The sequence below is a fragment of the Coregonus lavaretus genome (genome assembly GCF_964263955.1).
Source record: "Coregonus lavaretus genome assembly, contig: HAP1_SCAFFOLD_291, whole genome shotgun sequence".
NCBI classification, from domain to species: domain Eukaryota; kingdom Metazoa; phylum Chordata; class Actinopteri; order Salmoniformes; family Salmonidae; genus Coregonus; species Coregonus lavaretus.
The window spans coordinates 175568-247656 of NW_028156649.1; positions in this window are offsets into that span (position 1 = coordinate 175568).

Below are 72089 nucleotides of genomic sequence, written 5' to 3' on the forward strand. Positions count from 1 at the left end.
AACGACATTATAGACTAAATACCCTCAGCACTGTTTGAAACAACATTATAGACTAAAAACCCTCAGCACTGTTTGAAACACCATTATAGACTAAATAAACTCAGCACTGTTTGAAACACAGTTATAGACTAAATCTTATCAGCACTGTTTGAAACACCATTATAGACTAAATACCCTCAGCTCTGTTTGAAACATCGTTATAGACTAAATACCTTCAGCTCTGTTTGAAACACCATTATAGACTAAATACTCTCAGCACTGTTTGAAACACCATTATAGACTAAATCTAATCAGCACTGTTTGAAACACCATTATAGACTAAATACCCTCATCTCTGTTTGAATCACCATTATAGACTAAATACCCTCAGCTTTGTTCAAAACACCATTATAGATTAAATCTAAATAGCACTGTTTGAACAATCATTATAGACTAATTACACTCAGCACTGTTTGAAACACCATAATAGACTAAATCTAATCAGCTCTGTTTGAAACACCATTATAGACTAAATACTCTCAGCACTGTTTGAAACACCATTATAGACTAAATCTAATCAGCACTATTGAAAACACCATTATGGACTAAATATAATCAGCTCTGTTTGAAACACCATTATAGACGAAACATATAATCAGCACTGTTTGAAACACCATTATAGAGTAAATACCCTCAGCACTGTTTGAAACACCATTATAGACTAAATACCCTCAGCTCTGTTTGAAACACCATTATAGACTAAATACCCTCAGCTCTGTTTGAAACACCATTATAGACTAAATATTATCAGCACTGTTTGAAACACCATTATATACTAAATATAATCAGCTCTGTTTGAAAGACCATTATAGACTAAATATAATCAGCACTGTTTGAAACACCATAATAGACTAAATATAATCAGCACTGTTTGAAACACAATTATAGACTAAATATAATCAGCTCTGTTTGAAACACCATTATAGACTAAATACCCTCAGCACTGTTTGAAACACCATTATAGAATAAATACTCTCAGCACTGTTTGAAACACCATTATGGACTAAATCTAATCAGCTCTGTTTGAAAGACCATTACAGACTAAATATAATCAGCTCTGTTTGAAACACCATTATAGACTAAATATAATCAGCACTGGTTGAAACACCATTATAGAGTAAATACCCTCAGCACTGTTTGAAACACCATTATAGACTAAATATAATCAGCACTGTTTGAAACACCATTATAGAGTAAATACCCTCAGCACTGTTTGAAACACCATTCTAGAATAAATACACTCAACACTGTTTGAAACACCATTAAGGACTAAATCTAATCAGCTCTGTTTTAAACACCATTATAGAATAAATACACTAAACACTGTTTGAAACACCATTATGGACTAAATCTAATCAGCTCTGTTTTAAACACCCTTATAGACTAAATACCCTCAGCTTTGTTTGAAACACCATTATATACTAAATACACTCAGCACTGTTTGAAACACCATTATATACTAAATATAATCAGCTCTATTTGAAAGACCATTATAGACTAAATATAATCAGCACTGTTTGAAACACCATTATAGAGTAAATACCCTCAGCTCTGTTTGAAACACCATTATAGAATAAATACACTCAACACTGTTTGAAACACCGTTATAGACTAAATCTAATCAGCACTGTTTGAAACACCATTATAGACTAATTACACTCAGCTTTGTTTGAAACACCATTATAAACTAATTACACTCAGCACTGTTTGAAAGACCATTATAGACTAAATACACTCAGCACAGTTTTAAACACCATTATAGACTAAATACCCTCAGCACAGTTTGAAACGACATTATAGACTAAATACCCTCAGCACTGTTTGAAAAACCATTATAGACTAAAAACCCTCAGCACTGTTTGAAACACCATTATAGACTAAATAAACTCAGCACTGTTTGAAACACAGTTATAGACTAAATTTAATCAGCACAGTTTGAAACACCATTATAGACTAAATACCCTAAGATCTGTTTGAATCACCATTATAGACTAAATACCGTCAGCTTTGTTCAAAACACCATTATAGACTAAATCTAAATAGCACTGTTTGAACAATCATTATAGACTAATTACACTCAGCAGTGTTTGAAACACCATAATAGACTAAATCTAATCAGCTCTGTTTGAAACACCATTATAGACTAAATACTCTCAGCACTGTTTGAAACACCATTATAGACTAAATCTAATCAGCACTGTTTGAAACACCATAATGGACTAAATATAATCAGCACTGTTTGAAACACCATTATAGAGTAAATACCCTCAGCACTGTTTGAAACACCATTATAGACTTAATATAATCAGCACTGTTTGAAACACCATTATAGAGTAAATACAGTCAGCACTTTTTGAAACACCATTATAGACTAAATATCCTCAGCTCTGTTTGAAACACCATTATAGACTAAATATAATCAGCACTGTTTGAAACACCATTATAGACTAAATACCCTCAGCACTGTTTGAAACTCCATTATAGACTAAATATCCTCAGCACATGTTTGAAACACCTCATAGACTAAATACCCTCAGCACAGTTTGAAACAACATTATAGACTAAATACCCTCAGTACAGTTTTAAACACCATTATAGACTAATTACACTCACCTTTGTTTGAAACACCATTATAAACTAATTACACTCAGCACTGTTTGAAAGACCATTATAGACTAAATACACTCAGCACAGTTTTAAACACCATTATAGACTAAATACCCTCAGCACAGTTTGAAACGACATTATAGACTAAATACCCTCAGCACTGTTTGAAACACCATTATAGACTAAAAACCCTCAGCACTGTTTGAAACACCATTATAGACTAAATAAACTCAGCACTGTTTGAAACACAGTTATAGACTAAATCTAATCAGCACTGTTTGAAACACCATTATAGACTAAATACCCTCAGCTCTGTTTGAAACATCGTTATAGACTAAATACCTTCAGCTCTGTTTGAAACACCATTATAGACTAAATACTCTCAGCACTGTTTGAAACACCATTATAGACTAAATCTAATCAGCACTGTTTGAAACACCATTATAGACTAAATACCCTCAGCTCTGTTTGAATCACCATTATAGACTAAATACCCTCAGCTTTGTTCAAAACACCATTATAGACTAAATCTAAATAGCACTGTTTGAACAATCATTATAGACTAATTACACTCAGCACTGTTTGAAACACCATAATAGACTAAATCTAATCAGCTCTGTTTGAAACACCATTATAGACGAAAAATATAATCAGCACTGTTTGAAACACCATTATAGAGTAAATACCCTCAGCACTGTTTGAAACACCATTATAGACTAAATACCCTCAGCTCTGTTTGAAACACCATTATAGACTAAATACCCTCAGCTCTGTTTGAAACACCATTATAGACTAAATATTATCAGCACTGTTTGAAACACCATTATATACTAAATATAATCAGCTCTGTTTGAAAGACCATTATAGACTAAATATAATCAGCACTGTTTGAAACACCATAATAGACTAAATATAATCAGCACTGTTTGAAACACAATTATAGACTAAATATAATCAGCTCTGTTTGAAACACCATTATAGACTAAATACCCTCAGCACTGTTTGAAACACCATTATAGAATAAATACTCTCAGCACTGTTTGAAACACCATTATGGACTAAATCTAATCAGCTCTGTTTGAAAGACCATTACAGACTAAATATAATCAGCACTGTTTGAAACACCATTATAGACTAAATATAATCAACTCTGTTTGAAACACCATTATAGACTAAATATAATCAGCACTGTTTGAAACACCATTATAGAGTAAATACCCTCAGCACTGTTTGAAACACCATTATAGACTAAATATAATCAGCTCTGTTTGAAACACCATTATAGACTAAATATAATCAGCACTGTTTGAAACACCATTATAGACTAAATACCCTCAGCACCGTTTGAAACACCATTATGGACTAAATCTAATCAGCTCTGTTTTAAACACCATTATAGAATAAATACACTCAACACTGTTTGAAACACCATTATGGACTAAATATAATCAGCTCTATTTGAAAGACCATTATAGACTAAATATATTCAGCACTGTTTGAAACACCATTATAGAGTAAATACCCTCAGCACTGTTTGAAACACCATTCTAGAATAAATACAATCAACACTGTTTGAAACACCATTAAGGACTAAATCTAATCAGCTCTGTTTTAAACACCATTATAGAATAAATACACTCAACACTGTTTGAAACACCATTATGGACTAAATCTAATCAGCTCTGTTTTAAACACCCTTATAGACTAAATACCCTCAGCTTTGTTTGAAACACCATTATATACTAAATACACTCAGCACTGTTTGAAACACCATTATATACTAAATATAATCAGCTCTATTTGAAACACCATTATAGACTAAATACCCTCAGCTCTGTTTGAAACATCGTTATAGACTAAATACCTTCAGCTCTGTTTGAAACACCATTATAGACTAAATACTCTCAGCACTGTTTGAAACACCATTATAGACTAAATCTAATCAGCACTGTTTGAAACACCATTATAGACTAAATACCCTCAGCTCTGTTTGAATCACCATTATAGACTAAATACCCTCAGCTTTGTTCAAAACACCATTATAGACTAAATCTAAATAGCACTGTTTGAACAATCATTATAGACTAATTACACTCAGCACTGTTTGAAACACCATAATAGACTAAATCTAATCAGCTCTGTTTGAAACACCATTATAGACGAAAAATATAATCAGCACTGTTTGAAACACCATTATAGAGTAAATACCCTCAGCACTGTTTGAAACACCATTATAGACTAAATACCCTCAGCTCTGTTTGAAACACCATTATAGACTAAATACCCTCAGCTCTGTTTGAAACACCATTATAGACTACATATTATCAGCACTGTTTGAAACACCATTATATACTAAATATAATCAGCTCTGTTTGAAAGACCATTATAGACTAAATATAATCAGCACTGTTTGAAACACCATAATAGACTAAATATAATCAGCACTGTTTGAAACACAATTATAGACTAAATATAATCAGCTCTGTTTGAAACACCATTATAGACTAAATACCCTCAGCACTGTTTGAAACACCATTATAGAATAAATACTCTCAGCACTGTTTGAAACACCATTATGGACTAAATCTAATCAGCTCTGTTTGAAAGACCATTACAGACTAAATATAATCAGCACTGTTTGAAACACCATTATAGACTAAATATAATCAACTCTGTTTGAAACACCATTATAGACTAAATATAATCAGCACTGTTTGAAACACCATTATAGAGTAAATACCCTCAGCACTGTTTGAAACACCATTATAGACTAAATATAATCAGCTCTGTTTGAAACACCATTATAGACTAAATATAATCAGCACTGTTTGAAACACCATTATAGACTAAATACCCTCAGCACCGTTTGAAACACCATTATGGACTAAATCTAATCAGCTCTGTTTTAAACACCATTATAGAATAAATACACTCAACACTGTTTGAAACACCATTATGGACTAAATATAATCAGCTCTATTTGAAAGACCATTATAGTCTAAATATATTCAGCACTGTTTGAAACACCATTATAGACTAAATATACTCAACTCTGTTTGAAACACCATTATAGACTAAATATAATCAGCACTGTTTGAAACACCATTATAGAGTAAATACCCTCAGCACTGTTTGAAACACCATTATAGACTAAATATAATCAGCTCTGTTTGAAACACCATTATAGACTAAATATAATCAGCACTGTTTGAAACACCATTATAGACTAAATACCCTCAGCACCGTTTGAAACACCATTATGGACTAAATCTAATCAGCTCTGTTTTAAACACCATTATAGAATAAATACACTCAACACTGTTTGAAACACCATTATGGACTAAATCTAATCAGCTCTGTTTTAAACACCCTTATAGACTAAATACCCTCAGCTTTGTTTGAAACACCATTATATACTAAATACACTCAGCACTGTTTGAAACACCATTATATACTAAATATAATCAGCTCTATTTGAAACACCATTATATACTAAATACCCTCAGCTCTGTTTGAAACATCGTTATAGACTAAATACCTTCAGCTCTGTTTGAAACACCATTATAGACTAAATACTCTCAGCACTGTTTGAAACACCATTATAGACTAAATCTAATCAGCACTGTTTGAAACACCATTATATACTAAATACCCTCAGCTTTGTTCAAAACACCATTATAGACTAAATCTAAATAGCACTGTTTGAACAATCATTATAGACTAATTACACTCAGCACTGTTTGAAACACCATAATAGACTAAATCTAATCAGCTCTGTTTGAAACACCATTATAGACGAAAAATATAATCAGCACTGTTTGAAACACCATTATAGAGTAAATACCCTCAGCACTGTTTGAAACACCATTATAGACTAAATACCCTCAGCTCTGTTTGAAACACCATTATAGACTAAATACCCTCAGCTCTGTTTGAAACACCATTATAGACTAAATATTATCAGCACTGTTTGAAACACCATTATATACTAAATATAATCAGCTCTGTTTGAAAGACCATTATATACTAAATATAATCAGCACTGTTTGAAACACCATAATAGACTAAATATAATCAGCACTGTTTGAAACACAATTATAGACTAAATATAATCAGCTCTGTTTGAAACACCATTATAGACTAAATACCCTCAGCACTGTTTGAAACACCATTATAGAATAAATACTCTCAGCACTGTTTGAAACACCATTATGGACTAAATCTAATCAGCTCTGTTTGAAAGACCATTACAGACTAAATATAATCAGCACTGTTTGAAACACCATTATAGACTAAATATAATCAACTCTGTTTGAAACACCATTATAGACTAAATATAATCAGCACTGTTTGAAACACCATTATAGAGTAAATACCCTCAGCACTGTTTGAAACACCATTATAGACTAAATATAATCAGCTCTGTTTGAAACACCATTATAGACTAAATATAATCAGCACTGTTTGAAACACCATTATAGACTAAATACCCTCAGCACCGTTTGAAACACCATTATGGACTAAATCTAATCAGCTCTGTTTTAAACACCATTATAGAATAAATACACTCAACACTGTTTGAAACACCATTATGGACTAAATATAATCAGCTCTATTTGAAAGACCATTATAGACTAAATATATTCAGCACTGTTTGAAACACCATTATAGAGTAAATACCCTCAGCACTGTTTGAAACACCATTCTAGAATAAATACAATCAACACTGTTTGAAACACCATTAAGGACTAAATCTAATCAGCTCTGTTTTAAACACCATTATAGAATAAATACACTCAACACTGTTTGAAACACCATTATGGACTAAATCTAATCAGCTCTGTTTTAAACACCCTTATAGACTAAATACCCTCAGCTTTGTTTGAAACACCATTATATACTAAATACACTCAGCACTGTTTGAAACACCATTATATACTAAATATAATCAGCTCTATTTGAAAGACCATTATAGACTAAATATAATCAGCACTGTTTGAAACACCATTATAGAGTAAATACCCTCAGCTCTGTTTGAAACACCATTATAGAATAAATACACTCAACACTGTTTGAAACACCGGTATAGACTAAATCTAATCAGCACTGTTTGAAACACCATTATAGACTAATTACACTCAGCTTTGTTTGAAACACCATTATAAACTAATTACACTCAGCACTGTTTGAAAGACCATTATATACTAAATACACTCAGCACAGTTTTAAACACCATTATAGACTAAATACCCTCAGCACAGATTGAAACGACATTATAGACTAAATACCCTCAGCACTGTTTGAAAAACCATTATAGACTAAAAACCCTCAGCACTGTTTGAAACACCATTATAGACTAAATAAACTCAGCACTGTTTGAAACACAGTTATAGACTAAATTTAATCAGCACAGTTTGAAACACAATTATAGACTAAATACCCTAAGATCTGTTTGAATCACCATTATAGACTAAATACCGTCAGCTTTGTTCAAAACACCATTATAGACTAAATCTAAATAGCACTGTTTGAACAATCATTATAGACTAATTACACTCAGCAGTGTTTGAAACACCATAATAGACTAAATCTAATCAGCTCTGTTTGAAACACCATTATAGACTAAATACTCTCAGCACTGTTTGAAACACCATTATAGACTAAATATCCTCAGCTCTGTTTGAAACACCATTATAGACTAAATATAATCAGCACTGTTTGAAACACCATTATAGACTAAATACCCTCAGCACTGTTTGAAACTCCATTATAGACTAAATATCCTCAGCACATGTTTGAAACACCATCATAGACTAAATACCCTCAGCACAGTTTGAAACAACATTATAGACTAAATACCCTCAGCACAGTTTTAAACACCATTATAGACTAATTACACTCACCTTTGTTTGAAACACCATTATAAACTAATTACACTCAGCACTGTTTGAAAGACCATTATAGACTAAATACACTCAGCACAGTTTTAAACACCATTATAGACTAAATACCCTCAGCACAGTTTGAAACGACATTATAGACTAAATACCATCAGCACTGTTTGAAACACCATTATAGACTAAAAACCCTCAGCACTGTTTGAAACACCATTATAGACCAAATAAACTCAGCACTGTTTGAAACACAGTTATAGACTAAATCTAATCAGCACTGTTTGAAACACCATTATAGACTAAATACCCTCAGCTCTGTTTGAAACATCGTTATAGACTAAATACCTTCAGCTCTGTTTGAAACACCATTATAGACTAAATACTCTCAGCACTGTTTGAAACACCATTATAGACTAAATCTAATCAGCACTGTTTGAAACACCATTATAGACTAAATACCCTCAGCTCTGTTTGAATCACCATTACAGACTAAATACCCTCAGCTTTGTTCAAAACACCATTATAGACTAAATCTAAAAAGCAATGTTTGAACAATCATTATAGACTAATTACAGTCAGCACTTTTTGAAACACCATTATAGACTAAATATCCTCAGCTCTGTTTGAAACACCATTATAGACTAAATATAATCAGCACTGTTTGAAACACCATTATAGACTAAATACCCTCAGCACTGTTTGAAACTCCATTATAGACTAAATATCCTCAGCACATGTTTGAAACACCATCATAGACTAAATACCCTCAGCACAGTTTGAAACAACATTATAGACTAAATACCCTCAGTACAGTTTTAAACACCATTATAGACTAATTACACTCACCTTTGTTTGAAACACCATTATAAACTAATTACACTCAGCACTGTTTGAAAGACCATTATAGACTAAATACACTCAGCACAGTTTTAAACACAATTATAGACTAAATACCCTCAGCACAGTTTGAAACGACATTATAGACTAAATACCCTCAGCACTGTTTGAAACACCATTATAGACTAAAAACCCTCAGCACTGTTTGAAACACCATTATAGACTAAATAAACTCAGCACTGTTTGAAACACAGTTATAGACTAAATCTAATCAGCACTGTTTGAAACACCATTATAGACTAAATACCCTCAGCTCTGTTTGAAACATCGTTATAGACTAAATACCTTCAGCTCTGTTTGAAACACCATTATAGACTAAATACTCTCAGCACTGTTTGAAACACCATTATAGACTAAATCTAAACAGCACTGTTTGAAACACCATTATAGACTAAATACCCTCAGCTCTGTTTGAATCACCATTATAGACTAAATACCCTCAGCTTTGTTCAAAACACCATTATAGACTAAATCTAAATAGCACTGTTTGAACAATCATTATAGACTAATTACACTCAGCACTGTTTGAAACAACATAATTGACTAAATCTAATCAGCTCTGTTTGAAACACCATTATAGACTAAATCTAATCAGCACTATTGAAAACACTATTATGGACTAAATATAATCAGCTCTGTTTGAAACACCATTATAGACGAAAAATATAATCAGCACTGTTTGAAACACCATTATAGAGTAAATACCCTCAGCACTGTTTGAAACACCATTATAGACTAAATACCCTCAGCTCTGTTTGAAACACCATTATAGACTAAATACCCTCAGCTCTGTTTGAAACACCATTATAGACTAAATATTATCAGCACTGTTTGAAACACCATTATATACTAAATATAATCAGCTCTGTTTGAAAGACCATTATAGACTAAATATAATCAGCACTGTTTGAAACACCATAATAGACTAAATATAATCAGCACTGTTTGAAACACAATTATAGACTAAATATAATCAGCTCTGTTTGAAACACCATTATAGACTAAATACCCTCAGCACTGTTTGAAACACCATTATAGAATAAATACTCTCAGCACTGTTTGAAACACCATTATGGACTAAATCTAATCAGCTCTGTTTGAAACACCATTATAGACTAAATATAATCAGCTCTGTTTGAAACACCATTATAGACTAAATATAATCAGCACTGTTTGAAACACCATTATAGAGTAAATACCCTCAGCACTGTTTGAAACACCATTATAGACTAAATATAATCAGCTCTGTTTGAAACACCATTATAGACTAAATATAATCAGCACTGTTTGAAACACCATTGTAGACTAAATACCCTCAGCACCGTTTGAAACACCATTATGGACTAAATCTAATCAGCTCTGTTTTAAACACCATTATAGAATAAATACACTCAACCCTGTTTGAAACACCATTATGGACTAAATATTATCAGCTCTATTTGAAAGACCATTATAGACTAAATATATTCAGCACTGTTTGAAACACCATTATAGAGTAAATACCCTCAGCACTGTTTGAAACACCATTCTAGAATAAATACACTCAACACTGTTTGAAACACCATTAAGGACTAAATCTAATCAGCTCTGTTTTAAACACCCTTATAGACTAAATACCCTCAGCTTTGTTTGAAACACCATTATATACTATTAACACTCAGCACTGTTTGAAACACCATTATATACTAAATATAATCAGCTCTGTTTGAAACACCATTATAGACTAAATATAATCAGCACTGTTTGAAACACCATTATAGAGTAAATACCCTCAGCACTGTTTGAAACACCATTATAGACTAAATATAATCAGCTCTGTTTGAAACACCATTATAGACTAAATATAATCAGCACTGTTTGAAACACCATTGTAGACTAAATACCCTCAGCACCGTTTGAAACACCATTATGGACTAAATCTAATCAGCTCTGTTTTAAACACCATTATAGAATAAATACACTCAACCCTGTTTGAAACACCATTATGGACTAAATATAATCAGCTCTATTTGAAAGACCATTATAGACTAAATATATTCAGCACTGTTTGAAACACCATTATAGAGTAAATACCCTCAGCTCTGTTTTAAACACCATTATAGAATAAATACACTCAACACTGTTTGAAACACCATTATGGACTAAATCTAATCAGCTCTGTTTTAAACACCCTTATAGACTAAATACCCTCAGCTTTGTTTGAAACACCATTATATACTAATTACACTCAGCACTGTTTGAAACACCATTATATACTAAATATAATCAGCTCTATTTGAAAGACCATTATAGACTAAATATAATCAGCACTGTTTGAAACACCATTATAGAGTAAATACCCTCAGCTCTGTTTGAAACACCATTATAGAATAAATACACTCAACACTGTTTGAAACACCATTATGGACTAAATCTAATCAGCACTGTTTGAAACACCATGATAGAGTAAATACCCTCAGCACTGTTTGAAACATCATTCTCGACTAAATATAATCAGCTCTGTTTGAAACAGCATTATAGACTAAATACACTCAGCACCGTTTGAAACACCATATAGAGTAAATACCCTCAGCACTGTTTGAAAGACCATTATAGACTAAATATAATCAGCACTGTTTGAAACACCATTATAGAGTAAATACCCTCAGCACTGTTTGAAACACCATTATAGACTAAATATAATCAGCTCTGTTTGAAACACCATTATAGACTAAATATAATCAGCACTGTTTGAAACACCATTATAGACTAAATACCCTCAGCACCGTTTGAAACACCATATAGAGTAAATACCCTCAGCACTGTTTGAAACACCATTATAGACTAAATATAATCAGCACTGTTTGAAACACCATTATATACTAAATACCCTCAGCACTGTTTGAAACACCATTATAGACTAAATACCATCAGCTTTGTTTGAAACACCATTATAGACTAAATACAATCAGCACTGTTTGAAACACCATTATATATTAAATGTAATCAGCACTGTTTGAAACACCAATATAGACTAAATACCCTCAGCACCGTTTGAAACACCATATAGAGTAAATACCCTCAGCACTGTTTGAAACATCATTATAGACTAATGACACTCAGCTCTGTTCGAAACACCATTATAGACTAAAAACACTCAGCACTGTTTGAAAATCCATTATAGACTAAATACCCTCAGCTCTGTTTGAAACACCATTATAGACTAAATACCCTCAGCTCTGTTTGAAACACCATTATAGACTAAATATTATCAGCACTGTTTGAAACACCATTATATACTAAATATAATCAGCTCTGTTTGAAAGACCATTATAGACAAAATATAATCAGCACTGTTTGAAACACCATTATATACTAAATATAATCAGCTCTGTTTGAAACACCATTATAGACTAAATATAATCAGCACTGTTTGATACACCAAAATAGAGTAAATACAGTCAGCACTTTTGAAACACAATTATAGACTAAATATCCTCAGCTCTGTTTGAAACACCATTATAGACTAAATACCCTCAGCACTGTTTGAAACACCATTATAGACTAAATATCCTCAGCACATGTTTGAAACACCATCATAGACTAAATACCCTCAGCACAGTTTGAAACAACATTATAGACTAAATACCATCAGCACAGTTTTAAACACCATTATAGACTAAATACCCTCAGCACAGTTTTAAACACCATTATAGACTAAATACCCTCAGCACAGTTTGAAACGACATTATAGACTAAATACCCTCAGCACTGTTTGAAACACCATTATAGACTAAAAACCCTCAGCACTGTTTGAAACACCATTATACTAAATACACTTAGCACTGTTTTAAACACAGTTATAGACTAAATCTAATCAGCACTGTTTGAAACACCATTATAGACTAATTACACTCAGCTTTATTTGAAACACCATTATAAACTAATTACACTCAGCACTGTTTGAAAGACCATTATAGACTAAATACACTCAGCACAGTTTTAAACACCATTATAGACTAAATACCCTCAGCACAGTTTGAAACGACATTATAGACTAAATACCCTCAGCACTGTTTGAAAAACCATTATAGACTAAAAACCCTCAGCACTGTTTGAAACACCATTATAGACTAAATAAACTCAGCACTGTTTGAAACACAGTTATAGACTAAATCTAATCAGCACAGTTTGAAACACCATTATAGACTAAATTCCCTAAGCTCTGTTTGAATCACCATTATATACTAAATACCGTCAGCTTTGTTCAAAACACCATTATAGACTATATCTAAATAGCACTGTTTGAACAATCTTTATAGACTAATTACACTCAGCAGTGTTTGAAACACCATAATAGACTAAATCTAATCAGCTCTGTTTGAAACACCATTATAAACTAAATACTCTCAGCACTGTTTGAAACACCATTATAGACTAAATCTAATCAGCACTGTTTGAAACACCATTATGGACTAAATATAATCAGCACTGTTTGAAACACCATTATAGAGTAAATACCCTCAGCACTGTTTGAAACATCATTCTCGACTAAATATAATCAGCTCTGTTTGAAACAGCATTATAGACTAAATATAATCAGCACTGTTTGAAACACCATTATAGACTAAATACACTCAGCACCGTTTGAAACACCATATAGAGTAAATACCCTCAGCACTGTTTGAAAGACCATTATAGACTAAATATAATCAGCACTGTTTGAAACACCATAATAGAGTAAATACCCTCAGCACTGTTTGAAACACCATTATAGACTAAATATAATCAGCTCTGTTTGAAACACCATTATAGACTAAATATAATCAGCACTGTTTGAAACACCATTATAGACTAAATACCCTCAGCACCGTTTGAAACACCATATAGAGTAAATACCCTCAGCACTGTTTGAAACACCATTATAGACTAAATACAATCAGCACTGTTTGAAACACCATTATATACTAAATACCCTCAACACTGTTTGAAACACCATTATGGACTAAATCTAATCAGCACTGTTTGAAACACCATGATAGAGTAAATACCCTCAGCACTGTTTGAAACATCATTCTCGACTAAATATAATCAGCTCTGTTTGAAACAGCATTATAGACTAAATATAATCAGCACTGTTTGAAACACCATTATAGACTAAATACACTCAGCACCGTTTGAAACACCATATAGAGTAAATACCCTCAGCACTGTTTGAAAGACCATTATAGACTAAATATAATCAGCACTGTTTGAAACACCATTATAGAGTAAATACCCTCAGCACTGTTTGAAACACCATTATAGACTAAATATAATCAGCTCTGTTTGAAACACCATTATAGACTAAATATAATCAGCACTGTTTGAAACACCATTATAGACTAAATACCCTCAGCACCGTTTGAAACACCGTATAGAGTAAATACCCTCAGCACTGTTTGAAACACCATTATAGACTAAATATAATCAGCACTGTTTGAAACACCATTATATACTAAATACCCTCAGCACTGTTTGAAACACCATTATAGACTAAATACCATCAGCTTTGTTTGAAACACCATTATAGACTAAATACAATCAGCACTGTTTGAAACACCATTATATATTAAATGTAATCAGCACTGTTTGAAACACCAATATAGACTAAATACCCTCAGCACCGTTTGAAACACCATATAGAGTAAATACCCTCAGCACTGTTTGAAACATCATTATAGACTAATGACACTCAGCTCTGTTCGAAAAACCATTATAGACTAAAAACACTCAGCACTGTTTGAAAATCCATTATAGACTAAATACCCTCAGCTCTGTTTGAAACACCATTATAGACTACATACCCTCAGCTATGTTTGAAACACCATTATAGACTAAATATTATCAGCACTGTTTGAAACACCATTATATACTAAATATAATCAGCTCTGTTTGAAAGACCATTATAGACAAAATATAATCAGCACTGTTTGAAACACCATTATATACTAAATATAATCAGCTCTGTTTGAAACACCATTATAGACTAAATATAATCAGCACTGTTTGATACACCAAAATAGAGTAAATACAGTCAGCACTTTTGAAACACAATTATAGACTAAATATCCTCAGCTCTGTTTGAAACACCATTATAGACTAAATACCCTCAGCACTGTTTGAAACACCATTATAGACTAAATATCCTCAGCACATGTTTGAAACACCATCATAGACTAAATACCCTCAGCACAGTTTGAAACAACATTATAGACTAAATACCATCAGCACAGTTTTAAACACCATTATAGACTAAATACCCTCAGCACAGTTTTAAACACCATTATAGACTAAATACTCTCAGCACAGTTTGAAACGACATTATAGACTAAATACTCTCAGCACTGTTTGAAACACCATTATAGACTAAAAACCCTCAGCACTGTTTGAAACACCATTATAGACTAAATACACTTAGCACTGTTTTAAACACAGTTATAGACTAAATCTAATCAGCACTGTTTGAAACACCATTATAGACTAATTACACTCAGCTTTGTTTGAAACACCATTATAAACTAATTACACTCAGCAATGTTTGAAAGACCATTATAGACTAAATACACTCAGCACAGTTTTAAACACCATTATAGACTAAATACCCTCAGCACAGTTTGAAACGACATTATAGACTAAATACCCTCAGCACTGTTTGAAAAACCATTATAGACTAAAAACCCTCAGCACTGTTTGAAACACCATTATAGACTAAATAAACTCAGCACTGTTTGAAACACAGTTATAGACTAAATCTAATCAGCACAGTTTGAAACACCATTATAGACTAAATTCCCTAAGCTCTGTTTGAATCACCATTATAGACTAAATACCGTCAGCTTTGTTCAAAACACCATTATAGACTATATCTAAATAGCACTGTTTGAACAATCTTTATAGACTAATTACACTCAGCAGTGTTTGAAACACCATAATAGACTAAATCTAATCAGCTCTGTTTGAAACACCATTATAAACTAAATACTCTCAGCACTGTTTGAAACACCATTATAGACTAAATCTAATCAGCACTGTTTGAAACACCATTATGGACTAAATATAATCAGCACTGTTTGAAACACCATTATAGAGTAAATACCCTCAGCACTGTTTGAAACATCATTCTCGACTAAATATAATCAGCTCTGTTTGAAACAGCATTATAGACTAAATATAATCAGCACTGTTTGAAACACCATTATAGACTAAATACACTCAGCACCGTTTGAAACACCATATAGAGTAAATACCCTCAGCACTGTTTGAAAGACCATTATAGACTAAATATAATCAGCACTGTTTGAAACACCATTATAGAGTAAATACCCTCAGCACTGTTTGAAACACCATTATAGACTAAATATAATCAGCTCTGTTTGAAACACCATTATAGACTAAATATAATCAGCACTGTTTGAAACACCATTATAGACTAAATACCCTCAGCACCGTTTGAAACACCATATAGAGTAAATACCCTCAGCACTGTTTGAAACACCATTATAGACTAAATATAATCAGCACTGTTTGAAACACCATTATATACTAAATACCCTCAGCACTGTTTGAAACACCATTATAGACTAAATACCATCAGCTTTGTTTGAAACACCATTATAGACTAAATACAATCAGCACTGTTTGAAACACCATTATATATTAAATACCCTCAGCACTGTTTGAAACATCATTATAGACTAATGACACTCAGCTCTGTTCGAAACACCATTATAGACTAAAAACACTCAGCACTGTTTGAAAATCCATTATAGACTAAATACCCTCAGCTCTGTTTGAAACACCATTATAGACTAAATACCCTCAGCTCTGTTTGAAACACCATTATAGACTAAATATTATCAGCACTGTTTGAAACACCATTATATACTAAATATAATCAGCTCTGTTTGAAAGACCATTATAGACAAAATATAATCAGCACTGTTTGAAACACCATTATATACTAAATATAATCAGCTCTGTTTGAAACACCATTATAGACTAAATATAATCAGCACTGTTTGATACACCAAAATAGAGTAAATACAGTCAGCACTTTTGAAACACAATTATAGACTAAATATCCTCAGCTCTGTTTGAAACACCATTATAGACTAAATACCCTCAGCACTGTTTGAAACACCATTATATACTAAATATCCTCAGCACATGTTTGAAACACCATCATAGACTAAATACCCTCAGCACAGTTTGAAACAACATTATAGACTAAATACCATCAGCACAGTTTTAAACACCATTATAGACTAAATACCCTCAGCACAGTTTTAAACACCATTATAGACTAAATACCCTCAGCACAGTTTGAAACGACATTATAGACTAAATACCCTCAGCACTGTTTGAAACACCATTATAGACTAAAACCCTCAGCACTGTTTGAAACACCATTATAGACTAAATACACTTAGCACTGTTTTAAACACAGTTATAGACTAAATCTAATCAGCACTGTTTGAAACACCATTATAGACTAATTACACTCAGCTTTGTTTGAAACATCATTATAAACTAATTACACTCAGCACTGTTTGAAAGACCATTATAGACTAAATACACTCAGCACAGTTTTAAACACCATTATAGACTAAATACCCTCAGCACAGTTTGAAACGACATTATAGACTAAATACCCTCAGCACTGTTTGAAAAACCATTATAGACTAAAAACCCTCAGCACTGTTTGAAACACCATTATAGACTAAATAAACTCAGCACTGTTTGAAACACAGTTATAGACTAAATCTAATCAGCACAGTTTGAAACACCATTATAGACTAAATTCCCTAAGCTCTGTTTGAATCACCATTATAGACTAAATACCGTCAGCTTTGTTCAAAACACCATTATAGACTATATCTAAATAGCACTGTTTGAACAATCTTTATAGACTAATTACACTCAGCAGTGTTTGAAACACCATAATAGACTAAATCTAATCAGCTCTGTTTGAAACACCATTATAAACTAAATACTCTCAGCACTGTTTGAAACACCATTATAGACTAAATCTAATCAGCACTGTTTGAAACACCATTATGGACTAAATATAATCAGCACTGTTTGAATCACCATTATAGAGTAAATACCCTCAGCACTGTTTGAAACATAATTCTCGACTAAATATAATCAGCTCTGTTTGAAACAGCATTATAGACTAAATATAATCAGCACTGTTTGAAACACCATTATAGACTAAATACACTCAGCACCGTTTGAAACACCATATAGAGTAAATACCCTCAGCACTGTTTGAAAGACCATTATAGACTAAATATAATCAGCACTGTTTGAAACACCATTATAGAGTAAATACCCTCAGCACTGTTTGAAACACCATTATAGACTAAATATAATCAGCTCTGTTTGAAACACCATTATAGACTAAATATAATCAGCACTGTTTGAAACACCATTATAGACTAAATACCCTCAGCACCGTTTGAAACACCATATAGAGTAAATACCCTCAGCACTGTTTGAAACACCATTATAGACTAAATATAATCAGCACTGTTTGAAACACCATTATATACTAAATACCCTCAGCACTGTTTGAAACACCATTATAGACTAAATACCATCAGCTTTGTTTGAAACACCATTATAGACTAAATACAATCAGCACTGTTTGAAACACCATTATATATTAAATGTAATCAGCACTGTTTGAAACACCAATATAGACTAAATACCCTCAGCACCGTTTGAAACACCATATAGAGTAAATACCCTCAGCACTGTTTGAAACATCATTATAGACTAATGACACTCAGCTCTGTTCGAAACACCATTATAGACTAAAAACACTCAGCACTGTTTGAAAATCCATTATAGACTAAATACCCTCAGCTCTGTTTGAAACACCATTATAGACTAAATACCCTCAGCTCTGTTTGAAACACCATTATAGACTAAATATTATCAGCACTGTTTGAAACACCATTATATACTAAATATTATCAGCACTGTTTGAAAGACCACTATAGACAAAATATAATCAGCACTGTTTGAAACACCATTATAGACTAAATATAATCAGCTCTGTTTGAAACACCATTATAGACTAAATATAATCAGCACTGTTTGATACACCAAAATAGAGTAAATACAGTCAGCACTTTTGAAACACCATTATAGACTAAATATCCTCAGCTCTGTTTGAAACACCATTATAGACTAAATACCCTCAGCACTGTTTGAAACACCATTATAGACTAAATATCCTCAGCACATGTTTGAAACACCATCATAGACTAAATACCCTCAGCACAGTTTTAAACACCATTATAGACTAAATACCCTCAGCACAGTTTTAAACACCATTATAGACTAAATACCCTCAGCACAGTTTGAAACGACATTATAGACTAAATACCCTCAGCACTGTTTGAAACACCATTATAGACTAAAAACCCTCAGCACTGTTTGAAACACCATTATAGACTAAATACACTTAGCACTGTTTGAAACACCATTATAGACTAAATACCCTCAGCTCTGTTTGAAACATCGTTATAGACTAAATACCTTCAGCTCTGTTTTAAACACCATTATAGACTAAATACTCTCAGCACTGCTTGAAACACCATTATAGACTAAATCTAATCAGCACTGTTTGAAAACCCATTATAGACTAAATACCCTCAGCTCTGTTTGAATCACCATTATAGACTAAATACCCTCAGCTTTGTTCAAAACACCATTATAGGCTAAATCTAAATAGCAATGTTTGAACAATCATTATAGACTAATTACACTCAGCACTGATTGAAACACCATAATAGACTAAATACCCTCAGCTCTGTTTGAATCACCATTATAGACTAAATACCCTCAGCTTTGTTCAAAACACCATTATAGACTAAATCTAAATAGCAATGTTTGAACAATCATTATAGACTAAATACTCTCAGCACTGTTTGAAACACCATTATAGACTAAATCTAATCAGCACTATTGAAAACACCATTATGGACTAAATATAATAAGCTCTGTTTGAAACACCATTATAGACGAAAAATATAATCAGCACTGTTTGAAACACCATTATAGAGTAAATACCCTCAGCACTGTTTGAAACACCATTATAGACTAAATACCCTCAGCTCTGTTTGAAACACCATTATAGACTAAATACCCTCAGCTCTGTTTGAAACACCATAATAGACTAAATCTAATCAGCTCTGTTTGAAACACCATTATAGACTAAATACTCTCAGCACTGTTTGAAACACCATTATAGACTAAATCTAATCAGCACTGTTTGAAACACCATTATGGACTAAATATAATCAGCACTGTTTGAAAAACACCATTATAGAGTAAATACCCTCAGCACTGTTTGAAACACCATTATAGACTGAATATAATCAGCACTGTTTGAAACACCATTATAGAGTAAATACAGTCAGCACTTTTTGAAACACCATTATAGACTAAATATCCTCAGCTCTGTTTGAAACACCATTATAGACTAAATATAATCAGCACTGTTTGAAACACCATTATAGACTAAATACCCTCAGCACTGTTTGAAACACCATTATAGACTAAATATCCTCAGCACATGTTTGAAACACCATCATAGACTAAATACCCTCAGCACAGTTTGAAACAACATTATAGACTAAATACCCTCAGCACAGTTTTAAACACCATTATAGACTAATTACACTCACCTTTGTTTGAAACACCATTATAGACTAAATACTCTCAGCACTGCTTGAAACACCATTATAGACTAAATCTAATCAGCACTGTTTGAAACACCATTATAGACTAAATACCCTCAGCTCTGTTTGAATCACCATTATAGACTAAATACCCTCAGCTTTGTTCAAAACACCATTATAGACTAAATCTAAATAGCACTGTTTGAACAATCATTATAGACTAATTACACTCAGCACTGATTGAAACACCATAATAGACTAAATCTAATCAGCTCTGTTTGAAACACCATTATAGACTAAATACTCTCAGCACTGTTTGAAACACCATTATAGACTAAATCTAATCAGCACTATTGAAAACACCATTATGGACTAAATATAATCAGCTCTGTTTGAAACACCATTATAGACGAAAAATATAATCAGCACTGTTTGAAACACCATTATAGAGTAAATACCCTCAGCACTGTTTGAAACACCATTATAGACTAAATACCCTCAGCTCTGTTTGAAACACCATTATAGACTAAATACCCTCAGTTCTGTTTGAAACACCATTATAGACTAAATATTATCAGCACTGTTTGAAACACCATTATATACTAAATATAATCAGCTCTGTTTGAAAGACCATTATAGACTAAATATAATCAGCACTGTTTGAAACACCATAATAGACTAAATATAACCAGCACTGTTTGAAACACAATTATAGACTAAATATAATCAGCTCTGTTTGAAACACCATTATAGACTAAATACCCTCAGCACTGTTTGAAACACCATTATAGAATAACTACTCTCAGCACTGTTTGAAACACCATTATGGACTACATCTAATCAGCTCTGTTTGAAAGACCATTACAGACTAAATATAATCAGCACTGTTTGAAACACCATTATAGACTAAATATCATCAGCTCTGTTTGAAACACCATTATAGACTAAATATAATCAGCACTGTTTGAAACACCATTATAGACTAAATACCCTCAGCACCGTTTGAAACACCATTATGGACTAAATCTAATCAGCTCTGTTTTAAACACCAATATAGAATAAATACACTCAACACTGTTTGAAACACCATTATGGACTAAATATAATCAGCTCTATTTGAAAGACCATTATAGACTAAATATATTCAGCACTGTTTGAAACACCATTATAGAGTAAATACCATCAGCACTGTTTGAAACACCATTCTAGAATAAATACACTCAACACTGTTTGAAACACCATTAAGGACTAAATCTAATCAGCTCTGTTTTAAACACCATTATAGAATAAATACACTCAACACTGTTTGAAACACCATTATGGACTAAATACCCTCAGCTCTGTTTTAAACACCCTTATAGACTAAATACCCTCAGCTTTGTTTGAAACACCATTATATACTAAATACACTCAGCACTGTTTGAAACACCATTATATACTAAATATAATCAGCTCTATTTGAAAGACCATTATAGACTAAATATAATCAGCACTGTTTGAAACACCATTATAGAGTAAATACCCTCAGCACTGTTTGAAACACCATTATAGAATAAATACACTCAACACTGTTTGAAACACCATTATGGACTAAATCTAATCAGCACTGTTTGAAACACCATGATAGAGTAAATACCCTCAGCACTGTTTGAAACACCATTCTCGACTAAATATAATCAGCTCTGTTTGAAACAGCATTATAGACTAAATATAATCAGCACTGTTTGAAACACCATTATAGACTAAATACACTCAGCACCGTTTGAAACACCATATAGAGTAAATACCCTCAGCACTGTTTGAAAGAACATTATAGACTAAATATAATCAGCACTGTTTGAAACACCATTATAGAGTAAATACCCTCAGCACTGTTTGAAACACCATTATAGACTAAATATAATCAGCTCTGTTTGAAACACCATTATAGACTAAATATAATCAGCACTGTTTGAAACACCATTATAGAGTAAATACCCTCAGCACTCTTTGAAACACCATTATAGACTAAATATAATCAGCACTGTTTGAAACACCATTATAGACTAAATGTAATCAGCACTGTTTGAAACACCATTATAGACTAACTGTAATCAGCACTGTTTGAAACACCATTATAGACTAAATGTAATCAGCACTGTTTGAAACACCATTATAGACTAAATATAATCAGCGCTGTTTGAAACACCATTATAGACTAAATATAATCAGCACTGTTTGAAACACCAATATAGAGTAAATTACCTCAGCACTGTTTGAAACACCATTATAGACTAAATATAATCAGCTCTGTTTGAAACACCATTATAGACTAAATACCCTCAGCACAGTTTGAAACACCATTATAGACTAAATACCCTCAGCACGGTTTGAAACACCATATAGAGTAAATACCCTCAGCACTGTTTGAAACACAATTATAGACTTAATATAATCAGCTCTGTTTGAAACACCATTATAGACTAAATACACTCAGCATTGTTTGAAACACCATTATGGACTAAATCTAATCAGCTCTGTTTGAAAGACCATTACAGACTAAATATAATCAGCACTGTTTGAAACACCATTATAGACTAAATATTATCAGCTCTGTTTGAAACACCATTATAGACTAAATATAATCAGCACTGTTTGAAACACCATTATAGACTAAATACCCTCAGCACCGTTTGAAACACCATTATGGACTCAATCTAATCAGCTCTGTTTTAAACACCATTATAGAATAAATACACTCAACACTGTTTGAAACACCATTATGGACTAAATATAATCAGCTCTATTTGAAAGACCATTATAGACTAAATATATTCAGCACTGTTTGAAACACCATTATAGAGTAAATACCCTCAGCACTGTTTGAAACACCATTCTAGAATAAATACACTCAACACTGTTTGAAACACCATTAAGGACTAAATCTAATCAGCTCTGTTTTAAACACCATTATAGAATAAATACACTCAACACTGTTTGAAACACCATTATGGACTAAATCTAATCAGCTCTGTTTTAAACACCCTTATAGACTAAATACCTTCAGCTTTGTTTGAAACACCATTATATACTAAATACACTCAGCACTGTTTGAAACACCATTATATACTAAATATAATCAGCTCTATTTGAAAGACCATTATAGACTAAATATAATCAGCACTGTTTGAAACACCATTATAGAGTAAATACCCTCAGCACTGTTTGAAACACCATTATAGAATAAATACACTCAACACAGTTTGAAACACCATTATGGACTAAATCTATCAGCACTGTTTGAAACACCAATATAGAGTAAATACCCTCATTACTGTATGAAACACCATTATAGACTAAATATAATCAGCTCTGTTTGAAACACCATTATAGACGAAAAATATAATCAGCACTGTTTGAAACACCATTATAGAGTAAATACCCTCAGCACTGTTTGAAACACCATTATAGACTAAATACCCTCAGCTCTGTTTGAAACACCATTATAGACTAAATACCCTCAGCTCTGTTTGAAACACCATAATAGACTAAATCTAATCAGCTCTGTTTGAAACACCATTATAGACTAAATACTCTCAGCACTGTTTGAAACACCATTATAGACTAAATCTAATCAGCACTGTTTGAAACACCATTATGGACTAAATATAATCAGCACTGTTTGAAACACCAATATAGAGTAAATACCCTCATTACTGTACGAAACACCATTATAGACTAAATATAATAAGCTCTGTTTGAAACACCATTATAGACGAAAAATATAATCAGCACTGTTTGAAACACCATTATAGAGTAAATACCCTCAGCACTGTTTGAAACACCATTATAGACTAAATACCCTCAGCTCTGTTTGAAACACCATTATAGACTAAATACCCTCAGCTCTGTTTGAAACACCATAATAGACTAAATCTAATCAGCTCTGTTTGAAACACCATTATAGACGAAATACTCTCAGCACTGTTTGAAACACCATTATAGACTAAATCTAATCAGCACTGTTTTAAACACCATTATGGACTAAATATAATCAGCACTGTTTGAAACACCATTATAGAGTAAATACCCTCAGCACTGTTTGAAACACCATTATAGACTGAATATAATCAGCACTGTTTGAAACACCATTATAGAGTAAATACAGTCAGCACTTTTTGAAACACCATTATAGACTAAATATCCTCAGCTCTGTTTGAAAGACCATTATAGACTAAATATAATCAGCACTGTTTGAAACACCATTATAGACTAAATACCTTCAGCACTGTTTGAAACACCATTATAGACTAAATATCCTCAGCACATGTTTGAAACACCATCATAGACTAAATACCCTCAGCACAGTTTGAAACAACATTATAGACTAAATACCCTCAGCACAGTTTTAAACACCATTATAGACTAATTACACTCACCTTTGTTTGAAACACCATTATAGACTAAATACTCTCAGCACTGCTTGAAACACCATTATAGACTAAATCTAATCAGCACTGTTTGAAACACCATTATAGACTAAATACCCTCAGCTCTGTTTGAATCACCATTATAGACTAAATACCCTCAGCTTTGTTCAAAACACCATTATAGACTAAATCTAAATAGCACTGTTTGAACAATCATTATAGACTAATTACACTCAGCACTGATTGAAACACCATAATAGACTAAATCTAATCAGCTCTGTTTGAAACACCATTATAGACTAAATACTCTCAGCACTGTTTGAAACACCATTATAGACTAAATCTAATCAGCACTATTGAAAACACCATTATGGACTAAATATAATCAGCTCTGTTTGAAACACCATTATAGACGAAAAATATAATCAGCACTGTTTGAAACACCATTATAGAGTAAATACCCTCAGCACTGTTTGAAACACCATTATAGACTAAATACCCTCAGCTCTGTTTGAAACACCATTATAGACTAAATACCCTCAGTTCTGTTTGAAACACCATTATAGACTAAATATTATCAGCACTGTTTGAAACACCATTATATACTAAATATAATCAGCTCTGTTTGAAAGACCATTATAGACTAAATATAATCAGCACTGTTTGAAACACCATAATAGACTAAATATAACCAGCACTGTTTGAAACACAATTATAGACTAAATATAATCAGCTCTGTTTGAAACACCATTATAGACTAAAAACCCTCAGCACTGTTTGAAACACCATTATAGAATAACTACTCTCAGCACTGTTTGAAACACCATTATGGACTACATCTAATCAGCTCTGTTTGAAAGACCATTACAGACTAAATATAATCAGCACTGTTTGAAACACCATTATAGACTAAATATTATCAGCTCTGTTTGAAACACCATTATAGACTAAATATAATCAGCACTGTTTGAAACACCATTATAGACTAAATACCCTCAGCACCGTTTGAAACACCATTATGGACTAAATCTAATCAGCTCTGTTTTAAACACCAATATAGAATAAATACACTCAACACTGTTTGAAACACCATTATGGACTAAATATAATCAGCTCTATTTGAAAGACCATTATAGACTAAATATATTCAGCACTGTTTGAAACACCATTATAGAGTAAATACCATCAGCACTGTTTGAAACACCATTCTAGAATAAATACACTCAACACTGTTTGAAACACCATTAAGGACTAAATCTAATCAGCTCTGTTTTAAACACCATTATAGAATAAATACACTCAACACTGTTTGAAACACCATTATGGACTAAATACCCTCAGCTCTGTTTTAAACACCCTTATAGACTAAATACCCTCAGCTTTGTTTGAAACACCAGTATATACTAAATACACTCAGCACTGTTTGAAACACCATTATATACTAAATATAATCAGCTCTATTTGAAAGACCATTATAGACTAAATATAATCAGCACTGTTTGAAACACCGTTATAGAGTAAATACCCTCAGCACTGTTTGAAACACCATTATAGAATAAATACACTCAACACTGTTTGAAACACCATTATGGACTAAATCTAATCAGCACTGTTTGAAACACCATGATAGAGTAAATACCCTCAGCACTGTTTGAAACACCATTCTCGACTAAATATAATCAGCTCTGTTTGAAACAGCATTATAGACTAAATATAATCAGCACTGTTTGAAACACCATTATAGACTAAATACACTCAGCACCGTTTGAAACACCATATAGAGTAAATACCCTCAGCACTGTTTGAAAGAACATTATAGACTAAATATAATCAGCACTGTTTGAAACACCATTATAGAGTAAATACCCTCAGCACTGTTTGAAACACCATTATAGACTAAATATAATCAGCTCTGTTTGAAACACCATTATAGACTAAATATAATCAGCACTGTTTGAAACACCATTATAGAGTAAATACCCTCAGCACTCTTTGAAACACCATTATAGACTAAATATAATCAGCACTGTTTGAAACACCATTATAGAGTAAATACCCTCAGCACTGTTTGAAACACCATTATAGACTAAATACCCTCAGCACTGTTTGAAACACCATTATAGACTAAATATCCTCAGCACATGTTTGAAACACCATCATAGACTAAATACCCTCAGCACAGTTTGAAACAACATTATAGACTAAATACCCTCAGCACAGTTTTAAACACCATTATAGACTAATTACACTCACCTTTGTTTGAAACACCATTATAGACTAAATACTCTCAGCACTGCTTGAAACACCATTATAGACTAAATCTAATCAGCACTGTTTGAAACACCATTATAGACTAAATACCCTCAGCTCTGTTTGAATCACCATTATAGACTAAATACCCTCAGCTTTGTTCAAAACACCATTATAGACTAAATCTAAATAGCACTGTTTGAACAATCATTATAGACTAATTACACTCAGCACTGATTGAAACACCATAATAGACTAAATCTAATCAGCTCTGTTTGAAACACCATTATAGACTAAATACTCTCAGCACTGTTTGAAACACCATTATAGACTAAATCTAATCAGCACTATTGAAAACACCATTATGGACTAAATATAATCAGCTCTGTTTGAAACACCATTATAGACTAAAAATATAATCAGCACTGTTTGAAACACCATTATAGAGTAAATACCCTCAGCACTGTTTGAAACACCATTATAGACTAAATACCCTCAGCTCTGTTTGAAACACCATTATAGACTAAATACCCTCAGTTCTGTTTGAAACACCATTATAGACTAAATATTATCAGCACTGTTTGAAACACCATTATATACTAAATATAATCAGCTCTGTTTGAAAGACCATTATAGACTAAATATAATCAGCACTGTTTGAAACACCATAATAGACTAAATATAACCAGCACTGTTTGAAACACAATTATAGACTAAATATAATCAGCTCTGTTTGAAACACCATTATAGACTAAAAACCCTCAGCACTTTTTGAAACACCATTATAGAATAACTACTCTCAGCACTGTTTGAAACACCATTATGGACTACATCTAATCAGCTCTGTTTGAAAGTCCATTACAGACTAAATACACTCAGCACTGTTTGAAACACCATTATATACTAAATATAATCAGCTCTATTTGAAAGACCATTATAGACTAAATATAATCAGCACTGTTTGAAACACCATTATAGAGTAAATACCCTCAGCACTCTTTGAAACACCATTATAGAATAAATACACTCAACACTGTTTGAAACACCATTATGGACTAAATCTAATCAGCACTGTTTGAAACACCATGATAGAGTAAATACCCTCAGCACTGTTTGAAACACCATTCTCGACTAAATATAATCAGCTCTGTTTGAAACAGCATTATAGACTAAATATAATCAGCACTGTTTGAAACACCATTATAGACTAAATACACTCAGCACCGTTTGAAACACCATATAGAGTAAATACCCTCAGCACTGTTTGAAAGAACATTATAGACTAAATATAATCAGCACTGTTTGAAACACCATTATAGAGTAAATACCCTCAGCACTGTTTGAAACACCATTATAGACTAAATATAATCAGCTCTGTTTGAAACACCAATATAGAATAAATACACTCAACACTGTTTGAAACACCATTATGGACTAAATATAATCAGCTCTATTTGAAAGACCATTATAGACTAAATATATTCAGCACTGTTTGAAACACCATTATAGAGTAAATACCATCAGCACTGTTTGAAACACCATTCTAGAATAAATACACTCAACACTGTTTGAAACACCATTAAGGACTAAATCTAATCAGCTCTGTTTTAAACACCATTATAGAATAAATACACTCAACACTGTTTGAAACACCATTATGGACTAAATACCCTCAGCTCTGTTTTAAACACCCTTATAGACTAAATACCCTCAGCTTTGTTTGAAACACCATTATATACTAAATACACTCAGCACTGTTTGAAACACCATTATATACTAAATATAATCAGCTCTATTTGAAAGACCATTATAGACTAAATATAATCAGCACTGTTTGAAACACCGTTATAGAGTAAATACCCTCAGCACTGTTTGAAACACCATTATAGAATAAATACACTCAACACTGTTTGAAACACCATTATGGACTAAATCTAATCAGCACTGTTTGAAACACCATGATAGAGTAAATACCCTCAGCACTGTTTGAAACACCATTCTCGACTAAATATAATCAGCTCTGTTTGAAACAGCATTATAGACTAAATATAATCAGCACTGTTTGAAACACCATTATAGACTAAATACACTCAGCACCGTTTGAAACACCATATAGAGTAAATACCCTCAGCACTGTTTGAAAGAACATTATAGACTAAATATAATCAGCACTGTTTGAAACACCATTATAGAGTAAATACCCTCAGCACTGTTTGAAACACCATTATAGACTAAATATAATCAGCTCTGTTTGAAACACCATTATAGACTAAATATAATCAGCACTGTTTGAAACACCATTATAGAGTAAATACCCTCAGCACTCTTTGAAACACCATTATAGACTAAATATAATCAGCACTCTTTGAAACACCATTATAGACTAAATATAATCAGCACTGTTTGAAACACCATTATAGAGTAAATACCCTCAGCACTGTTTGAAACACCATTATAGACTAAATACCCTCAGCACTGTTTGAAACACCATTATAGACTAAATATCCTCAGCACATGTTTGAAACACCATCATAGACTAAATACCCTCAGCACAGTTTGAAACAACATTATAGACTAAATACCCTCAGCACAGTTTTAAACACCATTATAGACTAATTACACTCACCTTTGTTTGAAACACCATTATAGACTAAATACTCTCAGCACTGCTTGAAACACCATTATAGACTAAATCTAATCAGCACTGTTTGAAACACCATTATAGACTAAATACCCTCAGCTCTGTTTGAATCACCATTATAGACTAAATACCCTCAGCTTTGTTCAAAACACCATTATAGACTAAATCTAAATAGCACTGTTTGAACAATCATTATAGACTAATTACACTCAGCACTGATTGAAACACCATAATAGACTAAATCTAATCAGCTCTGTTTGAAACACCATTATAGACTAAATACTCTCAGCACTGTTTGAAACACCATTATAGACTAAATCTAATCAGCACTATTGAAAACACCATTATGGACTAAATATAATCAGCTCTGTTTGAAACACCATTATAGACTAAAAATATAATCAGCACTGTTTGAAACACCATTATAGAGTAAATACCCTCAGCACTGTTTGAAACACCATTATAGACTAAATACCCTCAGCTCTGTTTGAAACACCATTATAGACTAAATACCCTCAGTTCTGTTTGAAACACCATTATAGACTAAATATTATCAGCACTGTTTGAAACACCATTATATACTAAATATAATCAGCTCTGTTTGAAAGACCATTATAGACTAAATATAATCAGCACTGTTTGAAACACCATAATAGACTAAATATAACCAGCACTGTTTGAAACACAATTATAGACTAAATATAATCAGCTCTGTTTGAAACACCATTATAGACTAAAAACCCTCAGCACTTTTTGAAACACCATTATAGAATAACTACTCTCAGCACTGTTTGAAACACCATTATGGACTACATCTAATCAGCTCTGTTTGAAAGTCCATTACAGACTAAATACACTCAGCACTGTTTGAAACACCATTATATACTAAATATAATCAGCTCTATTTGAAAGACCATTATAGACTAAATATAATCAGCACTGTTTGAAACACCATTATAGAGTAAATACCCTCAGCACTCTTTGAAACACCATTATAGAATAAATACACTCAACACTGTTTGAAACACCATTATGGACTAAATCTAATCAGCACTGTTTGAAACACCATGATAGAGTAAATACCCTCAGCACTGTTTGAAACACCATTCTCGACTAAATATAATCAGCTCTGTTTGAAACAGCATTATAGACTAAATATAATCAGCACTGTTTGAAACACCATTATAGACTAAATACACTCAGCACCGTTTGAAACACCATATAGAGTAAATACCCTCAGCACTGTTTGAAAGAACATTATAGACTAAATATAATCAGCACTGTTTGAAACACCATTATAGAGTAAATACCCTCAGCACTGTTTGAAACACCATTATAGACTAAATATAATCAGCTCTGTTTGAAACACCAATATAGAATAAATACACTCAACACTGTTTGAAACACCATTATGGACTAAATATAATCAGCTCTATTTGAAAGACCATTATAGACTAAATATATTCAGCACTGTTTGAAACACTATTATAGAGTAAATACCATCAGCACTGTTTGAAACACCATTCTAGAATAAATACACTCAACACTGTTTGAAACACCATTAAGGACTAAATCTAATCAGCTCTGTTTTAAACACCATTATAGAATAAATACACTCAACACTGTTTGAAACACCATTATGGACTAAATACCCTCAGCTCTGTTTTAAACACCCTTATAGACTAAATACCCTCAGCTTTGTTTGAAACACCATTATATACTAAATACACTCAGCACTGTTTGAAACACCATTATATACTAAATATAATCAGCTCTATTTGAAAGACCATTATAGACTAAATATAATCAGCACTGTTTGAAACACCATTATAGAGTAAATACCCTCAGCACTCTTTGAAACACCATTATAGAATAAATACACTCAACACTGTTTGAAACACCATTATGGACTAAATCTAATCAGCACTGTTTGAAACACCATGATAGAGTAAATACCCTCAGCACTGTTTGAAACACCATTCTCGACTAAATATAATCAGCTCTGTTTGAAACAGCATTATAGACTAAATATAATCAGCACTGTTTGAAACACCATTATAGACTAAATACACTCAGCACCGTTTGAAACACCATATAGAGTAAATACCCTCAGCACTGTTTGAAAGAACATTATAGACTAAATATAATCAGCACTGTTTGAAACACCATTATAGAGTAAATACCCTCATCACTGTTTGAAACACCATTATAGACTAAATATAATCAGCTCTGTTTGAAACACCATTATAGACTAAATATAATCAGCACTGTTTGAAACACCATTATAGAGTAAATACCCTCAGCACTCTTTGAAACACCATTATAGACTAAATATAATCAGCACTGTTTGAAACACCATTATAGACTAAATGTAATCAGCACTGTTTGAAACACCATTATAGACTAAATGTAATCAGCACTGTTTGAAACACCATTATAGACTAAATGTAATCAGCACTGTTTGAAACACCATTATAGACTAAATATAATCAGCGCTGTTTGAAACACCATTATAGACTAAATATAATCAGCACTGTTTGAAACACCAATATAGAGTAAATTACCTCAGCACTGTTTGAAACACCATTATAGACAAATATAATCAGCTCTGTTTGAAACACCATTATAGACTAAATACCCTCAGCACGGTTTGAAACACCATATAGAGTAAATACCCTCAGCACTGTTTGAAACACAATTATAGACTTAATATAATCAGCTCTGTTTGAAACACCATTATAGACTAAATACACTCAGCATTGTTTGAAACACCATTATGGACTAAATCTAATCAGCTCTGTTTGAAAGACCATTACAGACTAAATATAATCAGCACTGTTTGAAACACCATTATAGACTAAATATTATCAGCTCTGTTTGAAACACCATTATAGACTAAATATAATCAGCACTGTTTGAAACACCATTATAGACTAAATACCCTCAGCACCGTTTGAAACACCATTATGGACTCAATCTAATCAGCTCTGTTTTAAACACCATTATAGAATAAATACACTCAACACTGTTTGAAACACCATTATGGACTAAATATAATCAGCTCTATTTGAAAGACCATTATAGACTAAATATATTCAGCACTGTTTGAAACACCATTATAGAGTAAATACCCTCAGCACTGTTTGAAACACCATTCTAGAATAAATACACTCAACACTGTTTGAAACACCATTAAGGACTAAATCTAATCAGCTCTGTTTTAAACACCATTATAGAATAAATACACTCAACACTGTTTGAAACACCATTATGGACTAAATCTAATCAGCTCTGTTTTAAACACCCTTATAGACTAAATACCCTCAGCTTTGTTTGAAACACCATTATATACTAAATACACTCAGCACTGTTTGAAACACCATTATATACTAAATATAATCAGCTCTATTTGAAAGACCATTATAGACTAAATATAATCAGCACTGTTTGAAACACCATTATAGAGTAAATACCCTCAGCACTGTTTGAAACACCATTATAGAATAAATACACTCAACACTGTTTGAAACACCATTATGGACTAAATCTATCAGCACTGTTTGAAACACCAATATAGAGTAAATACCCTCATTACTGTATGAAACACCATTATAGACTAAATATAATCAGCTCTGTTTGAAACACCATTATAGACTAAATATAATCAGCACTGTATGAAACACCATTATAGACTAAATACCCTCAGCACCGTTTGAAACACCATATAGAGTAAATACCCTCAGCACTGTTTGAAAGACAATTATAGACTAAATATAATCAGCTCTGTTTGAAACACCATTATAGACTAAATACCCTCAGCACTGTTTGAAACACCATTATAGATTAAATACACTCAGCACTGTTTGAAACACCATTATGGACTAAATATAATCAGCTCTGTTTGAAAGACCATTACAGACTAAATATAATCAGCACTGTTTGAAACACCATTATATACTAAATATAATCAGCTCTGTTTGAAACACCATTATAGACTAAATGTAATCAGCACTGTTTGAAACACCATTATAGAGTAAATACCCTCAGCACTGTTTGAAACACCATTATAGACTAAATATAATCAGCTCTGTTTGAAACACCATTATAGACTAAATATAATCAGCACTGTTTGAAACACCATTATAGAATAAATAACCTCAGCACCGTTTGAAACACCATATAGAGTAAATACCCTCAGCACTGTTTGAAACACCATTATAGACTAAATATAATCAGCACTGTTTGAAACACCATTATAGACTAAATACACTCAGCACTGTTTGAAACACCATTATAGACTAAATACACTCAGCTTTGTTTGAAACACCATTATAGACTAAATATAATCAGCACTGTTTGAAACACCATTATAGACTAAATGTAATCAGCACTGTTTGAATCACCATTATAGACTAAATGTAATCAGCACTGTTTGAAACACCATTATAGACTAAATGTAATCAGCACTGTTTGAAACACCATTATAGACTAAATATAATCAGCACTGTTTGAAACACCATTATAGACTAAATATAATCAGCACTGTTTGAAACACCAATATAGAGTAAATACCCTCAGCACTGTTTGAAACACCATTATAGACTAAATATAATCAGCTCTGTTTGAAACACCATTATAGACTAAATATAATCAGCACTGTTTGAAACACCATTATAGACTAAATACCCTCAGCACCGTTTGAAACACCATATAGAGTAAATACCATCAGCACTGTTTGAAACACAATTATAGACTAAATATAATCAGCTCTGTTTGAAACACCATTATAAAATAAATACACTCAGCACTGTTTGAAACACCATTATGGACTAAATCTAATCAGCTCTGTTTGAAAGACCATTACAGACTAAATATAATCAGCACTGTTTGAAACACCATTATAGACTAAATATAATAAGCTCTGTTTGAAACACCATTATAGACTAAATATAATCAGCACTGTTTGAAACACCATTATAGAGTAAATACCCTCAGCACTGTTTGAAACACCATTATAGACTAAATATAATCAGCACTGTTTGAAACACCATTATAGAGTAAATACCCTCAGCACTGTTTGAAACACCATTCTAGAATAAATACACTCAACACTGTTTGAAACACCATTAAGGACTAAATCTAATCAGCTCTGTTTTAAACACCATTATAGAATAAATACACTCAACACTGTTTGAAACACCATTATGGACTAAATCTAATCAGCTCTGTTTTAAACACCCTTATAGACTAAATACCCTCAGCTTTGTTTGAAACACCATTATATACTAAATACACTCAGCACTGTTTGAAACACCATTATATACTAAATATAATCAGCTCTATTTGAAAGACCATTATAGACTAAATATAATCAGCACTGTTTGAAACACCATTATAGAGTAAATACCCTCAGCACTGTTTGAAACACCATTATAGAATAAATACACTCAACACTGTTTGAAACACCATTATGGACTAAATCTATCAGCACTGTTTGAAACACCAATATAGAGTAAATACCCTCATTACTGTATGAAACACCATTATAGACTAAATATAATCAGCTCTGTTTGAAACACCATTATAGACTAAATATAATCAGCACTGTATGAAACACCATTATAGACTAAATACCCTCAGCACCGTTTGAAACACCATATAGAGTAAATACCCTCAGCACTGTTTGAAAGACAATTATAGACTAAATATAATCAGCTCTGTTTGAAACACCATTATAGACTAAATACCCTCAGCACTGTTTGAAACACCATTATAGATTAAATACACTCAGCACTGTTTGAAACACCATTATAGACTAAATATAATCAGCACTGTTTGAAACACCATTATAGACTAAATACACTCAGCACTGTTTGAAACACCATTATAGACTAAATACACTCAGCTTTGTTTGAAACACCATTATAGACTAAATATAATCAGCACTGTTTGAAACACCATTATAGACTAAATGTAATCAGCACTGTTTGAATCACCATTATAGACTAAATGTAATCAGCACTGTTTGAAACACCATTATGGACTAAATGTAATCAGCACTGTTTGAAACACCATTATAGACTAAATATAATCAGCACTGTTTGAAACACCATTATAGACTAAATATAATCAGCACTGTTTGAAACACCAATATAGAGTAAATACCCTCAGCACTGTTTGAAACACCATTATAGACTAAATATAATCAGCTCTGTTTGAAACACCATTATAGACTAAATATAATCAGCACTGTTTGAAACACCATTATAGACTAAATACCCTCAGCACCGTTTGAAACACCATATAGAGTAAATACCATCAGCACTGTTTGAAACACAATTATAGACTAAATATAATCAGCTCTGTTTGAAACACCATTATAAAATAAATACACTCAGCACTGTTTGAAACACCATTATGGACTAAATCTAATCAGCTCTGTTTGAAAGACCATTACAGACTAAATATAATCAGCACTGTTTGAAACACCATTATAGACTAAATATAATAAGCTCTGTTTGAAACACCATTATAGACTAAATATAATCAGCACTGTTTGAAACACCATTATAGAGTAAATACCCTCAGCACTGTTTGAAACACCATTATAGACTAAATATAATCAGCACTGTTTGAAACACCATTATAGAGTAAATACCCTCAGCACTGTTTGAAACACCATTCTAGAATAAATACACTCAACACTGTTTGAAACACCATTAAGGACTAAATCTAATCAGCTCTGTTTTAAACACCATTATAGAATAAATACACTCAACACTGTTTGAAACACCATTATGGACTAAATCTAATCAGCTCTGTTTTAAACACCCTTATAGACTAAATACCCTCAGCTTTGTTTGAAACACCATTATATACTAAATACACTCAGCACTGTTTGAAACACCATTATATACTAAATATAATCAGCTCTATTTGAAAGACCATTATAGACTAAATATAATCAGCACTGTTTGAAACACCATTATAGAGTAAATACCCTCAGCACTGTTTGAAACACCATTATAGAATAAATACACTCAACACTGTTTGAAACACCATTATGGACTAAATCTATCAGCACTGTTTGAAACACCAATATAGAGTAAATACCCTCATTACTGTATGAAACACCATTATAGACTAAATATAATCAGCTCTGTTTGAAACACCATTATAGACTAAATATAATCAGCACTGTATGAAACACCATTATAGACTAAATACCCTCAGCACCGTTTGAAACACCATATAGAGTAAATACCCTCAGCACTGTTTGAAAGACAATTATAGACTAAATATAATCAGCTCTGTTTGAAACACCATTATAGACTAAATACCCTCAGCACTGTTTGAAACACCATTATAGATTAAATACACTCAGCACTGTTTGAAACACCATTATGGACTAAATATAATCAGCTCTGTTTGAAAGACCATTACAGACTAAATATAATCAGCACTGTTTGAAACACCATTATATACTAAATATAATCAGCTCTGTTTGAAACACCATTATAGACTAAATGTAATCAGCACTGTTTGAAACACCATTATAGAGTAAATACCCTCAGCACTGTTTGAAACACCATTATAGACTAAATATAATCAGCTCTGTTTGAAACACCATTATAGACTAAATATAATCAGCACTGTTTGAAACACCATTATAGAATAAATAACCTCAGCACCGTTTGAAACACCATATAGAGTAAATACCCTCAGCACTGTTTGAAACACCATTATAGACTAAATATAATCAGCACTGTTTGAAACACCATTATAGACTAAATACACTCAGCACTGTTTGAAACACCATTATAGACTAAATACACTCAGCTTTGTTTGAAACACCATTATAGACTAAATATAATCAGCACTGTTTGAAACACCATTATAGACTAAATGTAATCAGCACTGTTTGAATCACCATTATAGACTAAATGTAATCAGCACTGTTTGAAACACCATTATAGACTAAATGTAATCAGCACTGTTTGAAACACCATTATAGACTAAATATAATCAGCACTGTTTGAAACACCATTATAGACTAAATATAATCAGCACTGTTTGAAACACCAATATAGAGTAAATACCCTCAGCACTGTTTGAAACACCATTATAGACTAAATATAATCAGCTCTGTTTGAAACACCATTATAGACTAAATATAATCAGCACTGTTTGAAACACCATTATAGACTAAATACCCTCAGCACCGTTTGAAACACCATATAGAGTAAATACCATCAGCACTGTTTGAAACACAATTATAGACTAAATATAATCAGCTCTGTTTGAAACACCATTATAAAATAAATACACTCAGCACTGTTTGAAACACCATTATGGACTAAATCTAATCAGCTCTGTTTGAAAGACCATTACAGACTAAATATAATCAGCACTGTTTGAAACACCATTATAGACTAAATATAATAAGCTCTGTTTGAAACACCATTATAGACTAAATATAATCAGCACTGTTTGAAACACCATTATAGAGTAAATACCCTCAGCACTGTTTGAAACACCATTATAGACTAAATATAATCAGCACTGTTTGAAACACCATTATAGACTAAATGTAATCAGCACTGTTTGAAACACCATTATAGACTAAATGTAATCAGCACTGTTTGAAACACCATTATAGACTAAATGTAATCAGCACTGTTTGAAACACCATTATAGACTAAATATAATCAGCACTGTTTGAAACACCATTATAGACTAAATATAATCAGCACTGTTTGAAACACCAATATAGAGTAAATACCCTCAGCACTGTTTGAAACACAATTATAGACTAAATATAATCAGCTCTGTTTGAAACACCATTATAGACTAAATATAATCAGCTCTGCTTGAAACACCATTATAGACTAAATACCCTCAGCACTGTTTGAAGCACCATTATAGAATACATACAATCAGCACTGTTTGAAACACCATTATGGACTAAATATAATCAGCTCTGTTTGAAAGACCATTATAGACTAAATATAATCAGCACTGTTTGAAACACCAAGATAGACTAACTGTAATCAGCACTGTTTGAAACACCATTATAGACTAAATACCCTCAGCACCGTTTGAAACACCATATAGAGTAAATACCCTCAGCATTGTTTGAAAGACAATTATAGACTAAATATAATCAGCTCTGTTTGAAACACCATTATAGACTAAATACCCTCAGCACTGTTTGAAACACCATTATAGAATAAATACACTCAGCACTGTTTGAAACACCATTATGGGCTAAATATAATCAGCTCTGTTTGAAAGACCATTACAGACTAAATATAATCAGCACTGTTTGAAACACCATTATATACTAAATATAATCAGCTCTGTTTGAAACACCATTATAGACTAAATGTAATCAGCACTGTTTGAAACACCATTATAGAGTAAATACCCTCAGCACTGTTTGAAACACCATTATAGACTAAATATAATCAGCTCTGTTTGAAACACCATTATAGACTAAATATAATCAGCACTGTTTGAAACACCATTATAGACTAAATACCCTCAGCACCGTTTGAAACACCATATAGAGTAAATACCCTCAGCACTGTTTGAAACACCATTATAGACTAAATATAATCAGCACTGTTTGAAACACCATTATAGACTAAATACACTCAGCACTGTTTGAAACACCATTATAGAATAAATATACTCAGCACTGTTTGAAACACCATTATAGACTATATACCCTCAGCTCTGTTTGAAACAGCACTATAGACTAAATACCCTCAGCTTTGTTTGAAACACCATTATAGACTAAATATAATCAGCACTGTTTGAAACACCATTATAGACTAAATGTAATCAGCACTGTTTGAATCACCATTATAGACTAAATGTAATCAGCACTGTTTGAAACACCATTATAGACTAAATGTAATCAGCACTGTTTGAAACACCATTATAGACTAAATATAATCAGCACTGTTTGAAACACCATTATAGACTAAATATAATCAGCACTGTTTGAAACACCAATATAGAGTAAATACCCTCAGCACTGTTTGAAACACCATTATAGACTAAATATAATCAGCTCTGTTTGAAACACCATTATAGACTAAATATAATCAGCACTGTTTGGAACACCATTATAGACTAAATACCCTCAGCACCGTTTGAAACACCATATAGAGTAAATACCCTCAGCACTGTTTGAAACACAATTATAGACTAAATATAATCAGCTCTGTTTGAAACACCATTATAAAATAAATACACTCAGCACTGTTTGAAACACCATTATGGACTAAATCTAATCAGCTCTGTTTGAAAGACCATTACAGACTAAATATAATCAGCACTGTTTGAAACACCATTATAGACTAAATATAATAAGCTCTGTTTGAAACACCATTATAGACTAAATATAATCAGCACTGTTTGAAACACCATTATAGAGTAAATACCCTCAGCACTGTTTGAAACACCATTATAGACTAAATATAATCAGCACTGTTTGAAACACCATTATAGACTAAATGTAATCAGCACTGTTTGAAACACCATTATAGACTAAATGTAATCAGCACTGTTTGAAACACCATTATAGACTAAATGTAATCAGCACTGTTTGAAACACCATTATAGACTAAATATAATCAGCACTGTTTGAAACACCATTATAGACTAAATATAATCAGCACTGTTTGAAACACCAATATAGAGTAAATACCCTCAGCACTGTTTGAAACACCATTATAGACTAAATATAATCAGCTCTGTTTGAAACACCATTATAGACTAAATATAATCAGCTCTGCTTGAAACACCATTATAGACTAAATACCCTCAGCACTGTTTGAAGCACCATTATAGAATACATACAATCAGCACTGTTTGAAACACCATTATGGACTAAATATAATCAGCTCTGTTTGAAAGACCATTATAGACTAAATATAATCAGCACTATTTGAAACACCAAGATAGACTAACTGTAATCAGCACTGTTTGAAACACCATAATAGACTAAATATAATCAGCACTGTTTGAAACACCAAGATAGACTAACTGTAATCAGCACTGTTTGAAACACCATAATAGACTAAATCTAATCAGCTCTGTTTGAAAGACCATTATAGACTAAATGTAATCAGCACTGTTTGAAACACCATTATAGACTAAATGTAATCAGCACTGTTTGAAACACCATTATAGACTAAATATAATCAGCACTGTTTGAAACACCATTATAGACTAAATATAATCAGCACTGTTTGAAACACCAATATAGAGTAAATACCCTCAGCACTGTTTGAAACACCATTATAGACTAAATATAATCAGCTCTGTTTGAAACACCATTATAGACTAAATATAATCAGCACTGTTTGGAACACCATTATAGACTAAATACCCTCAGCACCGTTTGAAACACCATATAGAGTAAATACCCTCAGCACTGTTTGAAACACAATTATAGACTAAATATAATCAGCTCTGTTTGAAACACCATTATAAAATAAATACACTCAGCACTGTTTGAAACACCATTATGGACTAAATCTAATCAGCTCTGTTTGAAAGACCATTACAGACTAAATATAATCAGCACTGTTTGAAACACCATTATAGACTAAATATAATAAGCTCTGTTTGAAACACCATTATAGACTAAATATAATCAGCACTGTTTGAAACACCATTATAGAGTAAATACCCTCAGCACTGTTTGAAACACCATTATAGACTAAATATAATCAGCACTGTTTGAAACACCATTATAGACTAAATGTAATCAGCACTGTTTGAAACACCATTATAGACTAAATGTAATCATCAGCACTGTTTGAAACACCATTATAGACTAAATGTAATCAGCACTGTTTGAAACACCATTATAGACTAAATATAATCAGCACTGTTTGAAACACCATTATAGACTAAATATAATCAGCACTGTTTGAAACACCAATATAGAGTAAATACCCTCAGCACTGTTTGAAACACCATTATAGACTAAATATAATCAGCTCTGTTTGAAAGACCATTATAGACTAAATATAATCAGCACTATTTGAAACACCAAGATAGACTAACTGTAATCAGCACTGTTTGAAACACCATAATAGACTAAATATAATCAGCACTGTTTGAAACACCAAGATAGACTAACTGTAATCAGCACTGTTTGAAACACCATAATAGACTAAATCTAATCAGCACTGTTTGAAACACCATTATAGACTAAATATAATCAGCTCTGTTTGAAACACCATTATAGACTAAATATAATCAGCACTGTTTGAAACACCATTATAGAGTAAATACCCTCAGCACTGTTTGAAACACCATTATAGACTAAATATAATCAGCACTGTTTGAAACACCATTATAGACTAAATGTAATCAGCGCTCTTTGAAACACCATTATAGACTAAATGTAATCAGCACTGTTTGAAACACCATTATAGACTAAATGTAATCAGCACTGTTTGAAACACCATTATAGACTAAATATAATCAGCACTGTTTGAAACACCATTATAGACTAAATATAATCAGCACTGTTTGAAACACCAATATAGAGTAAATTACCTCAGCACTGTTTGAAACACCATTATAGACTAAATATAATCAGCTCTGTTTGAAACACCATTATAGACTAAATATAATCAGCACTGTTTGAAACACCATTATAGACTAAATACCCTCAGCACCATTTGAAACATCATATAGAGTAAATACCCTCATTACTGTTTGAAACACAATTATAGACTTAATATAATCAGCTCTGTTTGAAACACCATTATAGACTAAATACACTCAGCACTGTTTGAAACACCATTATGGACTAAATCTAATCAGCTCTGTTTGAAAGACGATTACAGACTAAATATAATCAGCACTGTTTGAAACACCATTATAGACTAAATATAATCAGCTCTGTTTGAAACACCATTATAGACTAAATATAATCAGCACTGTTTGAAACACCATTATAGACTAAATACACTCAGCACTGTTTGAAACACCATTATAGAATAAATACACTCAGCACTGTTTGAAACACCATTATAGACTATATACCCTCAGCTCTGTTTGAAACAGCACTATAGACTAAATACCCTCAGCTTTGTTTGAAACACCATTATAGACTAAATATAATCAGCACTGTTTGAAACACCATTATAGACTAAATGTAATCAGCACTGTTTGAATCACCATTATAGACTAAATGTAATCAGCACTGTTTGAAACACCATTATAGACTAAATGTAATCAGCACTGTTTGAAACACCATTATAGACTAAATATAATCAGCACTGTTTGAAACACCATTATAGACTAAATATAATCAGCACTGTTTGAAACACCAATATAGAGTAAAAACCCTCAGCACTGTTTGAAACACCATTATAGACTAAATATAATCAGCTCTGTTTGAAACACCATTATAGACTAAATATAATCAGCACTGTTTGGAACACCATTATAGACTAAATACCCTCAGCACCGTTTGAAACACCATATAGAGTAAATACCCTCAGCACTGTTTGAAACACAATTATAGACTAAATATAATCAGCTCTGTTTGAAACACCATTATAAAATAAATACACTCAGCACTGTTTGAATCAGCATTATGGACTAAATCTAATCAGCTCTGTTTGAAAGACCATTACAGACTAAATATAATCAGCACTGTTTGAAACACCATTATAGACTAAATATAATAAGCTCTGTTTGAAACACCATTATAGACTAAATATAATCAGCACTGTTTGAAACACCATTATAGAGTAAATACCCTCAGCACTGTTTGAAACACCATTATAGACTAAATATAATCAGCACTGTTTGAAACACCATTATAGACTAAATGTAATCAGCACTGTTTGAAACACCATTATAGACTAAATGTAATCAGCACTGTTTGAAACACCATTATTGACTAAATGTAATCAGCACTGTTTGAAACACCATTATAGACTAAATATAATCAGCACTGTTTGAAACACCATTATAGACTAAATATAATCAGCACTGTTTGAAACACCAATATAGAGTAAATACCCTCAGCACTGTTTGAAACACCATTATAGACTAAATATAATCAGCTCTGTTTGAAACACCATTATAGACTAAATATAATCAGCTCTGCTTGAAACACCATTATAGACTAAATACCCTCAGCACTGTTTGAAGCACCATTATAGAATACATACAATCAGCACTGTTTGAAACACCATTATGGACTAAATATAATCAGCTCTGTTTGAAAGACCATTATAGACTAAATATAATCAGCACTATTTGAAACACCAAGATAGACTAACTGTAATCAGCACTGTTTGAAACACCATAATAGACTAAATATAATCAGCACTGTTTGAAACACCAAGATAGACTAACTGTAATCAGCACTGTTTGAAACACCATAATAGACTAAATCTAATCAGCACTGTTTGAAACACCATTATAGACTAAATATAATCAACTCTGTTTGAAACACCATTATAGACTAAATATATTCAGCACTGTTTGAAACACCATTATAGAGTAAATACCCTCAGCACTGTTTGAAACACCATTATAGACTAAATATAATCAGCACTGTTTGAAACACCAATATAGAGTAAATTACCTCAGCACTGTTTGAAACACCATTATAGACTAAATATAATCAGCTCTGTTTGAAACACCATTATAGACTAAATATAATCAGCACTGTTTGAAACACCATTATAGACTAAATACCCTCAGCACCATTTGAAACATCATATAGAGTAAATACCCTCATTACTGTTTGAAACACAATTATAGACTTAATATAATCAGCTCTGTTTGAAACACCATTATAGACTAAATACACTCAGCACTGTTTGAAACACCATTATGGACTAAATCTAATCAGCTCTGTTTGAAAGACGATTACAGACTAAATATAATCAGCACTGTTTGAAACACCATTATAGACTAAATATAATCAGCTCTGTTTGAAACACCATTATAGAATACATACAATCAGCACTGTTTGAAACACCATTATGGACTAAATATAATCAGCTCTGTTTGAAAGACCATTATAGACTAAATATAATCAGCACTATTTGAAACACCAAGATAGACTAACTGTAATCAGCACTGTTTGAAACACCATAATAGACTAAATATAATCAGCACTGTTTGAAACACCAAGATAGACTAACTGTAATCAGCACTGTTTGAAACACCATAATAGACTAAATCTAATCAGCACTGTTTGAAACACCATTATAGACTAAATATAATCAGCTCTGTTTGAAACACCATTATAGACTAAATATATTCAGCACTGTTTGAAACACCATTATAGAGTAAATACCCTCAGCACTGTTTGAAACACCATTATAGACTAAATATAATCAGCACTGTTTGAAACACCAATATAGAGTAAATTACCTCAGCACTGTTTGAAACACCATTATAGACTAAATATAATCAGCTCTGTTTGAAACACCATTATAGACTAAATATAATCAGCACTGTTTGAAACACCATTATAGACTAAATACCCTCAGCACCATTTGAAACATCATATAGAGTAAATACCCTCATTACTGTTTGAAACACAATTATAGACTTAATATAATCAGCTCTGTTTGAAACACCATTATAGACTAAATACACTCAGCACTGTTTGAAACACCATTATGGACTAAATCTAATCAGCTCTGTTTGAAAGACGATTACAGACTAAATATAATCAGCACTGTTTGAAACACCATTATAGACTAAATATAATCAGCTCTGTTTGAAACACCATTATAGACTAAATATAATCAGCACTGTTTGAAACACCATTATAGAGTAAATACCCTCAGCACTGTTTGAAACACCATTATAAACTAAATATAATCAGCTCTGTTTGAAACACCATTATAGACTAAATATAATCAGCACTGTTTGAAACACCATTATAGACTAAATACCCTCAGCACCGTTTGAAACACCATTATGGACTAAATCTAATCAGCTCTGTTTTAAAAACCATTATGGACTAAATCTAATCAGCTCTGTTTTAAACACCATTATAGAATAAATACACTCAACACTGTTTGAAACACCATTATGGACTAAATATAATCAGCTCTATTTGAAAGACCATTATAGACGAAATATATTCAGCCCTGTTTGAAACACCATTATAGAGTAAATACCCTCAGCACTGTTTGAAACACCATTCTAGAATAAATACACTCAACACTGTTTGAAACACCATTAAGGAATAAATCTAATCAGCTCTGTTTTAAACACCATTATAGAATAAATACACTCAACACTGTTTGAAACACCATTATGGACTAAATCTAATCAGCTCTGTTTTAAACACCCTTATAGACTAAATAACCTCAGCTTTGATTGAAACACCATTATATACTAAATACACTCAGCACTGTTTGAAACACCATTATATACTAAATATAATCAGCTCTATTTGAAAGACCATTATAGACTAAATATAATCAGCACTGTTTGAAACACCATTATAGAATAAATACACTCAACACTGTTTGAAACACCATTATGGACTAAATCTAATCAGCACTGTTTGAAACACCAATATAGAGTAAATACCCTCATTACTGTATGAAACACCATTATAGACTAAATATAATCAGCTCTGTTTGAAACACCATTATAGACTAAATATAATCAGCACTGTTTGAAACACCAATATAGAGTAAATACCCTCAGCACTGTTTGAAACACCATTATAGACTAAATATAATCAGCTCTGTTTGAAACACCATTATAGACTAAATATAATCAGCTCTGCTTGAAACACCATTATAGACTAAATACCATCAGCACTGTTTGAAGCACCATTATAGAATACATACAATCAGCACTGTTTGAAACACCATTATGGACTAAATATAATCAGCTCTGTTTGAAAGACCATTATAGACTAAATATAATCAGCACTATTTGAAACACCAAGATAGACTAACTGTAATCAGCACTGTTTGAAACACCATAATAGACTAAATATAATCAGCACTGTTTGAAACACCAAGATAGACTAACTGTAATCAGCACTGTTTGAAACACCATAATAGACTAAATCTAATCAGCACTGTTTGAAACACCATTATAGACTAAATATAATCAGCTCTGTTTGAAACACCATTATAGACTAAATATATTCAGCACTGTTTGAAACACCATTATAGAGTAAATACCCTCAGCACTGTTTGAAACACCATTATAGACTAAATATAATCAGCACTGTTTGAAACACCATTATAGACTAAATGTAATCAGCGCTGTTTGAAACACCATTATAGACTAAATGTAATCAGCACTGTTTGAAACACCATTATAGACTAAATGTAATCAGCACTGTTTGAAACACCATTATAGACTAAATATAATCAGCACTGTTTGAAACACCATTATAGACTAAATATAATCAGCACTGTTTGAAACACCATTATAGACTAAATATAATCAGCTCTGTTTGAAACACCATTATAGACTAAATATAATCAGCACTGTTTGAAACACCATTATAGACTAAATACCCTCAGCACCATTTGAAACATCATATAGAGTAAATACCCTCATTACTGTTTGAAACACAATTATAGACTTAATATAATCAGCTCTGTTTGAAACACCATTATAGACTAAATACACTCAGCACTGTTTGAAACACCATTATGGACTACATCTAATCAGCTCTGTTTGAAAGACGATTACAGACTAAATATAATCAGCACTGTTTGAAACACCATTATAGACTAAATATAATCAGCTCTGTTTGAAACACCATTATAGACTAAATATAATCAGCACTGTTTGAAACACCATTATAGACTAAATACCCTCAGCACCGTTTGAAACACCATTATGGACTAAATCTAATCAGCTCTGTTTTAAACACCATTATGGACTAAATCTAATCAGCTCTGTTTTAAACACCATTATAGAATAAATACACTCAACACTGTTTGAAACACCATTATGGACTAAATATAATCAGCTCTATTTGAAAGACCATTATAGACGAAATATATTCAGCCCTGTTTGAAACACCATTATAGAGTAAATACCCTCAGCACTGTTTGAAACACCATTCTAGAATAAATACACTCAACACTGTTTGAAACACCATTAAGGACTAAATCTAATCAGCTCTGTTTTAAACACCATTATAGAATAAATACACTCAACACTGTTTGAAACACCATTATGGACTAAATCTAATCAGCTCTGTTTTAAACACCCTTATAGACTAAATAACCTCAGCTTTGTTTGAAACACCATTATATACTAAATACACTCAGCACTGTTTGAAACACCATTATATACTAAATATAATCAGCTCTATTTGAAAGACCATTATAGACTAAATATAATCAGCACTGTTTGAAACACCATTATAGAATAAATACACTCAACACTGTTTGAAACACCATTATGGACTAAATCTAATCAGCACTGTTTGAAACACCAATATAGAGTAAATACCCTCATTACTGTATGAAACACCATTATAACCTAAATATAATCAGCTCTGTTTGAAACACCATTATAGACTAAATATAATCAGCACTGTTTGAAACACCAGTATAGACTAAATACCCTCAGCACCGTTTGAAACACCATATAGAGTAAATACCCTCAGCACTGTTTGAAACACAATTATAGACTAAATATAATCAGCTCTGTTTGAAACACCATTATAGACTAAATACCCTCAGCACTGTTTGAAACACCATTATAGAATAAATACACTCAGCACTGTTTGAAACACCATTATGGACTAAATCTAATCGGCTCTGTTTGAAAGACCATTACAGACTAAATATAATCAGCACTGTTTGAAACACCATTATAGACTAAATATTATCAGCTCTGTTTGAAACACCATTATAGAGTAAATACCCTCAGCACTGTTTGAAACACCATTATAGACTAAATATAATCAGCTCTGTTTGAAACACCATTATAGACTAAATATAATCAGCACTGTTTGAAACACCATTATAGACTAAATACCCTCAGCACCGTTTGAAACACCATTATGGACTAAATCTAATCAGCTCTGTTTTAAACACCATTATGGACTAAATCTAATCAGCTCTGTTTTAAACACCATTATAGAATAAATACACTCAACACTGTTTGAAACACCATTATGGACTAAATATAATCAGCTCTATTTGAAAGACCATTATAGACGAAATATATTCAGCCCTGTTTGAAACACCATTATAGAGTAAATACCCTCAGCACTGTTTGAAACACCATTCTAGAATAAATACACTCAACACTGTTTGAAACACCATTAAGGACTAAATCTAATCAGCTCTGTTTTAAACACCATTATAGAATAAATACACTCAACACTGTTTGAAACACCATTATGGACTAAATCTAATCAGCTCTGTTTTAAACACCCTTATAGACTAAATAACCTCAGCTTTGTTTGAAACACCATTATATACTAAATACACTCAGCACTGTTTGAAACACCATTATATACTAAATATAATCAGCTCTATTTGAAAGACCATTATAGACTAAATATAATCAGCACTGTTTGAAACACCATTATAGAATAAATACACTCAACACTGTTTGAAACACCATTATGGACTAAATCTAATCAGCACTGTTTGAAACACCAATATAGAGTAAATACCCTCATTACTGTATGAAACACCATTATAGACTAAATATAATCAGCTCTGTTTGAAACACCATTATAGACTAAATATAATCAGCACTGTTTGAAACACCAGTATAGACTAAATACCCTCAGCACCGTTTGAAACACCATATAGAGTAAATACCCTCAGCACTGTTTGAAACACAATTATAGACTAAATATAATCAGCTCTGTTTGAAACACCATTATAGACTAAATACCCTCAGCACTGTTTGAAACACCATTATAGAATAAATACACTCAGCACTGTTTGAAACACCATTATGGACTAAATCTAATCGGCTCTGTTTGAAAGACCATTACAGACTAAATATAATCAGCACTGTTTGAAACACCATTATAGACTAAATATAATCAGCTCTGTTTGAAACACCATTATAGACTAAATGTAATCAGCACTGTTTGAAACACCATTATAGAGTAAATACCCTCAGCACTGTTTGAAACACCATTATAGACTAAATATAATCAGCTCTGTTTGAAACACCATTATAGACTAAATATAATCAGCACTGTTTGAAACACCATTATAGACTAAATACCCTCAGCACCGTTTGAAACACCATTATGGACTAAATCTAATCAGCTCTGTTTTAAACACCATTATGGACTAAATCTAATCAGCTATGTTTTAAACACCATTATAGAATAAATACACTCAACACTGTTTGAAACACCATTATGGACTAAATATAATCAGCTCTATTTGAAAGACCATTATAGACGAAATATATTCAGCCCTGTTTGAAACACCATTATAGAGTAAATACCCTCAGCACTGTTTGAAACACCATTCTAGAATAAATACACTCAACACTGTTTGAAACACCATTAAGGACTAAATCTAATCAGCTCTGTTTTAAACACCATTATAGAATAAATACACTCAACACTGTTTGAAACACCATTATGGACTAAATCTAATCAGCTCTGTTTTAAACACCCTTATAGACTAAATAACCTCAGCTTTGTTTGAAACACCATTATATACTAAATACACTCAGCACTGTTTGAAACACCATTATATACTAAATATAATCAGCTCTATTTGAAAGACCATTATAGACTAAATATAATCAGCACTGTTTGAAACACCATTATAGAATAAATACACTCAACACTGTTTGAAACACCATTATGGACTAAATCTAATCAGCACTGTTTGAAACACCAATATAGAGTAAATACCCTCATTACTGTATGAAACACCATTATAGACTAAATATAATCAGCTCTGTTTGAAACACCATTATAGACTAAATATAATCAGCACTGTTTGAAACACCAGTATAGACTAAATACCCTCAGCACCGTTTGAAACACCATATAGAGTAAATACCCTCAGCACTGTTTGAAACACAATTATAGACTAAATATAATCAGCTCTGTTTGAAACACCATTATAGACTAAATACCCTCAGCACTGTTTGAAACACCATTATAGAATAAATACACTCAGCACTGTTTGAAACACCATTATGGACTAAATCTAATCGGCTCTGTTTGAAAGACCATTACAGACTAAATATAATCAGCACTGTTTGAAACACCATTATAGACTAAATATAATCAGCTCTGTTTGAAACACCATTATAGACTAAATGTAATCAGCACTGTTTGAAACACCATTATAGAGTAAATACCCTCAGCACTGTTTGAAACACCATTATAGACTAAATATAATCAGCTCTGTTTGAAACACCATTATAAAATAAATACACTCAGCACTGTTTGAAAACCATTATGGACTAAATCTAATCAGCTCTGTTTGAAAGACCATTACAGACTAAATATAATCAGCACTGTTTGAAACACCATTATAGACTAAATATAATCAGCTCTGTTTGAAACACCATTATAGACTAAATATAATCAGCACTGTTTGAAACACCATTATAGAGTAAATACCCTCAGCACTGTTTGAAACACCATTATAGACTAAATATAATCAGCACTGTTTGAAACACCATTATAGACTAAATGTAATCAGCACTGTTTGAAACACCATTATAGACTAAATGTAAGCAGCACTGTTTGAAACACCATTATAGACTAAATGTAATCAGCACTGTTTGGAACACCATTATAGACTAAATACCCTCAGCACCGTTTGAAACACCATATAGAGTAAATACCCTCAGCACTGTTTGAAACACAATTATAGACTAAATATAATCAGCTCTGTTTGAAACACCATTATAAAATAAATACACTCAGCACTGTTTGAAACACCATTATGGACTAAATCTAATCAGCTCTGTTTGAAAGACCATTACAGACTAAATATAATCAGCACTGTTTGAAACACCATTATAGACTAAATATAATAAGCTCTGTTTGAAACACCATTATAGTCTAAATATAATCAGCACTGTTTGAAACACCATTATAGAGTAAATACCCTCAGCACTGTTTGAAACACCATTATAGACTAAATATAATCAGCACTGTTTGAAACACCATTATAGACTAAATGTAATCAGCACTGTTTGAAACACCATTATAGACTAAATGTAATCAGCACTGTTTGAAACACCATTATAGACTAAATGTAATCAGCACTGTTTGAAACACCATTATAGACTAAATATAATCAGCACTGTTTGAAACACCATTATAGACTAAATATAATCAGCACTGTTTGAAACACCAATATAGAGTAAATACCCTCAGCACTGTTTGAAACACCATTATAGACTAAATATAATCAGCTCTGTTTGAAACACCATTATAGACTAAATATAATCAGCTCTGCTTGAAACACCATTATAGACTAAATACCCTCAGCACTGTTTGAAGCACCATTATAGAATACATACAATCAGCACTGTTTGAAACACCATTATGGACTAAATATAATCAGCTCTGTTTGAAAGACCATTATAGACTAAATATAATCAGCACTATTTGAAACACCAAGATAGACTAACTGTAATCAGCACTGTTTGAAACACCATAATAGACTAAATATAATCAGCACTGTTTGAAACACCAAGATAGACTAACTGTAATCAGCACTGTTTGAAACACCATAATAGACTAAATCTAATCAGCACTGTTTGAAACACCATTATAGACTAAATATAATCAGCTCTGTTTGAAACACCATTATAGACTAAATATAATCAGCACTGTTTGAAACACCATTATAGAGTAAATACCCTCAGCACTGTTTGAAACACCATTATAGACTAAATATAATCAGCACTGTTTGAAACACCATTATAGACTAAATGTAATCAGCGCTGTTTGAAACACCATTATAGACTAAATGTAATCAGCACTGTTTGAAACACCATTATAGACTAAATGTAATCAGCACTGTTTGAAACACCATTATAGACTAAATATAATCAGCACTGTTTGAAACACCATTATAGACTAAATATAATCAGCACTGTTTGAAACACCAATATAGAGTAAATTACCTCAGCACTGTTTGAAACACCATTATAGACTAAATATAATCAGCTCTGTTTGAAACACCATTATAGACTAAATATAATCAGCACTGTTTGAAACACCATTATAGACTAAATACCCTCAGCACCATTTGAAACATCATATAGAGTAAATACCCTCATTACTGTTTGAAACACAATTATAGACTTAATATAATCAGCTCTGTTTGAAACACCATTATAGACTAAATACACTCAGCACTGTTCGAAACACCATTATGGACTAAATCTAATCAGCTCTGTTTGAAAGACGATTACAGACTAAATATAATCAGCACTGTTTGAAACACCATTATAGACTAAATATAATCAGCTCTGTTTGAAACACCATTATAGACTAAATATAATCAGCACTGTTTGAAACACCATTATAGAGTAAATACCCTCAGCACTGTTTGAAACACCATTATAGACTAAATATAATCAGCTCTGTTTGAAACACCATTATAGACTAAATATAATCAGCACTGTTTGAAACACCATTATAGACTAAATACCCTCAGCACCGTTTGAAACACCATTATGGACTAAATCTAATCAGCTCTGTTTAAACACCATTATGGACTAAATCTAATCAGCTCTGTTTTAAACACCATTATAGAATAAATACACTCAACACTGTTTGAAACACCATTATGGACTAAATATAATCAGCTCTATTTGAAAGACCATTATAGACGAAATATATTCAGCCCTGTTTGAAACAACATTATAGAGTAAATACCCTCAGCACTGTTTGAAACACCATTCTAGAATAAATACACTCAACACTGTTTGAAACACCATTAAGGACTAAATCTAATCAGCTCTGTTTTAAACACCATTATAGAATAAATACACTCAACACTGTTTGAAACACCATTATGGACTAAATCTAATCAGCTCTGTTTTAAACACCCTTATAGACTAAATAACCTCAGCTTTGTTTGAAAAACCATTATATACTAAATACACTCAGCACTGTTTGAAACACCATTATATACTAAATATAATCAGCTCTATTTGAAAGACCATTATAGACTAAATATAATCAGCACTGTTTGAAACACCATTATAGAATAAATACACTCAACACTGTTTGAAACACCATTATGGACTAAATATAATCAGCACTGTTTGAAACACCAATATAGAGTAAATACCCTCATTACTGTATGAAACACCATTATAGACTAAATATAATCAGCTCTGTTTGAAACACCATTATAGACTAAATATAATCAGCACTGTTTGAAACACCAGTATAGACTAAATACCCTCAGCACCGTTTGAAACACCATATAGAGTAAATACCCTCAGCACTGTTTGAAACACAATTATAGACTAAATATAATCAGCTCTGTTTGAAACACCATTATAGACTAAATACCCTCAGCACTGTTTGAAACACCATTATAGAATAAATACACTCAGCACTGTTTGAAACACCATTATGGACTAAATCTAATCGGCTCTGTTTGAAAGACCATTACAGACTAAATATAATCAGCACTGTTTGAAACACCATTATAGACTAAATATAATCAGCTCTGTTTGAAACACAATTATAGACTAAATGTAATCAGCACTGTTTGAAACACCATTATAGAGTAAATACCCTCAGCACTGTTTGAAACACCATTATAGACTAAATATAATCAGCTCTGTTTGAAACACCATTATAAAATAAATACACTCAGCACTGTTTGAAAACCATTATGGACTAAATCTAATCAGCTCTGTTTGAAAGACCATTACAGACTAAATATAATCAGCACTGTTTGAAACACCATTATAGACTAAATATAATCAGCTCTGTTTGAAACACCATTATAGACTAAATATAATCAGCACTGTTTGAAACACCATTATAGAGTAAATACCCTCAGCACTGTTTGAAACACCATTATAGACTAAATATAATCAGCACTGTTTGAAACACCATTATAGACTAAATGTAATCAGCACTGTTTGAAACACCATTATAGACTAAATGTAAGCAGTACTGTTTGAAACACCATTATAGACTAAATGTAATCAGCACTGTTTGAAACACCATTATAGACTAAATATAATCAGCACTGTTTGAAACACCATTATAGACTAAATATAATCAGCACTGTTTGAAACACCAATATAGAGTAAATACCCTCAGCACTGTTTGAAACACCATTATAGACTAAATATAATCAGCTCTGTTTGAAACACCATTATAGACTAAATATAATCAGCACTGTTTGAAACACCATTATAGACTAAATACCCTCAGCACCGTTTGAAACACCATATAGAGTAAATACCCTCAGCACTGTTTGAAACAAAATTATAGACTAAATATAATCAGCTCTGTTTGAAACACCATTATAGACTAAATGTAATCAGCACTGTTTGAAACACCATTATAGACTAAATGTAATCAGCACTGTTTGAAACACCATTATAGACTAAATGTAATCAGCACTGTTTGAAACACCATTATAGACTAAATATAATCAGCACTGTTTGAAACACCATTATAGACTAAATGTAATCAGCACTGTTTGAAACACCATTATAGAGTAAATACCCTCAGCACTGTTTGAAACACCATTATAGACTAAATATTATCAGCTCTGTTTGAAACACCATTATAGACTAAATATAATCAGCACTGTTTGAAAAACCATTATAGACTAAATGTAATCAGCACTGTTTGAAACACCATTATAGACTAAATGTAATCAGCACTGTTTGAAACACCATTCTAGACTAAATGTAATCAGCACTGTTTGAAACACCATTATAGACTAAATATAATCAGCACTGTTTGAAACACCATTATAGACTAAATATAATCAGCACTGTTTGAAACACCAATATAGAGTAAATACCCTCAGCACTGTTTGAAACACCATTATAGACTAAATATAATCAGCTCTGTTTGAAACACCATTATAGACTAAATATAATCAGCACTGTTTGAAACACCATTATAGACTAAATACCCTCAGCACCGTTTGAAACACCATATAGAGTAAATACCCTCAGCACTGTTTGAAACACAATTATAGACTAAATATAATCAGCTCTGTTTGAAACACCATTATAAAATAAATACACTCAGCACTGTTTGAAAACCATTATGGACTAAATCTAATCAGCTCTGTTTGAAAGACCATTACAGACTAAATATAATCAGCACTGTTTGAAACACCATTATAGACTAAATATAATCAGCTCTGTTTGAAACACCATTATAGACTAAATATAATCAGCACTGTTTGAAACACCATTATAGAGTAAATACCCTCAGCACTGTTTGAAACACCATTATAGACTAAATATAATCAGCTCTGTTTGAAACACCATTATAGACTAAATATAATCAGCACTGTTTGAAACACCATTATAGAGTAAATACCCTCAGCACTGTTTGAAACACCATTATAGACTAAATATAATCAGCACTGTTTGAAACACCATTATAGACTAAATATAATCAGCACTGTTTGAAACACCAATATAGAGTAAATACCCTCAGCACTGTTTGAAACACCATTATAGACTAAATATAATCAGCTCTGTTTGAAACACCATTATAGACTAAATATAATCAGCACTGTTTGAAACACCATTATAGACTAAATACCCTCAGCACCGTTTGAAACACCATATAGAGTAAATACCCTCAGCACTGTTTGAAACACAATTATAGACTAAATATAATCAGCTCTGTTTGAAACACCATTATAGACTAAATGTAATCAGCACTGTTTGAAACACCATTATAGACTAAATGTAATCAGCACTGTTTGAAACACCATTATAGACTAAATGTAATCAGCACTGTTTGAAACACAATTATAGACTAAATATAATCAGCACTGTTTGAAACACCAATATAGAGTAAATACCCTCAGCACTGTTTGAAACACCATTATAGACTAAATGTAATCAGCACTGTTTGAAACACCATTATAGACTAAATGTAATCAGCACTGTTTGAAACACCATTATAGACTAAATGTAATCAGCACTGTTTGAAACACCATTATAGACTAAATGCAATCAGCACTGTTTGAAACACCATTATAGACTAAATGTAATCAGCACTGTTTGAAACACCATTATAGACTAAATGTAATCAGCACTGTTTGAAACACCATTATAGACTAAATGTAATCAGCACTGTTTGAAACACCATTATAGACTAAATACCCTCAGCACCGTTTGAAACACCATATAGAGTAAATACCCTCAGCACTGTTTGAAACACAATTATAGACTAAATATAATCAGCTCTGTTTGAAACACCATTATAGACTAAATGTAATCAGCACTGTTTGAAACACCATTATAGACTAAATGTAATCAGCACTGTTTGAAACACCATTATAGACTAAATGTAATCAGCACTGTTTGAAACACCATTATAGACTAAATATAATCAGCACTGTTTGAAACACCATTATAGACTAAATATAATCAGCACTGTTTGAAACACCAATATAGAGTAAATACCCTCAGCACTGTTTGAAACACCATTATAGACTAAATATAATCAGCACTGTTTGAAACACCATTATAGACTAAATACCCTCAGCACCGTTTGAAACACCATATAGAGTAAATACCCTCAGCACTGTTTGAAACACAATTATAGACTAAATATAATCAGCTCTGTTTGAAACACCATTATAAAATAAATACACTCAGCACTGTTTGAAAACCATTATGGACTAAATCTAATCAGCTCTGTTTGAAAGACCATTACAGACTAAATATAATCAGCACTGTTTGAAACACCATTATAGACTAAATATAATCAGCTCTGTTTGAAACACCATTATAGACTAAATATAATCAGCACTGTTTGAAACACCATTATAGAGTAAATACCCTCAGCACTGTTTGAAACACCATTATAGACTAAATATAATCAGCACTGTTTGAAACACCATTATAGACTAAATGTAATCAGCACTGTTTGAAACACCATTATAGACTAAATGTAATCAGCACTGTTTGAAACACCATTATAGACTAAATGTAATCAGCACTGTTTGAAACACCATTATAGACTAAATATAATCAGCACTGTTTGAAACACCATTATAGACTAAATATAATCAGCACTGTTTGAAACACCAATATAGAGTAAATACCCTCAGCACTGTTTGAAACACCATTATAGACTAAATATAATCAGCTCTGTTTGAAACACCATTATAGACTAAATACCCTCAGCACCGTTTGAAACACCATATAGAGTAAATACCCTCAGCACTGTTTGAAACACAATTATAGACTAAATATAATCAGCTCTGTTTGAAACACCATTATAGACTAAATACACTCAGCACTGTTTGAAACACCATTATGGACTAAATCTAATCAGCTCTGTTTGAAAGACCATTACAGACTAAATATAATCAGCACTGTTTGAAACACCATTATATACTAAATATAATCAGCACTGTTTGAAACACCATTATAGAGTAAATACCCTCAGCACTGTTTGAAACACCATTATAGACTAAATATAATCAGCTCTGTTTGAAACACCATTATAGACTAAATATAATCAGCACTGTTTGAAACACCATTATAGACTAAATACCCTCAGCACCATTTGAAACACCATTATGGACTAAATCTAATCAGCTCTGTTTTAAACACCATTATAGAATAAATACAATCAACACTGTTTGAAACACCATTATGGACTAAATATAATCAGCTCTATTTGAAAGACCATTATAGACTAAATATATTCAGCACTGTTTGAAACACCATTATAGAGTAAATACCCTCAGCACTGTTTGAAACACCATTCTAGAATAAATACACTCAACACTGTTTGAAACACCATTAAGGACTAAATCTAATCAGCTCTGTTTTAAACACCATTATAGAATAAATACACTCAACACTGTTTGAAACACCATTATGGACTAAATCTAATCAGCTCTGTTTTAAACACCCTTATAGACTAAATACCCTCAGCTTTGTTTGAAACACCATTATATACTAAATACACTCAGCACCGTTTGAAACACCATTATATACTAAATATAATCAGCTCTATTTGAAACACCATTATAGACTAAATGTAATCAGCACTGTTTGAAACACCATTATAGACTAAATGTAATCAGCACTGTTTGAAACACCATTATAGACTAAATGTAATCAGCACTGTTTGAAACACCATTATAGACTAAATATAATCAGCACTGTTTGAAACACCATTATAGACTAAATACCCTCAGCACTGTTTGAAACACCATATAGAGTAAATACCCTCAGCACTGTTTGAAACAAAATTATAGACTAAATATAATCAGCTCTGTTTGAAACACCATTATAGACTAAATGTAATCAGCACTGTTTGAAACACCATTATAGACTAAATGTAATCAGCACTGTTTGAAACACCATTATAGACTAAATGTAATCAGCACTGTTTGAAACACCATTATAGACTAAATATAATCAGCACTGTTTGAAACACCATTATAGACTAAATGTAATCAGCACTGTTTGAAACACCATTATAGAGTAAATACCCTCAGCACTGTTTGAAACACCATTATAGACTAAATATTATCAGCTCTGTTTGAAACACCATTATAGACTAAATATAATCAGCACTGTTTGAAAAACCATTATAGACTAAATGTAATCAGCACTGTTTGAAACACCATTATAGACTAAATGTAATCAGCACTGTTTGAAACACCATTCTAGACTAAATGTAATCAGCACTGTTTGAAACACCATTATAGACTAAATATAATCAGCACTGTTTGAAACACCATTATAGACTAAATATAATCAGCACTGTTTGAAACACCAATATAGAGTAAATACCCTCAGCACTGTTTGAAACACCATTATAGACTAAATATAATCAGCTCTGTTTGAAACACCATTATAGACTAAATATAATCAGCACTGTTTGAAACACCATTATAGACTAAATACCCTCAGCACCGTTTGAAACACCATATAGAGTAAATACCCTCAGCACTGTTTGAAACACAATTATAGACTAAATATAATCAGCTCTGTTTGAAACACCATTATAAAATAAATACACTCAGCACTGTTTGAAAACCATTATGGACTAAATCTAATCAGCTCTGTTTGAAAGACCATTACAGACTAAATATAATCAGCACTGTTTGAAACACCATTATAGACTAAATATAATCAGCTCTGTTTGAAACACCATTATAGACTAAATATAATCAGCACTGTTTGAAACACCATTATAGAGTAAATACCCTCAGCACTGTTTGAAACACCATTATAGACTAAATATAATCAGCTCTGTTTGAAACACCATTATAGACTAAATATAATCAGCACTGTTTGAAACACCATTATAGAGTAAATACCCTCAGCACTGTTTGAAACACCATTATAGACTAAATATAATCAGCACTGTTTGAAACACCATTATAGACTAAATATAATCAGCACTGTTTGAAACACCAATATAGAGTAAATACCCTCAGCACTGTTTGAAACACCATTATAGACTAAATATAATCAGCTCTGTTTGAAACACCATTATAGACTAAATATAATCAGCACTGTTTGAAACACCATTATAGACTAAATACCCTCAGCACCGTTTGAAACACCATATAGAGTAAATACCCTCAGCACTGTTTGAAACACAATTATAGACTAAATATAATCAGCTCTGTTTGAAACACCATTATAGACTAAATGTAATCAGCACTGTTTGAAACACCATTATAGACTAAATGTAATCAGCACTGTTTGAAACACCATTATAGACTAAATGTAATCAGCACTGTTTGAAACACCATTATAGACTAAATATAATCAGCACTGTTTGAAACACAATTATAGACTAAATATAATCAGCACTGTTTGAAACACCAATATAGAGTAAATACCCTCAGCACTGTTTGAAACACCATTATAGACTAAATGTAATCAGCACTGTTTGAAACACCATTATAGACTAAATGTAATCAGCACTGTTTGAAACACCATTATAGACTAAATGTAATCAGCACTGTTTGAAACACCATTATAGACTAAATATAATCAGCACTGTTTGAAACACCATTATAGACTAAATACCCTCAGCACCGTTTGAAACACCATATAGAGTAAATACCCTCAGCACTGTTTGAAACACAATTATAGACTAAATATAATCAGCTCTGTTTGAAACACCATTATATACTAAATGTAATCAGCACTGTTTGAAACACCATTATAGACTAAATGTAATCAGCACTGTTTGAAACACCATTATAGACTAAATGTAATCAGCACTGTTTGAAACACCATTATAGACTAAATATAATCAGCACTGTTTGAAACACCATTATAGACTAAATATAATCAGCACTGTTTGAAACACCAATATAGAGTAAATACCCTCAGCACTGTTTGAAACACCATTATAGACTAAATATAATCAGCTCTGTTTGAAACACCATTATAGACTAAATATAATCAGCACTGTTTGAAACACCATTATAGACTAAATACCCTCAGCACCGTTTGAAACACCATATAGAGTAAATACCCTCAGCACTGTTTGAAACACAATTATAGACTAAATATAATCAGCTCTGTTTGAAACACCATTATAAAATAAATACACTCAGCACTGTTTGAAAACCATTATGGACTAAATCTAATCAGCTCTGTTTGAAAGACCATTACAGACTAAATATAATCAGCACTGTTTGAAACACCATTATAGACTAAATATAATCAGCTCTGTTTGAAACACCATTATAGACTAAATATAATCAGCACTGTTTGAAACACCATTATAGAGTAAATACCCTCAGCACTGTTTGAAACACCATTATAGACTAAATATAATCAGCACTGTTTGAAACACCATTATAGACTAAATGTAATCAGCACTGTTTGAAACACCATTATAGACTAAATGTAATCAGCACTGTTTGAAACACCATTATAGACTAAATGTAATCAGCACTGTTTGAAACACCATTATAGACTAAATATAATCAGCACTGTTTGAAACACCATTATAGACTAAATATAATCAGCACTGTTTGAAACACCAATATAGAGTAAATACCCTCAGCACTGTTTGAAACACCATTATAGACTAAATATAATCAGCTCTGTTTGAAACACCATTATAGACTAAATATAATCAGCGCTGTTTGAAACACCATTATAGACTAAATACCCTCAGCACCGTTTGAAACACCATATAGAGTAAATATCCTCAGCACTGTTTGAAACACAATTATAGACTAAATATAATCAGCTCTGTTTGAAACACCATTATAGACTAAATACACTCAGCACTGTTTGAAACACCATTATGGACTAAATCTAATCAGCTCTGTTTGAAAGACCATTACAGACTAAATATAATCAGCACTGTTTGAAACACCATTATATACTAAATATAATCAGCACTGTTTGAAACACCATTATAGAGTAAATACCCTCAGCACTGTTTGAAACACCATTATAGACTAAATATAATCAGCTCTGTTTGAAACACCATTATAGACTAAAAATAATCAGCACTGTTTGAAACACCATTATAGACTAAATACCCTCAGCACCGTTTGAAACACCATTATGGACTAAATCTAATCAGCTCTGTTTTAAACACCATTATAGAATAAATACACTCAACACTGTTTGAAACACCATTATGGACTAAATATAATCAGCTCTATTTGAAAGACCATTATAGACTAAATATAATCAGCTCTGTTTGAAACACCATTATAAAATAAATACACTCAGCACTGTTTGAAAACCATTATGGACTAAATCTAATCAGCTCTGTTTGAAAGACCATTACAGACTAAATATAATCAGCACTGTTTGAAACACCATTATAGACTAAATGTAATCAGCACTGTTTGAAACACCATTATAGACTAAATATAATCAGCACTGTTTGAAACACCATTATAGACTAAATATAATCAGCACTGTTTGAAACACCAATATAGAGTAAATGTAATCAGCACTGTTTGAAACACCAATATAGAGTAAATACCCTCAGCACTGTTTGAAACACCATTATAGACTAAATATAATCAGCTCTGTTTGAAACACCATTATAGACTAAATATAATCAGCACTGTTTGAAACACCATTATAGACTAAATACCCTCAGCACCGTTTGAAACACCATATAGAGTAAATACCCTCAGCACTGTTTGAAACACAATTATAGACTAAATATAATCAGCTCTGTTTGAAACACCATTATAGACTAAATGTAATCAGCACTGTTTGAAACACCATTATAGACTAAATGTAATCAGCACTGTTTGAAACACCATTATAGACTAAATGTAATCAGCACTGTTTGAAACACCATTATAGACTAAATATAATCAGCACTGTTTGAAACACCATTATAGACTAAATATAATCAGCACTGTTTGAAACACCAATATAGAGTAAATACCCTCAGCACTGTTTGAAACACCATTATAGACTAAATATAATCAGCTCTGTTTGAAACACCATTATAGACTAAATATAATCAGCACTGTTTGAAACACCATTATAGACTAAATACCCTCAGCACCGTTTGAAACACCATATAGAGTAAATACCCTCAGCACTGTTTGAAACACAATTATAGACTAAATATAATCAGCTCTGTTTGAAACACCATTATAAAATAAATACACTCAGCACTGTTTGAAAACCATTATGGACTAAATCTAATCAGCTCTGTTTGAAAGACCATTACAGACTAAATATAATCAGCACTGTTTGAAACACCATTATAGACTAAATATAATCAGCTCTGTTTGAAACACCATTATAGACTAAATATAATCAGCACTGTTTGAAACACCATTATAGAGTAAATACCCTCAGCACTGTTTGAAACACCATTATAGACTAAATATAATCAGCACTGTTTGAAACACCATTATAGACTAAATGTAATCAGCACTGTTTGAAACACCATTATAGACTAAATGTAATCAGCACTGTTTGAAACACCATTATAGACTAAATGTAATCAGCACTGTTTGAAACACCATTATAGACTAAATATAATCAGCACTGTTTGAAACACCATTATAGACTAAATATAATCAGCACTGTTTGAAACACCAATATAGAGTAAATACCCTCAGCACTGTTTGAAACACCATTATAGACTAAATATAATCAGCTCTGTTTGAAACACCATTATAGACTAAATACCCTCAGCACCGTTTGAAACACCATATAGAGTAAATACCCTCAGCACTGTTTGAAACACAATTATAGACTAAATATAATCAGCTCTGTTTGAAACACCATTATAGACTAAATACACTCAGCACTGTTTGAAACACCATTATGGACTAAATCTAATCAGCTCTGTTTGAAAGACCATTACAGACTAAATATAATCAGCACTGTTTGAAACACCATTATATACTAAATATAATCAGCACTGTTTGAAACACCATTATAGAGTAAATACCCTCAGCACTGTTTGAAACACCATTATAGACTAAATATAATCAGCTCTGTTTGAAACACCATTATAGACTAAATATAATCAGCACTGTTTGAAACACCATTATAGACTAAATACCCTCAGCACCATTTGAAACACCATTATGGACTAAATCTAATCAGCTCTGTTTTAAACACCATTATAGAATAAATACAATCAACACTGTTTGAAACACCATTATGGACGAAATATAATCAGCTCTATTTGAAAGACCATTATAGACTAAATATATTCAGCACTGTTTGAAACACCATTATAGAGTAAATACCCTCAGCACTGTTTGAAACACCATTCTAGAATAAATACACTCAACACTGTTTGAAACACCATTAAGGACTAAATCTAATCAGCTCTGTTTTAAACACCATTATAGAATAAATACACTCAACACTGTTTGAAACACCATTATGGACTAAATCTAATCAGCTCTGTTTTAAACACCCTTATAGACTAAATACCCTCAGCTTTGTTTGAAACACCATTATATACTAAATACACTCAGCACCGTTTGAAACACCATTATATACTAAATATAATCAGCTCTATTTGAAACACCATTATAGACTAAATGTAATCAGCACTGTTTGAAACACCATTATAGACTAAATGTAATCAGCACTGTTTGAAACACCATTATAGACTAAATGTAATCAGCACTGTTTGAAACACCATTATAGACTAAATATAATCAGCACTGTTTGAAACACCATTATAGACTAAATATAATCAGCACTGTTTGAAACACCAATATAGAGTAAATACCCTCAGCACTGTTTGAAACACCATTATAGACTAAATATAATCAGCTCTGTTTGAAACACCATTATAGACTAAATATAATCAGCACTGTTTGAAACACCATTATAGACTAAATACCCTCAGCACCGTTTGAAACACCATATAGAGTAAATACCCTCAGCACTGTTTGAAACACAATTATAGACTAAATATAATCAGCTCTGTTTGAAACACCATTATAGACTAAATACACTCAGCACTGTTTGAAACACCATTATGGACTAAATGTAATCAGCTCTGTTTGAAAGACCATTACAGACTAAATATAATCAGCACTGTTTGAAACACCATTATATACTAAATATAATCAGCACTGTTTGAAACACCATTATAGAGTAAATACCCTCAGCACTGTTTGAAACACCATTATAGACTAAATATAATCAGCTCTGTTTGAAACACCATTATAGACTAAAAATAATCAGCACTGTTTGAAACACCATTATAGACTAAATACCCTCAGCACCGTTTGAAACACCATTATGGACTAAATATAATCAGCTCTGTTTTAAACACCATTATAGAGTAAATACCCTCAGCACTGTTTGAAACACCATTCTAGAAGAAATACACTCAACACTGTTTGAAACACCATTAAGGACTAAATCTAATCAGCTCTGTTTTAAACACCATTATAGAATAAATACACTCAACACTGTTTGAAACACCATTATGGACTAAATCTAATCAGCTCTGTTTTAAACACCCTTATAGACTAAATACCCTCAGCTTTGTTTGAAACACCATTATATACTAAATACACTCAGCACTGTTTGAAACACCATTATATACTAAATATAATCAGCTCTATTTGAAAGACCATTATAGACTAAATATAATCAGCACTGTTTGAAACACCATTATAGACTAAATGTAATCAGCACTGTTTGAAACACCATTATAGACTAAATGTAATCAGCACTGTTTGAAACACCATTATAGACTAAATGTAATCAGCACTGTTTGAAACACCATTATAGACTAAATATAATCAGCACTGTTTGAAACACCATTATAGACTAAATATAATCAGCACTGTTTGAAACACCAATATAGAGTAAATACCCTCAGCACTGTTTGAAACACCATTATAGACTAAATATAATCAGCTCTGTTTGAAACACCATTATAGACTAAATATAATCAGCTCTGCTTGAAACACCATTATAGACTAAATACCCTCAGCACTGTTTGAAGCACCATTATAGAATACATACAATCAGCACTGTTTGAAACACCATTATGGACTAAATATAATCAGCTCTGTTTGAAAGACCATTATAGACTAAATATAATCAGCACTGTTTGAAACACCAAGATAGACTAACTGTAATCAGCACTGTTTGAAACACCATAATAGACTAAATCTAATCAGCACTGTTTGAAACACCATTATAGACTAAATATAATCAGCTCTGTTTGAAACACCATTATAGACTAAATATAATCAGCACTGTTTGAAACACCATTATAGAGTAAATACCCTCAGCACTGTTTGAAACACCATTATAGACTAAATATAATCAGCACTGTTTGAAACACCATTATAGACTAAATGTAATCAGCGCTGTTTGAAACACCATTATAGACTAAATGTAATCAGCACTGTTTGAAACACCATTATAGACTAAATGTAATCAGCACTGTTTGAAACACCATTATAGACTAAATATAATCAGCACTGTTTGAAACACCATTATAGACTAAATATAAGCAGCACTGTTTGAAACACCAATATAGAGTAAATTACCTCAGCACTGTTTGAAACACCATTATAGACTAAATATAATCAGCTCTGTTTGAAACACCATTATAGACTAAATATAATCAGCACTGTTTGAAACACCATTATAGACTAAATATAATCAGCTCTGTTTGAAACACCATTATAGACTAAATGTAATCAGCACTGTTTGAAACACCATTATAGAGTAAATACCCTCAGCACTGTTTGAAACACCATTATAGACTAAATATTATCAGCTCTGTTTGAAACACCATTATAGACTAAATATAATCAGCACTGTTTGAAACACCATTATAGACTAAATGTAATCAGCACTGTTTGAAACACCATTATAGACTAAATGTAATCAGCACTGTTTGAAACACCATTATAGACTAAATGTAATCAGCACTGTTTGAAACACCATTATAGACTAAATATAATCAGCACTGTTTGAAACACCATTATAGACTAAATATAATCAGCACTGTTTGAAACACCAATATAGAGTAAATACCCTCAGCACTGTTTGAAACACCATTATAGACTAAATATAATCAGCACTGTTTGAAACACCATTATAGACTAAATACCCTCAGCACCGTTTGAAACACCATTATGGACTAAATCTAATCAGCTCTGTTTTAAACACCATTATGGACTAAATCTAATCAGCACTGTTTTAAACACCATTATAGAATAAATACACTCAACACTGTTTGAAACACCATTATGGACTAAATATAATCAGCTCTATTTGAAAGACCATTATAGACTAAATATATTCAGCACTGTTTGAAACACCATTATAGAGTAAATACCCTCAGCACTGTTTGAAACACCATTCTAGAATAAATACACTCAACACTGTTTGAAACACCATTAAGGACTAAATCTAATCAGCTCTGTTTTAAACACCATTATAGAATAAATACACTCAACACTGTTTGAAACACCATTATGGACTAAATCTAATCAGCTCTGTTTTAAACACCCTTATAGACTAAATACCCTCAGCTTTGTTTGAAACACCATTATATACTAAATACACTCAGCACTGTTTGAAACACCATTATATACTAAATATAATCAGCTCTATTTGAAAGACCATTATAGACTAAATATAATCAGCACTGTTTGAAACACCATTATAGAGTAAATACCCTCAGCACTGTTTGAAACACCATTATAGAATAAATACACTCAACACTGTTTGAAACACCATTATGGACTAAATCTAATCAGCACTGTTTGAAACCCCAATATAGAGTAAATACCCTCATTACTGTTTGAAACACAATTATAGACTAAATATAATCAGCTCTGTTTGAAACACCATTATAGACTAAATACCCTCAGCACTGTTTGAAACACCATTATAGAATAAATACACTCAGCACTGTTTGAAACACCATTATGGACTAAATCTAATCAGCTCTGTTTGAAAGACCATTACAGACTAAATATAATCAGCACTGTTTGAAACACCATTATAGACTAAATATAATCAGCTCTGTTTGAAACACCATTATAGACTAAATGTAATCAGCACTGTTTGAAACACCATTATAGAGTAAATACCCTCAGCACTGTTTGAAACACCATTATAGACTAAATATTATCAGCTCTGTTTGAAACACCATTATAGACTAAATATAATCAGCACTGTTTGAAACACCATTATAGACTAAATGTAATCAGCACTGTTTGAAACACCATTATAGACTAAATGTAATCAGCACTGTTTGAAACACCATTATAGACTAAATGTAATCAGCACTGTTTGAAACACCATTATAGACTAAATATAATCAGCACTGTTTGAAACACCATTATAGACTAAATATAATCAGCACTGTTTGAAACACCAATATAGAGTAAATACCCTCAGCACTGTTTGAAACACCATTATAGACTAAATATAATCAGCTCTGTTTGAAACACCATTATAGACTAAATATAATCAGCACTGTTTGAAACACCATTATAGACTAAATACCCTCAGCACCGTTTGAAACACCATATAGAGTAAATACCCTCAGCACTGTTTGAAACACAATTATAGACTAAATATAATCAGCTCTGTTTGAAACACCATTATAAAATAAATACACTCAGCACTGTTTGAAAACCATTATGGACTAAATCTAATCAGCACTGTTTGAAACACCATTATAGACTAAATGTAATCAGCACTGTTTGAAACACCATTATAGACTAAATATAATCAGCTCTGTTTGAAACACCATTATAGACTAAATATAATCAGCACTGTTTGAAACACCATTATAGACTAAATACCCTCAGCACCGTTTGAAACACCATATAGAGTAAATACCCTCAGCACTGTTTGAAACACAATTATAGACTAAATATAATCAGCTCTGTTTGAAACACCATTATAGACTAAATGTAATCAGCACTGTTTGAAACACCATTATAGACTAAATATAATCAGCACTGTTTGAAACACCATTATAGACTAAATATAATCAGCACTGTTTGAAACACCAATATAGAGTAAATACCCTCAGCACTGTTTGAAACACCATTATAGACTAAATATAATCAGCTCTGTTTGAAACACCATTATAGACTAAATATAATCAGCACTGTTTGAAACACCATTATAGACTAAATACCCTCAGCACCGTTTGAAACACCTTATAGAGTAAATACCCTCAGCACTGTTTGAAACACAATTATAGACTAAATATAATCAGCTCTGTTTGAAACACCATTATAAAATAAATACACTCAGCACTGTTTGAAAACCATTATGGACTAAATCTAATCAGCTCTGTTTGAAAGACCATTACAGACTAAATATAATCAGCACTGTTTGAAACACCATTATAGACTAAATATAATCAGCTCTGTTTGAAACACCATTATAGACTAAATATAATCAGCACTGTTTGAAACACCATTATAGAGTAAATACCCTCAGCACTGTTTGAAACACCATTATAGACTAAATATAATCAGCACTGTTTGAAACACCATTATAGACTAAATGTAATCAGCACTGTTTGAAACACCATTATAGACTAAATGTAATCAGCACTGTTTGAAACACCATTATAGACTAAATGTAATCAGCACTGTTTGAAACACCATTATAGACTAAATATAATCAGCACTGTTTGAAACACCATTATAGACTAAATATAATCAGCACTGTTTGAAACACCAATATAGAGTAAATACCCTCAGCACTGTTTGAAACACCATTATAGACTAAATATAATCAGCTCTGTTTGAAACACCATTATAGACTAAATACCCTCAGCACCGTTTGAAACACCATATAGAGTAAATACCCTCAGCACTGTTTGAAACACAATTATAGACTAAATATAATCAGCTCTGTTTGAAACACCATTATAGACTAAATACACTCAGCACTGTTTGAAACACCATTATGGACTAAATCTAATCAGCTCTGTTTGAAAGACCATTACAGACTAAATATAATCAGCACTGTTTGAAACACCATTATATACTAAATATAATCAGCACTGTTTGAAACACCATTATAGAGTAAATACCCTCAGCACTGTTTGAAACACCATTATAGACTAAATATAATCAGCTCTGTTTGAAACACCATTATAGACTAAATATAATCAGCACTGTTTGAAACACCATTATAGACTAAATACCCTCAGCACCATTTGAAACACCATTATGGACTAAATCTAATCAGCTCTGTTTTAAACACCATTATAGAATAAATACAATCAACACTGTTTGAAACACCATTATGGACTAAATATAATCAGCTCTATTTGAAAGACCATTATAGACTAAATATATTCAGCACTGTTTGAAACACCATTATATAGTAAATACCCTCAGCACTGTTTGAAACACCATTCTAGAATAAATACACTCAACACTGTTTGAAACACCATTAAGGACTAAATCTAATCAGCTCTGTTTTAAACACCATTATAGAATAAATACACTCAACACTGTTTGAAACACCATTATGGACTAAATCTAATCAGCTCTGTTTTAAACACCCTTATAGACTAAATACCCTCAGCTTTGTTTGAAACACCATTATATACTAAATACACTCAGCACCGTTTGAAACACCATTATATACTAAATATAATCAGCTCTATTTGAAACACCATTATAGACTAAATGTAATCAGCACTGTTTGAAACACCATTATAGACTAAATGTAATCAGCACTGTTTGAAACACCATTATAGACTAAATGTAATCAGCACTGTTTGAAACACCATTATAGACTAAATATAATCAGCACTGTTTGAAACACCATTATAGACTAAATATAATCAGCACTGTTTGAAACACCAATATAGAGTAAATACCCTCAGCACTGTTTGAAACACCATTATAGACTAAATATAATCAGCTCTGTTTGAAACACCATTATAGACTAAATATAATCAGCACTGTTTGAAACACCATTATAG